Source organism: Manis javanica, chromosome 15 (genome assembly GCF_040802235.1).
Source record: "Manis javanica isolate MJ-LG chromosome 15, MJ_LKY, whole genome shotgun sequence".
In the NCBI taxonomy this organism is placed as follows: domain Eukaryota; kingdom Metazoa; phylum Chordata; class Mammalia; order Pholidota; family Manidae; genus Manis; species Manis javanica.
The window spans coordinates 58,520,616-58,588,846 of NC_133170.1; the positions used below are offsets into that span (position 1 = coordinate 58,520,616).

At 49.2% G+C, this 68,231-nt stretch overlaps 1 protein-coding gene across 3 annotated transcripts; it reads right to left on the reverse strand.

The window, feature by feature from the left end:
• Window positions 1-12,858: 12,858 nt before the first annotated feature.
• On the reverse strand, window positions 12,859-56,418 carry DCLK3 (doublecortin like kinase 3). 3 transcript variants are annotated; one of them, XM_073222836.1, is made up of 5 exons: window positions 54,725-56,418; window positions 33,182-35,055; window positions 20,097-20,229; window positions 17,538-17,705; window positions 12,859-15,704 (listed from the first exon to the last, which is right to left on the reverse strand). In XM_073222836.1, the coding sequence occupies exons 1-5, from the start codon at window positions 54,744-54,746 to the stop codon at window positions 15,511-15,513; spliced, it is 2,391 nt and encodes a 796-aa protein (XP_073078937.1). In that variant the 5' UTR covers window positions 54,747-56,418; the 3' UTR covers window positions 12,859-15,510. The 3 variants fall into 3 exon arrangements, 2 of the variants coding, with proteins under 2 accessions (XP_073078937.1, XP_036870209.2); XM_037014314.2 differs by lacking the exon at window positions 54,725-56,418 and adding an exon at window positions 53,167-53,383; XR_012125578.1 differs by lacking the exons at window positions 12,859-15,704; window positions 17,538-17,705; window positions 54,725-56,418 and adding exons at window positions 31,260-31,395; window positions 53,167-53,383.
• Between the last annotated feature and the right edge of the window lie 11,813 nt (window positions 56,419-68,231).

The following is a 68,231-nucleotide window of genomic DNA, read 5'->3' on the forward strand; positions in this document are numbered from 1 at the left end:
CTCTGATTTTCCAGTGTTGGCTGACCCTAAACTATGTAAAAGATTAAAATGGCCCAGGCCTCACAACTGTCAGCAACTCTGTTATTAGGGGGAAAAAATGTACAAGTTGAACATTTCAGTCTGAGACCTTATCTCCTCTTCATGACAGCTCGTTGCAGGCAAGCTTGGGCAAAATAGCACTAAACATTTATTGTTTCCCTAGCAAATTTTTGGGCACAAGTGAACCCAGACTGCTTTGTACGCTCACGTGCAGCCACCCTCCCCCAGCTGGCTCCAGCCCCCAGCCCACTACCCACCCAAGACTCCAGACCAGAGGGTGCTGCTCAGCTTGTGTCCTGGCTAATCAGGAAGAGGTACTTCCCCTAAGCTTTCTGGGAAGAATCAGCAGCAACTTGACATCCTTCTAACCTTTAGGACATTCTGTCTGGTGTCTCACAGTATCTGTAGCAACAAGGACCTTGCTGAATGTAAAAGCGCATCTCCATGTTGTAAAATGTGTGCACAACCCTGCCCACACTTCACCCCATCTTTGGGGTTCTGAGCCTTCTCCCCTGAGCAGCCCTGCCCTCTGGCCACCCTGTGAGCTCTGCTCTCCCCTCTCCCCTCTCCCCTTCCCTGCTCAGAGTCCCAGAGTGCAGCTGGGCCTGTCCCTCCCCACCCTCTGTTACCCCCCACCCTCTGGCAAGGGCCCGAGACAAGTGAGGGGAACAGGAGAGGATAGGCCAGGGCTGCACACCTTAGGGCTTATCCATCAAGCTTTTCAGTGTCGGAAACAAGAACATCTTGTAACAGTGACACAATCCTTATCTTGTCCAACAGAAATATCCCATTCTGAGAGACTAAACCTAGCAAGGCAGAAAATGAGAAAGATATCAAACCCAGATTGCCAAGGAAAGCATCTATCAGAAGCCAACCCAAATCTGATTCCTCGGGCACAGGTCAGCAAGCAGGAGCCGGGCCTGGGCCTTATGGCGCCTGGTGAAACTCGGGTCTCTCCCTGATCAGAGCCAGGCCAGCTCCCCGGGCCCGCGCAGCGCCCCTGAGCCAGGGGCATCCGCGATAATCGCCTCACCTGAGCGGGCCCCCAGGCCGCTGCTGCCAGCGCCATCTGGTGGCTCCCTGATGGCAGGCCAGCTGCACAGCCTGAGGACACCCGCAAAGCCTCCACCCCCAGGGGTTCGAAACGCCAACGCTTCGCTCTGCCTTTAATTCTTTCTCCCACCTGCTCACTCTTGCTTAAACGTCACATTTTCCTGGGCCTGGTAATGAGCACGATGAGGAAAAATTCCTCCCAGCCCCGGTTCCATCTGGAATAAAGCAGCTTGGTCATTTTCTTTGCTGGGGTGCATTGGACATCAAGGCCGCCCGAGCCGCGCAGTGTGGAACGCAGCGCTGGGTGGTGGCTCCCCTCCTCCCCTGCTCCCCGGAGGCTTCGCAAGCGCACGAAAGGAGGATGGGGGAGCCTCACCTGGCTGCCCTCCAGGATGGCAGGGTCACCTTACCGTTTGAATGGGATCTCCCAGGGCTGTCTTCAGCCCAGAACAAAAATCCCCGACTGCCAAATTATTCAGTGGGCAGTGGCTCAACTCAGAGGTCGCTTTTTACCTTTTCCAATCCTTTTTCAAATATATCCGAGAAAACCCTCCTTACAACTAATGCTCATTACAAGATCCAGCTCTTCCTCAAAAATCTTACTGCAAACACGGGAAAGGGGGTTGGGGGGTGACTGAACAGTGATGTCCCTGATGACAGAGGCCTCAGGTGCTATTGTGGTGCTACGGGGATGTGTTCTTTCAGCTCAGCTGAGTTCAGGAGGTGACTATTTCCGGGTGAAAAGATTCACTAAGCCCCTGTAGTGATAACCCTGATCATGCCAGGGAGATCTGGCAGACAAAGTGGACACAGAACGTTCTAGAAAGTGAGCAGGAGAGAGAATTCTGGAGCATCATGAGCAAAGCTGGCCATCGGGGTACTGTAAACATTTGGCAGAATCTTTTTTTGAGACATTAACATGGGTTTTGAGATATTAACAAATATTAATCTGTGATATTAGCTTCGGTGTTGTTTTTATCTCCTTGAGTCTCATGCAGGTGGCCTTTGTAATTCCTCACCTTTATTTTTTGCAGAGCAGAATACAAAAGTAGCCTGAGGTAAGAAGCTTGTCCTTCTCCTGTCCTCTGCAATGGTGCCTGACAAATACTAAGTGTCACAGACATGGTGTGGAGGGAAAAATCTATGCTGGCAAAGAGAAGAGTGCAGGGCAGAGCTGGGAACCTCCAAGAGTCCCATGTCTGTGATGCCGGGAATGTCTGTGAGTCCCTGAGTCATGCACACAGCACTCCAGGTGGGTCACCAGACTAGGGAGTACAGAAGCTGGGGGGTTAGACTCAATGACCCACTAAAGATTCTGGTGTTCCTAGCCGAATCTGAACACCCCCAGAGGGCTGGATGACGGTGTCTCATCATTAACCAGTGTGAACCATGACTTATAACTGGAGAGGCCTCGCCTTTGCTTTGTCCCTGTGAATGGCCCCAGGACCTTGGCATGACCAAGTGATGCCCCAGTAATACCCAAGGTGAAATTTCCTGTTGGCCCAGCAGAAGAGGGCCTCGGCATTAGAAATAAGAAGGGTGGTCCTCCCCCTATACCCCAGAGCAAAGACTCAGATTCAGACACCCCAGCATGTTGGCAAACAGACTGCAGGACTCTGCTGCTCAAATCAGAGGGGCCCAGGAGGAGATATAAAATAGAGACTGAAGACAAAGATCGAAAAGTAAATGATTCAAGCCCAGAGCCACACAGTGGACCTAGACAGGCCTGGGGCTGCCCACATTCATGAAGGGAGACTCCCAGGTCCTTGGCAAGAGCCGCCTGGAGGCACAAATCAAAGCGTGTGATTCACAGCTAGAGCTCTTGTGTGTGGTCATCTTGTCTTCTGAAATTTCAAAAAACTGGCCTGGGCACCCTCTCCCATGAGCTGTAGGAGGCCCAGGGAATTCCTAGGGCCACACAGTCAGGGGCTGCCCCTCATAAGAAGCCCAGAACCGACAGGGTCTCCAAGATGTCTGTGTTTCTCCCTGTCTGGATGGGCTGTAAGAGTGATTTTCTTTCCCTCAGACACAAACTGTGTCATTCCATCCCCCTTCAGACTTAGATCTAGAGTCAGTTTTGTTCTTAAAAAGCCATTACTTGGTTATCAAAATTCATCAAGCTGAACACTTAAGATCAGTGCATTTCATTGTATGTTAAATTAGCCTCAACTTAAAAAAACAAGCAACACTTGCTATGGGCATCCATGAAACCTGGAAACAGACAAACATATGATGTCCATCAAAGACCTTCAGTCTGTAAACAGAGACACTTGTGCACTTTAGGATGCCCTAGATTTGTGTTAGGTTAATGAAGACTGAATGTATGTAAGATTGTCATTCTAGAGTGTGGGCTCAATCATTCTCAACACGAGGAGTTACCCCAGAAGGACAGAGCCAGGCGAGCAGCCCCCAGCGCAGCTGGCATGGCAGCGCATGGAGTCGGTGCTACAGTGGGGGGACTGTCCACTATGGCTTTCTTTAAAACTGGACTGGAAGAGAAAACATCTAAGCTCTGTTACCTGCTCACCATGCCCCTTTAAGCAAGCTTACCCCTATCCCCAAACCCCCAAGCCCACATGGGCATTAGATGTTCAACCATAAACAGACACGGTGAGCTCCACTTCTTAAATATTATGATTGATTTTGTATTTTATCCGTCCTGAAACACCAGGTGACTTTATTATGAAGCCTATAGGCGAGGCATCTTCTTAGTGGCCATCCCTAATGAGAAGCAGCTGTTACAAGCACGTGAATGGAAAACGTGGAAAGGCTTAGAATGGCTTGAGGCCATGGTGCAAACCGAAGACCATACATCTGAGGGCCACCACACCACTGACGAGAAGCACACCCTGGATTTGTGTTGCTAAGGGTACAAGCACAACTGCGTTTTCAGAGGCTTCTCAAACTGGTCAAGGACCAGAGCACAAGGGGCTCACACCCCTGCCTTAGCACTGGAATTGACCCTCCAGCCTGCAGGTGTGGGACTCTGGAGCAGACCAGCTTGGAGAATCCGGCACTCTGTGCCTAGGGAGAGGGTATGAAAATCGCCAGCAAAACCATCAGCTGCTAGGCTGGGCTCGGCTGCTTTCACAGTCCAGAAAAAAACAGGACGTAGCCCAAGGACCAAATCAGCCTGCCCAGCATTGGTTGATCTTAGCCGATTGGCCCAGATTGCACGGGGCGGGGAGGGGATGGTTTTCAAAGATTAAAACACAACCAGCCCACTGCGGTGTCGCACTAGCCGAATGTACCCAAGGCTGCCCACAGCCGAGCCTGTGACCCCAGCGAGATTCCAAGGCCAAGAGCGCCACCTGCTGCCCAGACCGAAGCCTGGTTCGTCTCCCTCTCCAGAAACATCAGCAGAGCAGCTCAGTGCCTCGGCGTCACCCTGGGTGCGTGCGTGAGGAGTCCCAGTTCTCCCCAAGACTGTGAGCCACATGTGCGGGGTTGCATCTCTAGGAATTGTTGATAAAAATATAGGCTGCATCCTCAGGCTGATAAAGAAAAGGAAAACCATCAAACCAGGTTCCAGGCGACCTTGTGCATTTGTCGGGCCGGGACAAGGAGGTTGTGTCAGGGGCTACTATTTTAACTGTGTCTTGGTAATTAAACGGGCAGAGGTGGACTGCCTTCTCCGGAGAGCACTCACAGTAAGAACCACAGGAGCCCCACGGGCATTGTAGGAAAGTAGCGGGAAGCACACCTACCTCAAAAGAACCCGAGATACACAGGAAGGACCGTATTTGCAATGCAAAATCTGGTGGAAGCAAGCATTGTCCATCCCACTGAGCTGATAAAGATTATTGTTGTAGCCTTATATGAGGTCAACTTGTAATTTTGTTTCACTTTTTATGGTTGAGTATGAATTATAAGACATGCCTACCTAGCATTGTTTGAAATATTTAAGTTACATTAGATAAAATAATTTACTTCTAACTCCTGATTTATTCGTCTCCCTAATTCTACCCCTCCCCCCATACACACATATATACAGTGTTATCTGTTGAATGAATGAATAAACTACTGTCAACACAGAGGGTTTGCTAGAATTTTCTTGCTCTCAACAGGGTTCATATATGACTCCGTGTTAGATTTTGGCAGTGGTGTGCTACGTAACAAACAACCCCAAATTTCAATGGCTTCCAATAGCAGCTCTTTGTCTTTCTCACCCACAGGTGTACAGGTCAGCTAGCATTGCTCTGCCTCGGTTTACAGACCAGGTTCAGAACTGCTCCATGTGTCTCTTGTCTTTGCCCCAAGAGATGCATCTTTCATGGCAGATGACGGGAGCACAAGAGACCAGGCTACACCAGCAGAGAAAGCTTCTGCTCCCTCCTTATTTGCTCATGTATTTGGCCAAAGCAAATCACAGGGGTAAGGAGTATAGCCCTCCCACGGAGGCTGAGAGAAGCCAGGACAAGGGCAAGAAGGGAAGGTAGGCAGTGGGCACACCATCCGATCCATTACAGACTCACATTTCAGAGGTGCCGCCTCTAAGGCAAAGGATCATTTATATTCCCATTATCCCCTTACACAAATTATAGAACTTTCAATCCAACTGGTAATTAAGTCTATGCATTTTACTCTCTTCTCCCATTTCTGCAATTGCCATCAAAATAAATAAATGGACTTTGGGGCAAAAATTCCAGATCCTAACAGGAAACTGGAGAGGGTACAATCACAGGCTGAAAGCTTAGAACATGAGATTGCAGACAAAGGAGGCCCTCGAGGAAGCACCAGCCTTTTCACCTCAGCTGCCTGGATTTCTAAGAAGGGCCCACGTGGAAAACAAGTACCGCGATTGCATTAACCTGGCCTTCACCCAGCTCTGAACCAAAGTGGCTAGAATGGGGACGGACGGTGGTGCAGGCGGGCAAAGGCAAAATCCCACAGGGATGCCCTTTCCCTGGCGACAGAGCCCCTGTGGAACAGGGCTCACTGCAGGGGAGCTCACCCCTCGTCAGCGCTCGCTGTGCACTGTGCAGCTGGGGAGCGAGCCGCATGGTACACGGGCCTTGCTGAGAAAGGCTCCTGCCATGGGTGGGTGGGCTGGTTGGTGGGGAGACCTTGGTCCTGGCAGCTTTGGCTACCGAAGTGGACACAGAGAAGAAATGCCCACCATAGACAGGCCCTGCCATGGTAGGGTGCCTCCCTCTACGAAGTGGAAGACTTCCACGGGCTCTCACAGGACCTGCCCCGTGTCCAATATTATACATACAAGACCAGTCTGGTCTGTGAGGATGACCAATCAGAATGGTCACAGGATGTGCAAAATGACTCCATGGTTTGAAAGCCGCAGCCCATAGTACTTAAAATATGGTGCTTTGGGTATGTGGGTTAGCAGGTTAATGAAACAGAATATAGTCTAGATATAGACTTAACACATAAGAAAATTTGGTATGTAGTAAGTAAGGTATTCCTTAAAATGAAAAACAAAAATGAGTAAGTCCAAAAATTGTGTCAGGACAGCTGGTAGCCACCAGCAGGGAAAAATAAAACTTAATTTCCCACCTGACTCCTCGCACCAAAATGAATTCTGCATGGATGAAATATTTACTGTTTAAATGTTTAGTAAAGACATTTCATTTTTAATGTTGACGAAATTTTTAGTATTTAATCTTGGTGTGGGGATGGCCTCTCTAGGTGACGTCTCAGCATCAGAGCCCAAAACAAAGCCCAGGGAGTTAGGCCCTCAGAACAAAGTGGTGCTTCCTTGGAAGGGAAGTTTGCCAGGAGAATGCCCCAGAGCAACGGGCAGCAGGCAGAAGGGGGCACCTAGGGATGGCACTAGAGATGCCAGCTACCTCCTGCCCAGCCCATACACTCCTCTTCTTAGAAAATCCACTCCCAACTCTTTCTCCTCCCAAAGGGCAGCCTATGCCTGGTGTGACCGTCTGCTCTCGTCACACACAGCTGACTGGACTAGAGGTGGACACGTGACCCAAGTGGAGCCAATCAGAGTTTCTTTCCCAGGAATTTGGAAATGGGTTCCTGAGAGGCTGAGCCAGTGAGACTCTCTACAAGGTGATGGAGAATCAGGACCCAGGGTGAGCCCAGGACACTCACTGATGTGAGGAAGCAAAACCCAGGCAGCTGGTGTGCAGGGGAGGGACAGGAGAGGACACCCAGGCAGCCTGGTGAGAGCCCCCTGGGCCCAGGGGAAACAGCGGGGCTTCAGAACACGCAGTGACCTCCTGTTCTCATGAAACCTTTTCCGCAAGGTCCCTCCACACCCTTGCGGTAAGCCCCCCTCGACCTGGCTGTACACCCACCCACACATGCCCTCACAGTAGCCCCCGCGACCTGCGTAGTCCGGGCTGCCGTCTTCTTTGCAGCTTCCGATTCCTGCAGAAACTGCTGCTCACGTGGATGCACCTGTCTCAAGAAAGCACCTTAAGACGGAAGGAAAAGGCAGAGGCAGGGGTAGGTGTGCGTGCAAGGGAGGTATCGCCGCCCGCTCTGTCCTGTTTGAGATGCGGCAGTGGGGCCCAGCCTGGGAACTGCGGGAGCAGTGTGTTCGGTGCCTCAGAGTCCACGGAGGGAAGCTGGAAGGCTGGGCGAAAGGAGGCACTCAGAGGCAGCACATGTGGGCAAAATGTGCCGCGGTGCTTCTGTTCTGTTCAGGGGGTTAGGCAAAGTGGGAAAGACCAAGTGTGCAGCCGCTGATGGATTTAATAAGGGCTGATGAAGCCACACCAGGCAGCCGACGGAGGCTGCTTCTGCTTTGCTGACTGTCCTCAACCTTCTGTTCCCTGGTGTTGATTTTTACCTGGAGATCCGGTTAAAGGCACCCTCGGGTCTGAAGACTCAGCAACCTCTCTTCAGTAACAGCTGTGTCGGTGCCAGAAAGAAAGCAGCTGAGCCTCAAATGAGGGAAAGGAAACTAAGAAACACCTAGTGGGGCACGGGCCACTCAGCATTGCTGTTGTGATTTTTCTAGCAGGGGAGGCTTGTCAATCAGCCCTGTCTCTGTAACCAAGAATCTGAGCTGAAAGCAATCTGAACTGCTTCTGATGACCAGTGGATGAGGGAGCAGGTGTGTTCCTCTTTGCACAGCCACCCTGAGCGAAGGACTCACCCCCTCCTGAGAACTAGAAGCTCAGACCTGAGAGGGGAGCACTCAGGGGACCACCCCCTTCCTCCGACTGGCACAGACGTCTTGAGATGAAGCCTGTGCTTTGCCCTCCCTGCACTGCCCCTCCCTCTTCCCCTCAACGCAAGCTGGTCCTCAGGGTACATGGCACGACAAAAAGGAGAAGTAAGCCACAGGATCTCCTGTTCTTGCTCCCAAACTCCATGGCCAGGATTGGGGTGCCACAGGGAGACACCATTCTTGGCTGCAAAATTATAGGAGATGCAAAAAAAACTCAGTGATCACAATGAACAGTATTTCAAAACAACAGTCTAAAGAATCAAAATACCCAAAAAAAACACAATTTTTAAGGTGCATCCTTAAATTTAGCAGCTAAGGAGGATTTCTCATTCACCTCCTCTAATCCAAGCCCTGCCCAAGGCAGAATTTGGGGGACCTACAGAGAGTGGAGGAAGGGAGAAAGGAGTTAGAAAAGTAGGAAGAAGGAAGAAGTTTTCCCCAAAATCATACGGAGAGATCCTTCCTGACTTGAAGGAAATAGGATTCCATAGGCTCTGGGAGCCCCTAGAAGTCAAGGGGACACCCAGTGAGAGGTCAGGACCCCAAAGAAGGATAGTCGGCATGACCATGGAGACAGGACGATGGGCAAAGGATCCCCAAGCCCCGGAGTGGCAAGGAGCAGCAGAAGTGGACTGGGATGGTGGACATGTCGGCAGCAACCCCACGGGAACCGATTGCCAAAGGTTGCTGCCAGTGAGCTGGCCCTTTGCAAGACCCAGCACCACAGTCCAGTGTGGGGTGGGTGGCTGGCATCACTGCCCACCATCCAGCAGGATGGGGATGCACACCCAAAGCATAATTTCATTGGCAGAAAATAAAATTATGCAGTAATCATTGCAAACCTGTGGTTTCAGACCAATATTAATACCTGCCATATCCAGACAGGGAAACTAGTTGAAAGGTTCATTATGCAACTTGCATTGAGAAAAGAAGAAAAAGACTGGATAAATATATATTTGAGGAGAAACATCAATGTCAACATGTCAATTTAAAATGACATCCTTGGCTTTAGGAAGAATACTTATTAAATTCTTATTTTCTCCTTCCAGGGTTACCTCTGTTCTGCTCCTGCATAAACCCTCTCTCTCTGTCAAATGCCTGGGAGCCTTTCGAGATGGCTGACGTAAAAGGAGAGCCACCTGAGACCCAGCTGTCCTTCCCTACGCCCACCGCCCACCAAAGTTCTCCTGGGAAGTGGGAGCTGAGAATTCATATAGCATGCATCCTTCTATCAGATCAGGAGAGAGCCCAAGATGTCTCAAGTGAAATCTACTTTCAGATCATGATGAAGTTATTGGCTTTCTGTTGACATAAATTACCCAGGCTCCACAACAACAAAACATCGTTTTCTCTGTTCTGCAGTTTTTATAATAGCAACTGGATTTCTCAGTGTAATTTTTCTTAAGGTCAGATTTTCTTCTCCAAGCGTATACAGTGATATGAAACTTGTCAGAACAAATCTAGATGTATCTTTATGTTCTTGTATTATTCAATTCCCAAATTCTATCAGAAAGATAGACAAGGAGAAAAAAACATAAACATTAACAACAAAAGAAATATCTGATGCTACTCTGGACAATATCTTTGTAAAACAAAAAGAATACAACCCAAGGGAAACACAGAAATTCTATTTATTCCAATATCACTGCTTTCTGGAAAACAATTACAATTTTCACTGCTATTTAGTTCCAGATATAAGGACATCATCACTGTAATATACACCCTGGTTTAACAAGAGCTTTCAATGGGAGAAGGAAACTGTATTAAGTATTCATCAATTGCAAAATGCACTCCAATTGAAGAAACTCTAAGATATGAAAAAGTATCCATCTTAGAATGAAGAAAAATGGCTACAGAAATTCTACCTCATAGCAACTCAGCTATGAGTATTTGCACAGAGGGCTGGCCATGGTAATCCCACACTGGGCCCAAAGATGAGGTCATAACACCTGGGGTCAAGATACAGAAAAGGAGAGGGCTGTGCTCTTCTAGGCTCCCTAAGGAAGATAGCATGGAGGGCAGAACCACAGACTTTGATAATTAGGGGTTCAGACCCCAGCTCTGCCATGGGTCCTCAGTTTCCCCACCAGTAAATCAGGGATTTCTTCATTTGTGCAACAAATATCTATTATGCACCTAACATTTTCCAGGCACTGTCCTACATTCCCCAAAGTCACACCAGCACTGTGCTGATTGCCCCGGAATGCTAGGGGTCTTGGCTCCTGAGTTACCTGCATGTCAGCACCCCGTGGTTCCCATAAGCCACCCCCAAGGTCACCTGAGCACTGCTGCAAATTCCCATGATGCTCAGCCTGAAGGCATCCCCTGGCCATGGAAGCTTCCACCCAGAACAGATCAGAGTGGCAGGAAGTTACAGGCCAGGAGAAGCTCTCCACCAAAGGAGGACAGGAGTGTTGCTTGAGATGCCAGCCGCCCTGCCTGGCATGGAGTTGGGCAATTTGGAGGTGCATCCTGCAGTGTCTCCCAGACTCCTGTGGGAGGGGGCCACAACTGCCCACGGCTCCCTGTGTGTAAATACACCTTTTTGGGTTTTTCCCCTTCCAGGCTCATTTTCCCCATTCTCATGCCACATTTCCTGGGATTGCCTCCCAAATAAACTACCCACCCAAGCCCTTGTCTCAGAGTCTGCTTTGGGGACACCATGTCTGCAGAACTGCCCCAGGCAGGCTTAGCTTCCTGGATCCCTGGCTCATTCAGGAGCCCTGGAGACAGAGCCATTCTGTGCCCTGGTGCCCTGGGATTAGTCCAGGCAGCCAAGCACAGGGGAGTCCATTCCCAGCATGGAGGGGCCAGAGCAGGTCCCCTGACTGCAGCCACCTCAGTCTCATGCTAAATGGATTGAGAAACTGAGCTGGGAAGCCGGCTCTGGATGGAGAGCTCTGACCTGTGTGCAGAAAGTTTGCCGGGCCTGTTCTCAGTATGGACTCCTGCTGGGGAAGAGGCTGTAAATTTTGCGGGCCTGGGTGGCAGAAGTGAATAGTCATCTAGGTGAAGCAAAGGCCTCGGCTGGTCCCACAGGGGGTCAGCGATGGCCCTGCAGAGCTGTCCTGAGGTGAAGTAAGCAGACTGGACCTGTATAACCCACACGGCCCAGTCACTGGACGTGATCCACCTCAGACAAGGACATGGATGTGAGCAAGGCAATGGCAAGCCCAGGGGAGCAGGTGCTTCTGTCCCGCAGCATGACTGCACAAGGCCCCCACGACACCCATCACCTCACTGTTAGAATTTTCAGGAGAACACAATCAGAAATTGCTCTGCCACCTGGAGCAGATGAGGAAACAAAGACACCTGCTCTCTGGTAACTTGGGAGGCGCTGCAGCTAAGCCTTAAGAGAAGAACACAGGTCACCTGACAGCCACCCCTGGGCCTTCTGCACTGGAGGTGTCTCCCCAGAAGCCCAACCATGGCTCCTAAACCACCTCCAGACCCTCTTGTCAGCTCCCAACCAGCCTGCAGGTGGGCGGGTTGCGTGAGACGCCCCAGCCCCACAGTACTGGCCACTGGCATCAAACACAGCCTTTCAGTTCCCCTGAAGCAGGACTGGGGGTCAAATGGAGCCTCTGCATAAATACGTTTGTTGCAGAAAGGAATCTGTTTGGAATCACTCATCCATAGGCATTCAGGATCCAGCCTTGCAAGATTGGAGCAGAGGAGGGGCTGGGAACTAAAGGGAGGGTGCCACGCTGCCCTGGGGTCCGCAGCTAGCAGCTGGCATTTTTGGCAGACTAAGTGACCATCCAGGCAGGTCAGTTCTCCAAGCCCCAGTCTCCCCATTCGTACAGTGGGGCTGAGAAACACACCTCCTGGGGGCATTGTTTTCAGGTGGGAAGGAGATACAGGAATTCACTCCAAGGCGCTGCACAATTGCCAGAGTTTAGAAAGTAGCTTCTGTGTTGTTAGTTCTTATATCCAGATAGTAATCTTTAAGTAATTAGAACCCAAAACCATGTGGGAAACCATGGGGGGAAGAGACTTTCATGGATCTTTGTGAGAAAATAAAGTGATTCAAAATCAAATTGGGAATATCCAGTCAAGTTGAAGCTTTCCTACTTCTCCCAAGAAGAGACTCTCCTTTCTGTGCACACGGAGAAGCATGGGGGTGGCCAATGCAGTGTCTGTACAGTGGAGGATTGGTGAGCAATAAGCTGCATGTCCATTGGTGGGGGGACTAAGGAAGGTTTGTGGGAACAAGGAACACTGAGGCAGTAAAGCCAACGGGGAGGGACTGGACTTGAGGTGGAGGCAGACGTTTCAAGGACAATACCTGTTTGGAATTTGCTCAGCAGAGCCATTCCATGGGATGGGGGTAAGGGAGGCACCGCGTTTGGGGCAGGTTCGCACGTTCTGCCCTGGAGGAACTTCAGATGCCTACATGTGGATGCATTAAAGGGCCCTTGGACAGACAGTCTGAGCTTAGAAGCCTGGGCTGGAGACATAAATAGAAGGAAAGAGGAAGAGGACAATGGGCAAACAGTGAGTGTAGGCGAAACTGCAGAGAGACAGTATGGAGTGAAAGAAGAGGTCCAAGCCTGATCTTCAAGAACTGCACCTGTATTTTTCAACAGCTTGATTGAGGTGTAACTGACACACAATAAACTGCACATATTGGAAGTGTACAACATAGGAAGTTTCATCATGTGTATGCACCCCCAGATCCATTATTACATTCAAGATAATGAGCTTACCCCTCACCTCCAGTGATCTGGTGTTCCTGCGTCATCCCTCCCTCCCTTCTCTCCCTAGGCAACACCTGATCTGCTGTCATGAAAATTAGTTTTCATTTTCTAGAATTGTAATTAAATTCAATCACACAGAATGTAATCTTTTGTGGTCTGGCTTCTTTCATTCGGTCTAATTGCTTTTGGTTTTGACCATATTGTTCAGGTATCGAGAATTCATTCCTGTTTGTTGCTGAATAGTACTCATCGTATGGATGTACCACAATTTTACCACACATCACCAAATTATGGCCATGCAGACTGTTCCCAGTTTGGAACTACTACAAATAAGCCACCAATGAATATTTGCATACAAGTCTTCATATGAATATACATGCTTTAATTTCCTAAGAGTGGAAAAAGTGGATCATATGGTGGATGTATGTTTAACTTTTAAAGGAACGGCCAAATGGTTCTCCAAAGCAGGAAGACCATTTTACAATGTACAAGAGTTCCATTTGCTCCAAATTGTGGCCAATACTTGGCATGGTTGGTCTTTTCATTGCAGCCATTAACTTTAGCCATTCTAATTGGTGTATCATGTTACCCCATTGTGGTTTTAGTTTGCATTTCCCTAGTGGCTAATGGTGGAACTATAATTCAGCAACTGGAGGAAGACAACCTATGCAAGACACCCAAAGGGGTAGACAGGAGTGCAGGAGGAAAACCAGAAAAATGTGACATTACAAAGTCAATAGGAGAAATGACTCAAAGATCAAAAGAATCAAACCATGCTAACATGAGAACTTTACTGAAAGATGTTCCAGTAGCAACTGGTTCCAGCTTCCAGCTTCTTCTGTGTTTTCAGAATGAGTCCCATTGGCGTCTGGGTCCCAGCTCCATGGGCCCCTCCTGGAAACCCCTGAGGTAGAAGTACCAGATGATTTCTCTTTGCAGAAGTTCCAAGTTTCTTGGGGGTGTCACAGGCTCTGTGCCCTGGGGGCCAACTCCCAGATGGAGACTAACATGCAGAAGGTTTACTGAGGATCATCACCTCTGGAAGGGAAGGGGAAGAAGCAGGACTGGGGAAGTTAGGCTGCTATGCAGCCCCAACCAAGGGCTTAGCTAACCCCATGAGGGGCTCTGAAGCCAGGAAGCCCTTCAGTATGGTCCCTGCTGGGGGCAGAGACACCAAGCCTTCATACCCTACATAGACCATCACTGGATGCTCCCTGCCCAGGAGGGATGGGATCCTGGGTGAACCAAGGGCAATCCTATAGATGGTGGCCAACAAGGGCTGTTGGCCATTGGCACCCCAGCAGCCTATTCCCTTCAGTTCAAAGGGGGATCTGCAGCAGGCTCAGCATTCACTATAGTGTTTGGGTTTCTCCTCTAAACCTCCAAGTCCTCACCCCACCCTCTGCCCTTGGTTCCCACCTAGGACTGGAAGATATTTCCTGCAGGCAGTCTCTGAATGACTTAGCCTCCTCTGCACTTCTGCATTTTCCATCCCCTGTGTAGGCAGTTCCTTACACTAGACTCTGGTACTGTTCCTCTTTTCCTGACTGATACACTCATCCACCAGACAACACTAATACTGTTAAGGAAGGAAGCAGGGGGCTGAGAAATCCACACTTTTTGACTGATTCTGTGTCCTGCTGGCCTGGCTACACATTACCCAGAAACGTCAGTTTGGGAAATATCAGGATACTGTTTTGCCTTCAGCTCATGCATGCTCCCAGAATCATCTGGAAGGACCAACACCTCCGTGGTCTGCCCACAGGTAGGAATGTGCTGCTTTCTCTGAGCTCCTGGCTGTAACCATCTCCTGCCTTTCTCATACTGCCGCCCTAACAGCTCTCTCATGAACTGAATGTGCTAACACAGTACCAGCCCAAACGCTGACCTTGACAGGAAGTACCACAGGCTGAGCGCAATCGGCTACAGAGTGGTGATGATGGGCGTGGAAGAGGCGAGTAGGAGTTGATGATGTCAGACTGCACCAAGTCTGGTTTTCAGGAAGACTAGAACGCTTGAGGCCAAGACCAGCACACCCCAAATAAACAGATCTTGCCACTTAATCAGGTGTGGCCACACTTCTGCGTAGTCATATGGTTTCAGGAGGCATGTCAACAATTCCCTGGCTCCCATCACCAGCATGAAGAAGTAATCAGAAACCCACCCACCTCCAGCATTCAGAGCCTGTTCCACTAACTCAGAGAGACCACTCACCAATCTCACCGGGACGCTGGGACCCTAGTGACCACCACTCATGTAATATACCATGAACTTGACTGCAAGGAGGAAGCAAAACACATCATTTTTACCAAAAATTCCTCACTGACAAGTCCCCCACCACCAAAAAAAATATATTAAAGATTTCAAATGTACAAATCTAAAAATATGTTACAACATTTAACATTAAGACTCAAGTTTATTTTTTGAAGTATGCTTTAAAATACACAGAGTGTCTCTCCTTTCAACTCCCAATTCTGTGAAGAAGCCGGTTGGTTGTTTTTCTCCTGGACTCCTGTTCTTTCCTGTCCTTGAGCAGAGCTGGACAGAAGAGGTGCCACAGCGTGACTAGGAGGCGGCCTCTGCACACGGCTTGTGCTGGCTCCGCAAGGACCCCTCGCTGCTGGGGGACGCCTCCTTTGGTAGGTTCGCTGGGCTGCTCTTTCCAGCAGTTTCAATCCAGGGATGTTGAAGGACCTGGTGGGCAGTGTAGCGTTTTTTCGGGTCCACCACCAGCAGCCGGCTCACCAGATCTTTGGCAGCTGTTGGAGGGGAAGGGGAGAATTGACATGCATGCAAGCAGCCCTGATGCCCGAGGCAAGCACCAAGCACCAGGCTGGCAGCGCGCACCATCCCCCAGTAGTGCCTGTGTGCTAAGCCAGCCCTTCACCATCCGCACTCCCCCTCAGGGCTGCTGAGCACCAGAACCGCGGCTACGATGACCGAGGGCCCGAGTTTTTTTTAGTGTCTACTTTAACTCACTTACATTAAATGCAAATAGCCACATGCTGCCAGGGCCCTGGGCCAGGTGACATGGCGCCAGAGGATGTGTGCTCTTCTCTCTGGCATCTCAGGGCCAGGCCACCGCTGACACCTGGCACCTGGCACATGAGGACAGCAAGGCCACGTGCCATATTTTAAATCTTTAAATCAACCTTTCAGGTTGTTAAATAAATCAAGTTCAATCTTGCTCCCACATTGACAAATGTGGCGAAATTGGAAACGCATGAAGGAAAACCTGTTGGAGGTCTATGAATCTGGTGGATGTCACCTTCCACCTGGGACCGCGACTGACTCCAGAGCAAAGCAGTGCAGAGGCCACAGGGTTTCTCCAGCCTGCCCAGCGCTAGCTGGGCAGATTCTGCCCACTGGGTGCCCAGAGCCACCCCTGCAGGCCACTCCTTCAAGGTAAGGTCCTCAAAGGGCTGGGGGAGAAGGCCAGGTTGAACCGGGAATTCTCAGACCCCTGTGCATGTGTGACACAACTGGAAGGCCACCCCTTGCCTGCCCTATGGCACTGCAGGGACAGGCTGGGAAAAGAGGCCACGGTCTGGGTGGCCCTGGCAGGGAGCCTAGGGTCCCAATCACGTGGTCTAGAAGGGGGACCTGGGCTCTCAGGGGCACATCCCCTTGGCCTCATGGTCTCCTCACTCTGTAGGGAGTGGTGTGATCAGAGCAGGACCCTCTACCACCCAGGCAGGACCCCTCGTGCCCAAATCTAAGGGCAGTGCTGCAGAATGCCCTAGAACAGTCTTCAGCCCAACAATTCCCGGGTTGCCCCTGCCTCTGGCCTTGTCCCCTCCAGATCCTACTCCCCCTGCCACGAGCTGCCCCACTCCCCACCTTATTAAGGGGGAGAAAGGAAGCTTCTCCCTTCTCTCACCCCCCAACCCTGAATGAGAAGCAGGCTGGGGATGCGGGCAGTTACCTAATCTTAGAGAACATGCTCAGGGGGAGGTGGGGGTGAACTTACTGCTCCTGTTCTCCATTTTAAGCTGAAGATTCAAACACTCTAAACCCCCAGTCACCTACTTCTGTTTAAACAAGTGCAGTGGGCAGTACAGACAAATCAGTAGAGAAAGGGGAAAGATTCCATTTAAAATGTCCAAAAGGAGGAAGACCGCATGCCTCTGCTCCACCAAAAATACCTGAGACCTTCACCCTCACCTTCCAGAGCCCCAGTCTCCTGGCAGGCCCAGCAGGGCCCCTGGTGACTCAGAGCAAAGTGAACACGTCCACTGTGTCTGTCCACAATCACTTCCTTATATGACACAGCTTTGATCTTTCCAAATTACACTTATGCACTTCTGCTATTTTCAGCTCTGAGATTCTCAACTGCCTTAAGGAAAAGAATTTGGTGCCTGCAATTGATGGTTAGGTTTTTCATTAAATCTAAAGTAAGTCATGTTTCTGGAGTGCTAAATAAATCTACATGAAACTGGCGGGAAGTGAAGGATGAAGAAGTCATGGACAGCCCACCTCTGTGCCAGGCACGGTATATGGGCCTTCCACATGTCCTACACATCTGACCCCAAACCCGCTTCACTGTCAGAAACCCAAGAGGGGCTCCTGCTTGGGAAAGCCCCAAATCTCACCATCAGAGATGTTGTCCCAGTAAGGGGCCAGGAACTCGAAGTGGCCCAGCTGGATGATGCTAAAGAGCTCGTCCTGGTCCCTCTCCGGGCTGCGGAATGGGGGGAAGCCACACAGCAGGATGTACAGGATCACGCCGGCCGCCCACATGTCCACCTCCAGCCCGTAACCTGTGCAGTGAGGCAGAGACACAAGCACGGCTGGGACCAGGCGGCATCAAGGGCGGCAGGACGAGCAGTGGAGGTGGCGGCTCCCAGGAAGCGAGAGCCCCTCCCAAGCACACAGGTGGGTTTTGCTGCCAACTCCCACAAGCATGGGGTCTACGTCAGGGTTACTCAGAGTCTGGTCCTCAGACCACTGCCACTTTGGGGGCCTATGTTACTGGACTGTATAAAACAGTCACAGAAATAGAAAGTAAACGTTTGGAAGCTCCTACAGCAGTTTGGCGTAGCCATGGCATCCAACACAAGCTCACTGGACACAGGGCACAGATCAGTTCAGGGGCTGCTGAACACGCGGCCTGAGCTGCCATCTAGTCACCTGCAGGGTCCACGCTGCATTGGAAATTTTAATTTTGGCCAGAGAAGCCCTGGTCTTCAGCAGCAGCTTCTCCTTCCTATTCACTCATTTCTTTCCCTCATTTTAAAAAATAGTATTTACTGGTTCTTTTTCATGATTATAAGAAAACTGGTATTACTAGCTGTGTTCTCCCCATGGGCATGCAAACACACACACACATACATATACACAAACATTTATACTTTCCTCGACAAATTCGGATCACATTGTTTATATTTTATACCCGATTTCATTCACTTAATATTATATAATGGCATTTCCTATATAGGAATGTCCCATGAAGAATACAAAAAATATTCTCCCAAATTATTTCTAATAGCTACTAGGAGTCTCTTTACATAATGAATCCTTCATGTCATAATTTTAAGGGTTTTTTTAAATTTACAACTGTAAGTAATTTTGTAGTGAACATCTTTATATATTCAATATGTGTGCACTTACATGGTTATGTTCTTAACTTCCTAGAAATTAAATACACAGTGTAAAGGTTTTGGATACATATTGACCAATTATCCTTCCAAAAGTTTATAAGAGCTGTATATTACACGTTTACAAACACTTTTTAACTTTTACCTTTGGAAAAGGAAGACACTTGACAGCTCCAATTTGGGAATTAGATATTCATTATTAAGCCCCAGAGCAATGTTGTCAGGACACATATCAGCAGAAAAATATGGAGGGAATAAGACGGCCTCTTTCTGGCCGATGTAACAGCCTTTCCCAGCGGCTGTCTCTCACTCTCAGGAGAGTCTGAGGCCGCCAGACCTCCCACCTTGAAATGTGCCCCTCGGCCCCTGGGACGTTGCACTTCCCGCGTCATCATCTTCGTCCTCGTCCTCATCCTCATCCTGGTCCTCGCCCGCTGGCCCTCCTTCCTTCCCTCAGCCCCGCTCCTGGCATCACTAGGCAGCTCCTTACCTCGCCTACCCAGGGCTCCAGCTCCTCGCCAACTGGACAACTCATTGTGTCTATCCTGACATCCCTACAGTCACTGTGTTCAAATTTTACTCACCCCAGCCCAGTCTCCCAGAGGGCTTTCCCTTCCAACACTCCGGTTTCAGCCGGTGCTACACCACTGGTGGGGCTCCCCCAGGAACCGTGTGGACTCCTTGCTCCCCTTCTCATTGGTGCTTCCCATCAAATGTCTGTGTCCTCCTGCCCCGCTGTCACCACATCACAGGGCTGCTGTGCTGGCCACGAGTCCAGATTCCTCTGCGCAGCCTTCCCAGCCATGGGGAATCCGGGCTCAGCCGGCTCAGACCTAACTAAACTTCCCTCTGCGGCACTGAGGCCCGTCTTCTCTGGGTCTCCACCACCAAACTGGACTGGTTTCCGCATCTGAGCTTCCCTGTGCTTCCGCAGATGGGGAGATCTCTCCCTTCTCCCTACCATCAACCCACAACCCATCCGGAGCCTTCCCATCTTACCCAGGTGCCTGGGGTGTCTCGGGGCCAAACAGTCATTCATACATTGGAGCCATATTATAATAATAATGAGGATTTCCTGTTTATACACTTTACCAAGTTGCCCCTAAAACAGCATCATGGATCCACATACGGCAGACAGCAGGTAAGGAATGTTATACATGGGGTTTGAAATGGGACCCCCTTTTCCCCGAAATGCCAGGTTGGTGGAGGAGTTTTTAAGCCCGTTGCCAGAAGAACGGCTTCGATCCTTGCCCCTCAGGAGTAGCCGTGGCACAAACGGCCCTACCAGCTAGAGGGCCCCAGCCAGTTCTCCACCATCTTTCACGCCAGTGTCCTGCCAACACACACACACACACACACACACACCCTGCAATAAAGGCAGCCATGGTGAGGAAAAGGTTCTCATGCTTGGGTCAAGGAGGCCTACTTCAAATAATTCCATTAAAAGCCAAGGGCAAGCTTAGTGCCAACTCTGAGATCACTGACCAAGCCCTTATTGAAAAATGCAAAATGTTAAATGTTACAAATGAAATACTTGCAATGTGTAACACTTACCTTTCTCAGAAAGGATTTCAGGAGCTACGTAAGTGGGTGTCCCGCACACAGTAAATATAGGTCTCACCACATGCTTCGCAAGGCCAAAATCAGCCAGTTTCAAGGTGGTAGATTTGTCCTCATTTCGCTGAACCTGTAAGAAAGCACAATCCCCAAAGTACCAAAACTGTGGTGAGAACAAAGAAGGGGAACTAATGAGACAGCAAGCAGGCAGGGTCAGGGTATGCAAACAATAAACCTACCTGACTTTATAGTTTAGCCCGATGCTAATAAACCCACCTTGATTTCAGGTGACAGACTTCCACATAGTCAACTACAAACCAATGAGTTAGAGTTACTGTGCTGTCCAATCTGGTAGCACCATTATCGCCCCAGATGGCTATTTAAATTTTAATTAAATTAAAAGTCCAGTGCCTCAGAAGCACTAGCCACATCTGAAGTGCTCAGTAAGCCCTGGTGGTAAATGGCTCCCGTACTGCACAGTGCAAACAGAGAACATGTGGCATCCTCTCCGTCACCACACAGAGTTCCATTGGGCAGCACTGAGTTAGAATGGGGATCAGTGATACTCTGGGCCCAGACTCGCTCTAGTGAGGATTCTGGAAGACCTGTGGGTAATGCAAAGTCTGCACAGAGGGGATAAGAGAGGAAAGGGAACCAGGAATGAGAACGAAGAAGCGGTGAGCAACAGAGGGGTGTCAAATGCAGGCCCCAGTTTGGGGGACCACTGGAGGAGGAAAGGACCAAGCAGACCAGGAGTCTTTAACTCCAGTTCCAAGATTTGAAGCCGGGTGGCCTTGGACAAATTTCTTCACTCATCTGGCCTCCATTTTCTCATTTGTTTAAAAAAACAGGGTGATAATTTCCAGCAAGCAGGCTTATGTCAGGAGTTCCACTCAAGGTAATCTACCCTGCAGAGTGTTAGTTCATGGCTGCCTGAGACTGAGGGGGTCCCCACGATGTGGGACTTTCACTTTTAAAACTAGGACAATCTCGGGCAAACCAGGAGGAGGTGGTCGACCTAGTTTACACATAATACAAAAAAATCAGTGCTACTGAACTGAGATTTATTCCTACGTATTGCAACTGAAAAATGGGATTAACATGTAGCATGAAGGTGAAAAAAATCATCTCTGATTCTTCTTTTAGACCCCACTTCCACCAGGTTTTAGGTAAGGGTAGAACTAGTCATTTTTAAAACAGGGAATAGATAGCTACCCTCACTCTGAAATAAACACAGAAAACTGGCTGGTCTTCTCTGTCCTCATGAAAACCCACCCCACCCGAGCCTCAATCTGTCAATAAATCCATGTGGCTGGCTTTCTGATCATTGGTAAACCAATTCCCACTGCCAAGTTTATTTGTCCTGACCTCCGCCCCCAGGGTATCTGTGTGCCAGATGATGCCTTAGGCAAAGCTGGGTCTTAACCCAAAGGAAATGAATCTCAAGAGGTGAGCTTAGTAAGCATTTGGACTACCAGGCAAGAAAGTTTTATTGTAAACATATGTTTACTAACTAAACATATGTTGGATTTCACATCAAAGACAAATAAACACACCAGCAATGAGGGGCAAGCCCGGCATAGCCTGCAGTGAGGAAAAAGTCATGTTGGAACCTCCATGTTATCGGGGTGAGTTTCCACCCTGGGGAAGGTCAAATAGTCGAGCAAAAATTAAGCCCCAGCCTCCTTCAGTGCTAGCTGGTAGCCAGACAAGAATGGCAGAAGGGCAACCTGTTAGGAGGTCTGGCCTGCAAACATCAGAGAATGTTAACTCAGAGCAGCTGCCTCCCCAGATTGAGTATCACCTGGACAGTAATCTTCAGGACACCAGGCCATAAAGCTATCAGCCAAAGGGTTCCCACAGCCCCTCTTCCCAGGAGGGAGGAAGCTGGGCACACCTGGGCAATACCTGCCCGCTTCTACCTCTGGCTGGCCCCGCTCTGCAGCCACCCCAGGCAGCCACACTTTGCAGCTGGTCTGTGCACACCTGGAAGATGCTGGCTCTGTACTGGGAGGTGTTCTGAGCACTTTTATGACCCTTGCCCCCCAACCATCACTCTGACCTCACTGGTCACAGAAAGCAGCCAGCACGGTCTACACCAGGACTGGGAATGAAAGATTCTGCACGTGTGGCATCCTCTCCTCCGTCGTGTCATCTGCCTCTGGGGAGAGATGCAGCCCACCCAGACTGTCATCACATCCTGCCCAGCACCCTTTCTTCCCAATAAAAGGAAACTTGGGGATCTCAAGGGTCTCAGACCCAGAAGGGAAGTTCTCCATAAAGAGGACACAGAAAGTAGCAGGACCTTAAAAAAAGTTGAACTCCTGAACAGAGCAAAACAGTAGCTGCCAGGGGTGGGTGTGGGGGGACAAGGGGAGGTGCTGGTCTGGGCACAAATGCCCAGTTATAAGATGCGTTAAGTTCTGGGGACCTAACATATGGCATGGCGACTGCAGTTAATAATTGTGTAGTGTATGCTGGAAAAGTGGCTGAGGGCACATCTTCAGCTTTCTCACACACACACAGGAAAGGCGACCACAGGAGGTGATAGGTGAGTGAATCAATCTTACTGTGAGGATAATCATCTCACAATGTATATCAATTATCACACTATACACTTGAAATATATACAATTTTGTCAGTTATACCTTAATAAAGCTGGGGGGAAGAAATTAATGCATAGTTTTAATTTAAACAAATTTTGTTGAATATAAGATTAAATAAATTAATATTTTAGCTTTGTGCAAGGCAAGTGCTCAATAAAACCTTTATTTTATACTTAAAAAAAAAACAATTACAGCCCCTATTGCTGTCTTTGAAACCCAGAAGCACAGCCAGGGCTCTGAGGATCTTGGCCACACAGCCACCGTCCCCTTGGCAGAACCTGTCCCGACCCTGCAGTGTGTGGGATTTACGGCAGAAGCCCTTGTGGTAACAATATGATAAAATTCAGGGTTGAGAAGACTGGCTGGGCCCCCTTCTGGCAGAGGTTTGCCTCTGGTTCTTGGGGAGCCCTGGGTGGGATCCTCACCTCCTGCACTGGAACAACCCTTTGCTGGACGATTCAGCACCATGTGCCAAAACCCAACTGTCAGTATTCAAACCCCAGCCCACCATCCACTATGGAGTTCAAGGAACTAGCCTTCTCTGTGCCCCCATTTCCTATTCTGTAAAATGGGCATGCAAATGACCCTATAGGACTATGAGGATAGAGCAGATTAATATTTACAAGGTGTTATAAACAGTGCCTGGCACCCAAGAAGCCTGACGTGTTTGTTAAGCAAAGCATGTTATTTTAGCCACCATAACAGTTCACCTCTGAAGGGCAGGGCCAACCGCAGCAAAATGAGAGGCACAGGGGGTGGGCCTTGTTATCTTCCGACTCCCCTTTTAGGGTCTCCTCTTCCAAACCCAACGCCCCCTTATCAGGCACAGCTGTGGTCCGTCATCTGCTACCAAAGCTCCATCCACCGCCTACTCTTACCTGCCCTCACCTCGTCGCAGAGGCTGACCGCTTGGGCCAAAGGTGAACTGAGCAGCTAATCACTGCGCTGTGGTAAAATGTCCTACGACAAGCCTGGGCACCACCACCCAGGAGAGAGACTCTTTCAGCCAGAGCTACAAGAAAAATTATCAACTCTTCCGTGGGCGTGCCCCGCACATCTCTACTGGCATGGGGCAGGGCGAGGCCCCTACAGGGCTCAGGGGGCCCATCAGGGCCAGGGCACAGCAACCCTGCAAAATGCAGGGCAGGCAGCCGCCCCCCAGCCTCCCCAGACAATAATAAGCTCTCTGAACCTGCTCTGGATTCTGCCAGTGAGCTGACATCTCTGTACCCACAATGTGTCTTAATTACTCGGCCTGGATCACTCCCAGGCCATCTAACCGGCAACTCTATCAGTAACCTAACCAAGCAGAAAGCCATAGACTTAGAGTAAAAATGCCGTTCTGCTTGGACTGCACTTGGAGGCAGACACCGCCTGAAAGGAGACAAAGGAGGTTATGATTAGAACGATTTAGACCAGAAAATCTAGTTTCGAAGGGAAGGACCAAAAATACAGTGTGGTGCCTAGAGTTTCCAGATGGATCATCTACATTAATCACATTTGCTTGGGCAACTGCTGAAAAAAATATGTCCTTCCCAAATATTTGTAAATATTCCTAACCAAATGATCAGTGTTAAGAGCATCTGGCTGATTTAATACACCAAAATAAAACATGTGTTCCTATGAGAAATAACACACATTCCCTTCCTCACAGAAACCCCCAATTCCAAAGCAGGCTCACTGACATCACACATGGTGGAAACTCAGTCTTTATTTTGAAAATGTATTAGGTTAAATGTCCAGATGCTGATGAATACATTTTCAAATACCGAATCTCTTTTTTTAATTATTTTATAGCTCTTCTCACATATTATGCTGCTTCCCTCCATGGTTTAGTTTTTCTCCTGGTGTCCCCAGACCACCCCCGTTGCACCGCAACCACAGGAGCAGAACCCAGCAGAGGGGTGGTGAATATCTGCACCGTTGTTTGTCCCTTCCAGAAGTGGCTGGAGATTGCAGTGTTTCCAATCCTTCAGTCTCCAGCCCCTGCGGCCAGGAGTCATGTCACACCCTCAGTGTCGTCAGAGTGACTTGAGACTGCCCGTTTCTTTCATCTACATAAGCAGCTTAATTACACTTAAGGTCCTGTGCAGACTGTGGGCTTTGTATTGTTTTGTTTTGTTTTCTTACGGGCACCTCACATTCTTGGCTTCAGGGCAGTTCCTTTCTTAATCCTTGAAAGGAAATGAGGGACAACCTCCCAGAATAAATCTTCCTCCCAGCATCTGCGGGACTTCTGAAACCATCACATTCTCCCCCAAGCAGGAACTTGTCTACAGCATCCTCCTACCAGACTATCGTTCACCTCTGATTGAACCTCAGAAGGGAAAAGATTCCACACTTCATGAGGCTCGTGAGGCAATACAACCATGCGTTGATTCAGAATCCCACCTCCCACCCAGTTTCTGAATCTACCCTCCAGGATGACACTAAGGACACACCCTACCAAACATGGGAAACACAGACCATGACCCCCCAGGTCACCTCTGGCTTCTCTAAGTTCACGTCCGGGGCTCCTCCAGCCACAGCTCTGGACCCATGGCCCCTTCTCACTCCTTCCTACACTAAGTGCAGTTCTGAAGCAGCAGTGTCAGCACCATGTGGAGGCTTGTCAGAGCTCAAGGCTGCCCCACATCCACTGAGCCAGACCTGCATGTAACCCCAGGGTGGTTCTTGTGCACAAAAGTTCTGAATGATCCCCATTTCATCAATGCCTCTCTTAACAAATGCCCCCAAATGAATACCACATATTGATCAGGATGGACCTCAGGACTCTCAGTGGGTCAGGCACTGGGTGGCCATTAAGGCAAACAAAGACCCTACTCAATGTCCTGCTTTGATGTCCCCTCCTCAGAAAGCCTTTGTAGGGGATCAAAACATGCCACTCCAAATTATGCCACTTTGACACAGTAATTATTTTGAGCTGAAGACACTTGAAAAAGAGCAGCTGCAGGAAAGGCTGACATTCCCCTGTCTACCTTCCTAAAAGCAGCACTTACATTTTCCCATGATGCAGGCACTCTCCCTGTGCCAGGAGAGCAGAACATCTAATTCCTCAGAGACTCTGACCAGCCCAGAGATGGACTGAGAGAGGCTCTAAATAATAACCCTTAGGGAGCAGCCCTTATCGCCCACTAGTTTCTTCCACACACTTACTTTCCCCCATTTGCCACCTGAGAAGCCTAAACCCCTTTTCGCTTCCTTAAAAATGTTCATTTTTTGTTAAAATGCTATGTAAGCCCCAAGTTCTAACCACCCCTTTGAGTTACTCATCATGGGGTCTCCCCCACATGTATGTGCACTGCACACAAGCATAAACTGTTTTCTCCTGTTAATCTCCTTGTTAATTTCTAGGACCCAGCCACAGAAATGAGGAGGCTAGAGGAAAGAATTTTGTTTTTTCTCTCTATACCTTCCCAGTATACCTACCCTGCCTCCCCACATCTCCATTTCTCCATCATCTGGTCTATCTAAACTCACTGTGCCGGTCTCATTCCTTCCGTGGCGGTTTTCAGCTGCCCTCGAACTGGAAGGCTGTTAGAGATTCATTTACACAGCACTGTAATGACTGCTGATCCGTCTGCACCTATCACTCTCTTTTCTAGCCACACCAAAGTATCCTACTTTGAACCCAGGCACTCTGTTATTTACATGAGCACCCAGATACATCTGGATAGACTCAAAGCCTCAAGAGGAACCTTATTCTTCTGAACAACTAACAGCCTCTCACAATGGTACATCCATTTAAATGTGATCTTGCAATTTCACCTCTGAACAGAAGATGGCAGCAGCGTATAGACCAAATAGCAAGCGACCAGCTTGGGTCAAAAAAATAAAAAGACGTGCGTTAAGATTTCTTTATGCTTATCAACCTTGATCTTTCCTGCTTCCTCTGGCCTTTCTCCTCCAAGATTCCATTTTCAACTGCCTGTGAAGACTGACATGATCTTAGAAACCAATCCACACTGAAATGCCAGTGCCTAAAATCAATATACATCTCAACAGAAAAAGATACGAAATACAAAAGAATGAGTAAAAAAAAATTCATGAAGACAGTCTCCCTTGGGACCTGTCACATGACAGGCCTATGACAGGCCTATGGTGTCTACATAGCGTGCCAGTTCTTTTCTACTTAATTAACATCTCATATTTATTCTACAAATCTTAATTAGATGCCTGCCATGGGCCAGGCACTGTTCTAAGTTCTAGAAAGAGAGTAGTGAATGAATCAGATAAAGGTATTGTTTTTGTGAAGTCTTCCTATTAATAAATAATATTCAAATGAATATGTAATGTCAGATAGTGATAAGTGTTTTAAAAAAGTAAAAGTGGGAAAAGGCTGTGTTGTCTAGTATAGTATTCACTAACCACATGTGGCTGTTTACTTTTAAGTAAAATTCAAAGTTGAGCTCCTCAGTCACCCAAGGAACATTTTCAGTGCTCACGTAGTAGTGGCTGCTATACTGGCAGAGCAGACAGAGAATATTTCCATCATCACAGAAAGTTCTATTGGACTTCATGCTGGGATAGACAGTGGCAGAGGCTGGAATTTAAACAGGGTAGTACAACAGGACTCAGTGAGAGAGTAACATTTGAAAAAAGTCAAGTCCTAAAATCTGAGCAGCGAGTTTTTCAGGTGGTGGAAATGGCAAGTGCAAAGGCCCAGGGGTATGCTTGGCCCGATGTAGAAACAGCAAATGGGAGCAGGTGGAGCATGGGCAGTGGCCAGGGGGCGGTTGGAGAGGAAGCCAGAGGCCACATCATGCACAACTCTGTAGGTCATATAAGTGAATCTGGCCTTCATGCTGAGTGTAATGGGAAGCCAACAGCTCTGAGTGGAGAAGTGATAAGGTCCAGCTTACATTAGATCATTTAAGCCCCTTTGAGAAAGAGGGAGGGCCAAGAAGAAGAGAGATGGCCAAGAGGAAGAGGGAGGGCCAAGAGGAAGCTACTGCCACAGTCCCAGCAAGAGATGGCAGGAGCTTCATCTGGGGTGGTGCTGCAGAGGTGGGGAGAGGTGCCATCCTAAGGGCAACAAGATGACAACAGACTGAATGTGAAGTATAGAAAAGCCCGGGCTCAAGGGTGACTCTGAGCTTCCTGACCAGCTGGCTCAGGGGCCACCCCACCCAAAGAACAGGATGGTATCAGTGCCCCACTGGGGTTCAAGGTAGAATGGAGCATGGAAAGAGCAAATGGTGCTGGAGGTGCCTCTTTCAAGGGTGTGTGTGTGGATCATGAAAACGGTATACTAGCTAAAGGGGGAGTGGGGGTTGTTTGCCTGTTAAGTTGGGAAATATTACAGTAGGGGTACATAATGCTGGAGCCATTCTCTGGGATGGAAAACTCTGGAAGTGGGGCAGGTTCTAGGGAGAATCTGTTTTCAGCATCTTGAGTTTGAGAAGCTCATCACATCAGCCTCCTAGGTGCTAATGTGGACTGATAAATAGAAGTCTGCCGAATCTGACCCAGGGACATCTACAGTTCGTCACCCATTCCTTCATCAGCTGGGCTGGCCACATCTGGACCAGATACCGAGTTAGAGGCAGCACATCCTGCTGACTACAACCTGGCCAGACACTACACTCAGTTTACTGCAGCCTCAGTTTCCCCCATGGGTATGTGGAAATAACGGGGTCTTCCTCCTAGGGTCTATGTGAGAACTCCGTAAAAAGGTAAAGCACGCAGATCTGTGACCAATCTGTTAAAATAACATGAGTCAGGCCCATGCGTGCTAATGAGCCATGGGCTCTAACCAGATGGGAAAGAGTCAGTGTCACAGAGCAGACAATAAATGATCGGACATCTGCCCTTCCAGGAGACTGTTAGAGCAGGAACTTACGGAAGAAAAAACCTCAGCTGTTAAGATGACCATGACCCAGTATCTCGATTTGAAGACCTTAAGAAATTTCCAGAAACTTCTGGCTTCATGGTCAAAAGCCAGACAATATGTGGGTTCACCAACTATATGGATACTTTTTATTTTCCTGGAAATGCTGAAATGGACACTAAGACAGCCACTGTCACTGACATGAGCCTGGTGCCCTAAGTGGTGTTTCCTGACAGAACTCCCCCTGGCATCCTGAAATGAGTCCTCTCTCCTACACACCTGTCTTCTCACGGACTTGCCCCTACTGGCAATGACTTGAAGGCCTGTATCACTCTTTTCTTCAGTGATTTTATGTTATTGCTGAAATCCACATTTCTTGATTTAACTAGGTATACCTTAACAAGATACACTTCGTGGTTGTTACCAATTTTTTAATTAATGCAATTGCTATATAAGGGCACTCATGAATACTTGAACCACTAACGAGAGGACGTGGACATCTCTAATGTAGAAGCTAAGGGGAGAGGAGGCTGAAACTGGAGCCAGTAGAAAAGAACTTGTGCTACTCAGAGAGAATTATGCACTGCAGAACCACTGACTGACAGAACAATGATCCTTCAGTCCTCGTACTTCAAAGCAGAAGTGGGAAAAGGATTTAGAGAAGTAAAATGAACAAAATGATCGGATGGGTTTATTTTAGAATAACTTAAAGGGCAAGGGGTATGTTTGGCCATTTTTCATCCTTCCACATTTTCCTTGCCACCCTTGAGGCTACTGGTAACTGCCCTATCCTAGTCACACTGAGCAGTTAAAAATCTAGAAGTCTGTTCCTTCCTAGAACCAAGAAGAGGCCAGAAAGAAGATATAATCTTCGTCCTTGACCAAGCTGTGCCGTGTCCCCACAACTCCCGCCACCATTTTCTCCTGGCTCCCAAGGGTCTCTGCCCAAGCACTCCGGAGCTACAGAGTCTGCCCACCCACCCCATTCCTTTCAGCCCTCTTTTCAGAGCGGCACCTGTCCCTGCTCTTCCTCCTATTCTGAGATAATTTTCTCGAATGCCTTTGTCCATGGCTGATGTCTTTCTAGCCTCTCTCCCCACTCACTCAGGTCCTGCTGCTATATGTGGTATGTAGGCTATGGGCCTTAAATGACCTGGTCTGTCCGCTTCCCACCCTGTGTGGGCTGGTAGGACCATCAGCCCCTCCGGCTCTGGTTTGTTTCCCCACCTTGTCCCAGGAGGGTACATTCCCTTGGCGCTCCCACCAAGGGTACACATACCCACAGAAGAGGCAATTAACACTGATAATTCTGCAAGCTGGAAATTCTCATAATTAAAGCTTCTTTGGCAAGGTCTCAGGAGTCTAAATAACCCAAAGGCAGGAGGAGCACCAGCATCTTATTAGGAAATATGATCAGCAAAAATAGGTAAACTCACTAACACAGGCCTAAAATTTTACTCTAGCGTCCAGTTATCAGATATAAATATTTCTGTTGATTAAAACAACATATCCATTAAGAGCTCTTAGAACACTCAGGAAGTCTTAAAATCAGCAACAGTTGCAATCAGCCATATAATCAAAAGTTAGTTCTGACATAATCATTTTCCTAAACTTAACAAAGACTGGTCTTCATACATTGACAGTAGCCATCAGTTAAGGGAAGAAATAATCATTTTGATAATAAAAAGCTCAATACCAGTGCAGGACACTACATTAAAAGCAACTGAAGAACATTAATCAATGGACAGTAGTTACATGGTGATATTTACTAATATAAAAATCTTAGAAGACCAACCACATTTGCAATGTGATTATTGTATCAGAGACATTCAAGATGACACCTTTCTACACCCATACAAAGAGCTGACTGTCAAATCCAATACCATCCAGATCTCTCTCTGAAAAATAAAAAAGAACCAGCATTTGGATAGCATTTAGACATCAGACATAACAATATGTTGAACTTTACTTGCCCAGAAAAAAGGACAAACATTTATAAATGTCACTGACCTATTCATTTTGACAAATGCAAGCTGACAAATTATCCATAGGAGAGAAAAGAGACTAAGCTAGTCTATAAAAGACCCAAATAGGGGGCTCTCGGCCCATTCTGAAGGAGCCGTGCCACCATGAAAAAAGGTTGTTTTCTAATATTAAGCGGACTTTCCTCTAAATCTTAAAAGAGAAAGGGGTCCAAATATCAGTTACAATCGAAATCAATAAATAACTTACGTATTCGACTGAAGAACTACAGCTACCCTGAAATGTTGCCCCCTCCTCTCAGAAGACACACACAGGCACACACAACAAAAACACATCTCGCTGCCCTTAAGGCATTCAAAACACATAGGTACTGACATTTAAATCCATGGAGAGCTGCCAGAGACGTCTCAGAGCCAACTCTTGTCCAAATGAAATGTGTGCCTCGATATTTTTCTACGTCCTCAAACAAGCTGCCTGCAGTCTGAACTGGTGCTGACTTACTCCACTTTCAAAGTGCTGCCCTTAGCACAAGTGAGAGGCCCCTGTGATCCCAGCAATGGGCTGCCTCAACAGACCGGTTCCAAGGCCATGTTGAGAAAATGCAAGCTCAGGTGACTGTCCCCAAAAGAAAACGGTCTCCTCTCTGGGGCACCTTAGCTCATTCCATATATTCAAGAGCTTCTGTAACCATTATAACACTTTCTTAGACACGTGCCCAAAATTTCAGCTCATGGGACTCACCAGGCCTCTAATCAGAATCTCTCCTGCTCAGACAATTCAGGGGAAACATCAGAGGTCATCAGACAGCACTGCTCTGTTAAGCTCCAAAGTGTCCCTAATAAACAGCATACAGCAACCACACCTGTGGAGCATGGACCTAAAAGACAGAGATCATCAAAAAGTGAGTGAAGAAAGGACAAGAACCCTCAGCTAGTGCAAAAGTGGAGTTACCCAAAGGGCAGGTTATTTGATAGTGATTCAGACCACTCAGGCAGCCAGTCAAATCACTTCTTCAATTCAACAAACTGGGGCAAAAGCAAGATTACATCGACTTGTGGTCAGCATAGACGTCATTTTTCCAAGTATAATTAGCTTGACTAGCTCCGTATTGCAGTCTGCCTGTGGGAGCAGTTACAGATGGGTGGATGCACTGGATGATGTTTCCAGGCTGGCTCTACAGCCATGAAAGTAAAGGAAATAGGCTAACTCCCTGCCCAAAAAAAAAAAAAGAATTGTGGTTCATCAAGATCATTGTCTCCGTTCACCTTGGCTTTGGCCACCAGCTAGGAATATCCACCTTAACACCAGAGCTGCTACAAATGTATAGCAATGGGGTGCTGACTATTTGCCGGGCAGCACGCTCCTCCTGTCCTTCTCCATCCCTCCCACTAAGACTGAAAGAAGGTCACCCTCTGACACCACTGCTGTGGATTCAGGGCACAGTCTGAAAAGATCAGGGCACCAGCTGTCATAGAACTTTCTTTCAGTAAAAGGAGAAAGGACACAGAAGAGCAAATATGGAACGTTTAAGTGGTGATCAAGGGAAGAAAGCAGGATAGAGGCACCCAAGGTGACCACGTGATGCATGCTGTCCTACAAAAACCACCAGGGACACCCTTTTAGTGCAGGGGCACACAGGGTTTGTTGATCACTGCAGCAAGGGAGAACACGGACCACTGGGATCTGGGCATGTGAGTGAGAGGGTGTTGAGAGGACGGAGGATGTACTGTCAGATCTGGGCTGTTAGGTGATTTGGGGGAGGGTCAAGAAAGCTGGATCTTGCTCCAAATTGGACACGGTCAGGAAGGGAGGTTAGTCTATGCTTGGGAATCTTGGGAATTCCTACCTACAAAGTGGGAGGAAGGAAGTGTGACAGTCACTCCTAGAAGCCGGAGGGGGGTAGCATGTGGCCATATGTGTGGTTTGGATAGTCATGGTCTTATCTGCATTTGGGCATCATTATAAAAGTGGTCCTGATCCATCACAGTCAAGAGTGACCTTGTCTGATGCTGGTATTCTGTAAGCCTCTGTTCAACAGGAGGCCACCCGAGCTGAGCTGAGCACACAGACAGCCACCAGGGTCAGGGCTGCCATGCCCAGTCCCCACTCAACCTTGGACACTTACTATTTCTATTTCTCTTTTATAAGTGAGGAAACCAAGGCCCAGGGTGGTGGAAGGCTTCCCTAGAGCAGACAGCTAGGAAAGCCAGGCCTCAGGCTCAGCGTATCTGGCCCCAGAGCCAGCCTCTCACCCACTCTGCACACGGGTCCCAGCAGGGCTGGAGGGAGAGTGCAAAGCCTGCAGGAGATACTGCTTGTAGAGGACACCTCCAGACGGAACCTAGGCCAGAGGAAGTGCTTACGCCCAAGAAATGAGTTCCACCTGGTCCTTGTCAAGGCGTGAGTATTTTTCTCCCAGGGATGAGGAAACACTTCCCATTTCATTTAAATGGGAAGGTTTCTTTTTCAATCCCTTAATCAACACCAACTCATCTCAGCAACTTATGAACTATAACCAAAGTTTTAAGTCCTGGAACAAGTACATTAAAATAGCATAGAGGTAACGTTCTAGAGTGTAAGGACAGCAGAGCAGGAGGCCATTACAGATCTTGTACCCCATAACTCATACACGCCCTCTCCCACAGCAGAACAGCCAGGCTTACCAGTAGGTTTTCTGGCTTGAGGTCCCGGTGGACAATGTTCTTGTCATGCATGTGGACCAGCGCCTTGCACAAGTCCATGAGCATGAGGGCGGCATCCCGCTCCGGGAACTTCACACTCTCTATGATGGCATCGAAAAGGTCCCCACCCTGCACGCACTCCATGATCAGGTAGATTTCTGCTTCTGTTTCATACACTTCATACAGTTTCACGATGTTGGGGTGACAGAGGCTCTGGATAATTAGGATCTCGCTGTCAACCATGTCCTCCTTACCCCTGAGCTTGGACTTGTTGATAATCTTCATGGCGTAGGCCTGCCTGGTTTCGCGGTGCCTGCACGCCTTCACCACGGCGAAGTTCCCATCTCCAAGAACACGGCCAGCCTCGTAGTGCTTCTCCACCTGGGCCGTGATGATGCCCACCGGCCGCCGCCTCCAGCCACAGAGGGGCTCTGGCTTGTCTTCCTCTGGCCTCGTCTTGAGCTCCTTTTCTGCCCTGACAGGTTGTTCGTCTCTGGAAACCACCTTCCCCCCTCCTGACACACGTGGCTTTTTCTCCTTCTCTGCCTCCTGCTCTTCCCCTCCAGTCCTGGGGAGCTTCTCAGAGTCTCCCAGCTGCTCGCCCAGCAGCCAGCCACCCTGCTTGTTCCTGCCAATGTCCCTAGTGTCTTTCTTCGCGTCCCTCAGCCCCTCCTCTCTGACAGGCTGAACTTCCCTGAGGCCCCTCTTAGCCGTGGCCACTGCGTGAGGATGACCTGCCTGGCCTTCGGGGTCCCTGTCCTCCCTCTCGTCAGGGCTTTTGCTGGGCCTCCTTGGGTCCTGAGTGAGGTCCCTGGGGCTGCTCCTGTGGCTGTCCCCCTTCCTCCCTTCCTCCCTGCCTGGGGGGTTGGCCTCCAGGGACCTCCGGCAGCTCCTGGTCCTCACCGGCCTGCCGCAGTCATACCTCGGGCACTTCCCCAGGTCCAGCCCACTGCTTCCCAGGGACAGCCTCTCCCTCTGCAAGCTCTGCCGGACCTCGCTCTCCCTCTTGCACTTCTCACACCTGACCGTCTCACCCGAGGTCTTTTCAATCTCCACCCCCAGATGCTTCTCCCCACCGGCACGCCTCTCTGCAGCAGCCTCCCTGGGCAGCTTGCTGCCCGATTCTGGCTCCCATGTCCCCCTCATGCACTTCTGCTGCGCCCTTGCCCTGACCTCCTGAGCCGACTGCAGAGGGGACTCCCCCTGGTATCTGATGGCCACTGGGGCCTGGGCAGCCTCGCTGCAGTCCTTGGCAGCCTCGGTCTCCCCACGGTGGTGGCTCCCCCTCAGAGCCTTGCTGCAAAGTCTGCTTCTGGGCCTCGGAGAAGGGACCCGGCTGGGCTGGGTCAGCACCAGGGCCCTGGCTTTGTCACGGTACAGCTCTTCTGCAGCCACCTGGATGCCCTTGGTGGTCAGCGGCTCTTTGCCCACAGCTATGAAGGCATTCCCTTCCCTGAAGACCTCCGAGATGCTCCTGACCTCCCTGCCCTTGAGGTTAAACAGCTTCCTCACTCGATCGTTCTTCCACCTTGGGAAGCCCAAGGCCTCGGACACGTCCCCCAAGAACTGCTCGAAGGTCTGCACCGACCGCCTGTTGAGGAGCAGGGTGATCTTATGCAGGGGGTGCCCACCCAGCTTCACCACGGTCACCACCTTGGGCTTCACCAGGCTGCTGTCCACGTGGCCAGAGTGAAGGCATCTCAGAGGGCTGGCCCCAGGCAGAAAAGAGCCACATGGCCCCAGCAATGGCCTCTCCACACTCCCTCGGCCGGCAGGCAGCCATGTGCCCTGCAGCTTCCTCTCCGTGACTCTGGAGCTCAAGTGTCTCAGAGAATGGTCACATGGGCCCCAAGGTCCTGCAGGAGGAAAACGGCCAGGGTCAGTCAAGGCGGGTGCAGAGAGCCCTTTGGCCTTCACCAAGCTTTCCCGAAGACAGCTGATTCTATTATGACTTAAAAGTGCGACCTTTGAGGATCTGCTTGAATCAGCAGAGCCTTTAGGTCTAATCCTCCTTTCTTCTGTGAGCAGCCAGGAGTGCAGCACGGAGTCAGCCTGGGCCTGGGGTGGCTGCTCCAGACCTCCGGAGGCGGCCCAGATAGGCCACACCTCAGGGGCACGTGAGGCCTCACCCTAAGAGCACAACTCCCTCTACCCTAAAGGGAACTGACCTTCAAGGATCTGCAACTCAGACAAAAGGTCAAGGTTTGCTGCCCAGGAAATACCGATAAGAGGTCAGAACATTCTAGAACTTTAAAGAACCCAAATCTCACTGGCCTCTTTGGCAAAAACAGTTCGTTCAGACTGACTTTCCTCCACTTGAGGTGAGGCAGCGTGTGAGGGAGTGACCATCCAGATTCTGAGGCAGATCTGGATCTGAACCCTGACGTGGCCACTCACTCTGTGTGTCTGTGGCAGGGGCCCTACTTTGCTTTTCACCTGCAAAGTAGGAACCGTAACTTCATCCCAGGGGTTTTGTGAAGAGTAAATGAGAAAATGCCAGCAATGTACTTAAACAGAGGCCTGTGGTTATTAATACATCCGTGGGATCTTCATATCTCTTGTACTAAACTTCATTCTGGTGGTAATGTAACTACTGGTAAGGTAGAATTCTGCTGTGCATGGCTTCCCCTGGCATGACAAGGTAACGCATCAACGTGACACGGTGGACAATTCTGAAAGATCTCACTGAGATTCTCCTACCCTGGGGGGTCCAAATAAAGTTGAAAGAGATGTCAGCCAAGGCATACAAACTTTCTTCCCCAAACGGTTTTTCCCCTCAATATGAAAAAAAAAAAATCCCAAGGTCATCTTCGTGTTCAGAGTTTTAACAATGAGGGTGTGTTCATTCTCACTGTCTTCCCTGATAAACTGATTAAATGCATAAGACAAGACTTCCTAATTCCTGACCAACTGTCCCTAGCCAGGATAAAGTAGTTGAGGCAAAGGTGTTCAATTTCTATTTCTGTCCAGGTCAGGAAAGGAAACAGGTAAATGACAGAATGTGTAACTAAGGTAAACCATGAGGGTGGACTGAGAATTAAGGTAACTCTAAAGGATCCATATGCCATGCCTTCCATGCAGGAACCTGCTGTTTATGCTTCCTTTAAAAAGTTAAAAATAATTATTTCTGAGTGCATTTGAGCTGCAGCAGAAACTCCAGGCATGCCAGGATGGGCAGTTGGCCCAGCATATTTACACAGAATGTTTTTTGTTTTTTAATTATAACATACAGTCTGTTTTGAGATAATTTCCATCTAAATGCAGGTGTCAGATGAGATGACAAGTAGTGGCTGGAACTGATCTTACCACATACCACAGATTTATAAGCTTAACCATCAGTTTTACAGTTAAACCATTTATATATGGACATCTGCTTTTCCTTTTCTTCCGGTAATCTCTCTAACCTGTCTCCGCTTTCGTCTGAGAGAGCAAGATCCACAGCCATAATACTGGTTTGTTTCCTTGCTGGGAAACTGAGGAAGGTGCCACCATGACCACAGACACTGTCTACTACACGGAGCTTTGCCAAAGCAGCCTTTATAAAGAGCGGCCAGTGCAGGTGGGGCGCACAACATATTTCTTCAGAGTTTGTCAAAGTTTCATTTTAGACTTGCGCCAGGAACACAGACCATGGGGTCACCTTTTTTTTTATCAGGCTTATTAGCTGTGTGACCTTGGAAACATTATATAATGATGCTGAATCTCAATTTCCCCATTTGCCAAACCTCACTCAGGCTGAGGGTGCCTGGCCTACTGCTTAGCAGAGAGTGGGCATCCAAAACGCATGTGTTTTCTTCCTACTCTAAAAGAAAACAGGTCTTGTAACCTGGGATTTGTCCTAAATCCATGTAGAAGTCAAGAGCAAAGAGAATGCAATGCTAAATGTGACTCAGCGGAGGGAAATCTGTCATTCACGTAGCGATTAAAATAGAAAACCAGTAAGGACGGGATAACAACACTCCAGCAAATCTAAGCACACAACCCCTCTCGGGAGATAAAGCAAGCCCCCTCGGGTGGTGTGAGCCAATAAACTCGGTGGCTGCACAGGCATTTGGCTGTTGGTACTTCTGAGTTGGGCTCCTAGCAATCGTGTCTCCTATCCGCTGCCACAATTCAGATGAATTAACATAACCTGGTTCGACAATGGCCAACTCTGTACCTTATTATACAGCAAAGGCTACCAGAATGGTTGGAAATCACATTAACCCAGTTTCCTGTCTAATCATTTCATATTTACTTTGTTTAGGCTGTTAACCAAGTTTAGGATCAAGAAAAAAAAACAATAAAGAAATATACTGGTAAAATTATTACTTTGTCTTTCTTAATCAGAACAAAAGGAGTGTACCCTTTCAGGGTCATTTTTCAATCATAGCCAACATGTTTGATTAAAACACAAAGAAAAGCTGTAGCTGAGGTCAGCATTCATTTGGAACTCCCACCTTGGCTCCCGGAAAACTGTAATAACACACTAGAAAAAGAAAAATGGGAGAACCATGCCCCAGCTGCTTTTGAACATAAGGAATACATAATCACACTTCGAGCATTTACAGATATGAGTACTAAAAGAAGTGGAAAATGGCATTTTAAAACACTTGAGAATATTCAAAACAACAACAAAGGACTGGAAAATAAAAGTCAGTGCATCTAATGGAGTTTTATTTGCCCTCCTAAGCAGGATCCCCTGCTTAAAATATCCAGATCCCTTCAACCCCAAATTTCTTGGTGGTTTCTGTAGGTTGTACAGCCTCAGCATGCAGCGCTGAGAGTCATTCACTTCTATTCCTCTGTGGGAGAGGGGCGGTGGCTGGCTGGAATCACTGTCCTGGGCTTCCTCCAGGGGCCCTTTGGGAACACACTCTTTTTGCTCGTAAGCAGATATGAGAAACACATAGATATGATTATGCAAACTTCCCAAAGAGGATTTTCTAAATGAATAAAAATTGGAAGGCAGCCTCTTCGTAAAAGTCAAAAATGTGACTGTCTTTTAACTTGGAGTCCTGGCCAACGCCTGTGTGGATCAAAGCCAGACAATAAAGGTAAGGTAATAAAATGAAACTGCAGCACTATTTATTGGCTGTTATTGCTGATAACACTTCAACCTCTAATGTCATCACTACCTAATTTATACTACCAACAGGACATTGGCTGAGACATCAGAAACAGAGTAACCTGCTCTCATCTCAGAAGTGGGCCTGTTCTGGGTTCTCTTTTATCAGCTGACCTGCTCATGAGCTAGTTTCCCTAAGTGTCAATTTCCCAGCATATTAGCATGTGTGGCCCTGTAGGGTCTCCGAGTGAGGGATGTTCTCCAGTCCTTGTCAGAACCGGCCTGACAGATGCCCTATACTTTTTCCCGAAGTACTTAATGACTTACAGACGAAGTTCACTGTCCCAGCTCCCGAGCTGCAATGAGTGCCACATACTGCCTCTGCTGTTTAGAATAGTATTTAAAATGAACAAGCTTACCTCTCTTTCTTCATTTTCGCATCACCCCTGCCCCCTAGATAATCCTTGCCTCCCTCCCTGCCTCCCTCCTTCCCTGGGGGTCCCCACTGCCCCTGCTCCTGTCCTGCATATCTACCCACCTTGGCATCGCAGCACAGTTCCCACCTCCTCCTCTGCTAGTCTTACTTTGTCTGAAGAACCCCTGGAAAGCGTTTTCCTCTCTCCCCAGATGTCCCAGGATACCCCACAACCAAGAGGATCACAGCCAAGGTGTGAGCTTTTCCCCACTGCCACTGACATGCCTCCTCTGGGTAGCCCGCTGCTCCCATTTCTACACCAGTGGCCCCTCTTTCTGGTGCACTGTGTTCTCTCTAGGGCAGGGCTTCGCCGATGTTACCATGCATGCATGCACCTGGCCGTTACAGTGCAGGTCCTAATGCAGTCAGTCTCAGCCAGGGGTCCTGAGATTCTGCATCTCTAATAGGCTCTGGGTAAGCATGCTGCTGGCCCAGGAACCACACTTTGAGAAGCAAAGCTATAAAGAAAAGATCCAGAGCATCCTTCTGGGAGGACTGGTCAACCATAAGCAATTTCAAAGTGGCCCAGAAACTGATTCCTTAAAGGAGTGTTATAACAAACAGAATCTTTACTTCCATAATGTGAATAATACACAATGTGCAATCAAAAAATGACATCACCAGTGCACAGAAAGATAAAGTCCAGTCACGATTTCCTTGCCAAAGGATCTTTTTTTAAGTACAGCAACAGAAATGGGAGAGGGAGGGATCTAGAATTTGACTGCCTAAAGTGGACTGATAGCTTTGGTATCACCCTGGGACCACATTAGAAATACAGCATCTCAGGCCCCAGGCACACCTGCAGAATCAGGCTGTGCATTGTACAAGATCCCCAGGTGGTGTGGGCACATCATAGTCTCAGAAGCCCCACTGGCTTCACCAAAGCAGTCAGCGGAACCAAGATCATGACTTCGTAGGACTAGCACGTATCATGTGATTAACCCTGAAAGCACAGCATGACCCAACTAAATCTAAACTGGGATCCAGATAGATGTTAGCCCACTGGGTTTATTTCTCAGGAATCAACTTGCACCAGTTGCCAAATGATCAGGCAAGGGGCTGGGTGAAGGGGAAAGAAGGTGCTTTGTGCACAGGCATCAGTGGGCACCTGGGAGGGCATTACAGGCCCATGATGACAGAGGAGACAGCATGTGGCACCTGCACACTGCCCTCCCAATCCTAGCACACAGGGTTAGCTATGGACCAAAGGAGCCGTTTCAAGAGCCCATGTGCAACCTGGGTGATGCCGAGCAACAGAACTGACAGCAGCCCCGGTCTCCCAGCACAGGGCAGAGGGCAATGTGGGGCCTTGAGGACACAATGACTGTCTGGAGACCCCTAGGATGCTGGCTGAAGTCCTGGGAGCAGTAACATTAATGGTCTCACTTGTTTCCAGAGCCACCAAGGCCTGGGATGTGCCAGGGACCAGGACAACTGCCCTTTCTCTGCCCACTCTTCCTCCAGGTGACCCCTCCTCTGGTTTTCCAATGACTTGGTCACATGAGCCTTACCCCTGGTGCCCGCGAGCAGCTCCACGCACCGATGCTGGCAGAGCCTCCCTGTCCCTCGCGTTGTCCTTCTTTGCAGCATCTGACCCGGGTTTCCTTTCACTGTGCTTCCCCTGGGACAGCTCATCTTTCAGTCTCACTCCTGGGCTTAATGTTTCCTCCCAACAAGTCCCAACTCACCCACAGGCTCATCCCTGGGGTGTCGTGCTCACTGGGTAAAATTCTGAAAGGGCAGGCTCCCAGGCCAGCCCATTGTTTCCTAGGACCTGGATTCTTAATTCCAACTGTCTGCTGCAGCTTGAAAGTCCACCACACCTTAATTTGGGCTGAGGTTTGCTTTCCTCAGTGCTTTCCACGGAGGCTCTCTGGGTACACTCACTTGGAAGGAGAGCGCTGAAGCGCACCCCACCGTGGGCCTTGCTGCCTACGCTTCCTAGTTTCCTTTTCCTGTCAGCTCATAGCACCCAAAGGCCCTCACTGGCCTGCTGGTCTCCATCAGCCTGCGTCACGACAACATTTAAACACACCGGCTAGCCAGAGCTTCACATGCCATCCCCAAACTCCTCTGTCCTCTTTTTTTAGAAAGACTAAGCACATCTCATTTCTTCATCTTCGTGCTTTGCTTTGGATGACCCTTAGGTTGAGGTGAAGGCACTTGGATTATCTGGCCCTGCAGACACTCACCCCTCATTTATTGATGTTTACTGATGACAACTCCAAAAAAAGGGAATATTACAAAGAAGTTAATGATAATAAATAAGACAATTTAATGAAATGCATAAATCCCATGAAAGATACATATTGCCAAAGTTCACTCGAGAAGAAATGAATAACTTAAGTAGCTCCACTGTGCTATTCATCTGAAGCACAGGAATAACTTTCCATAAATACTCAATACATGGTCATTACACAAGCAATTGGATTTACTAGTAAAAATTCTCAAAAATTGTTTATGTTGAAACATGGATCCTTCATAAACAAAGTAATGCCATGGAACCAATCTAAGAAGAATGCAAAGGAGGATCTATGATGTGCTGGGGACCAAGGCTATGTAGGTGAAACTCTTTGCATGGGGACAGGAAAGGGTACAAAGGGCCACAGTCTAACACCCTCAATTTTTAGATACAACTGTAGACCAGACAGGGTAAGCAATTAGCCCAGGGACACACAGCTAGTTAGTAGAACTGAAACAATCTTTCCACAAATCCCCACAAATCCTGAATCCTTTTTGAAAAGTGGCTCTGACAGGTTTAGGAGTGTCATCTGTAACTATGGAATAAAGCAAAGCTCACCTATCATGCAGAGGAGAAGTGGCAGGACTTGGACTCAGTGGACATCTACCCTAAGCAAAGCAGGATCAGTCTGGCTCTGCCCTAGTTGCTAAGCCACCAGCTTCCTAACTGGGCAAGACAAAGTCACCCAGCATCCCTGCAGCTGGCAATAAACAAGGGAGCCTTTCCCTGATATACCCGTAGACAGGATGTTCTAAAATAACAACTCCCCAGTGTGTATTAAGATTCCACACCCAGAAGAGCAACATAGGGGGTAAAGCAGATCAAGGCGAAAACTTTTCTTCCTGTGGGGAATTCAAGCTGCATTCAGTTTTCCTCCAGTTTAAAAGTTGGAAAATCATGGTGCCAAGACCTTGACTGTAACAGGCATCCCATGGGCACCATAGAGCTCAGGCAGTGGCCCCCGTACCCATGCTGAGTGCCAGAGCCAAGAGGGGCCTCACCTGCATCTCTGCTGGCAGAGTGCCCAGTGGCCCTCACCGCATGGAGCCTGCATGGCCACCTGCAGCCCGGCCCCCCAGGATGGCTGTAAAGACTGTACCAATATGACAGGCATAAGGTCGGCCATGTGAGCTGAGCCCTCAGGACAGAGTGGTCACATCAGGTTGACAGCAGTGGCACCAAGGCAAGCTGGCTCCTCTGCTGAGAAACCAACCTCAGTGGGCAGAAACTTACAGGGCTCACGTAGGCTGTGTGACAGCATCATTTGCAAATGTTTTCACAAAAATTCGGCCTCAGAGTCTTGATAGGCTAAACTTTGGAGCAGTCGACCTCTCCAGGAGCCATGGTTGAGCTCCCTCAGGATCCCTCCAAGTCTGTCTCTTAGCATTTGCCAAAAATACGTAATTTGTAGGGATCAACTAAATATGCAAGATTCCAAATGCATAGACCTAATGCCAAGCATGTGGCAGTCTGACAATAAACTGGTGTTGCATGAAATAACCCAATAAATCCACAGCAGTGACCCTGAAAACAGCCTACCTGCCGAGGTCATAACCGTCAGAATGTGCTGGATGACCAAGCAATCCTGTACTTGGGGTTTCTCACATTTCCACCCACAAGTCTACCTGAAGCTACTCTGTCATCACATTCTGTGGGGACAGCAGAGCCATGGATGCTGTAGGTGCCCATCCAGACCCCCTTACCAGGCAATGGGCCTCAACCATCAGCTCTTAGGACTACCAGCTCTTAAAAGGACATCCTGCTCAATTCTCCCAGGAACTGACCTCTGCTGCCTTGAGCAGCTCCACCCACGACCCTCACCACCAACTCTGTCTTCTCAAGGGCAGCCCATAATCAATGACTGGCTGATGGGGACAGGGAAGGGTTCAAAGGCCAGCCCCTAACCCTAGGGGACCAGCCATGTAAGCTCCAGAGCCCCCATGGGATGGGGCCAGGACGTCTCCAGCTGAGTCCACGCCCTGGCCAGCGTGTCCCCTGCTCACCTTGCCCTTCACCTCCCTTCTCCTGACAGCTCTCTCCCAAATGCACATGCACACTGACCCACACCATTGTGCCCAAATGATGAAAGGCCTTTAGATCTTGAAACAAGAATAGCACTGAGTGTTTTGCAGCACTGTTTGGAATTCATAGGAAGAAGGGGTCCCTTCTCTCCCATTTCATTAACAACAAAAAGCAATTAATTAGGCAGAGATGCCTGGATGTCCTCAAACTCTCTCACACCCATCTTTCTGGCCTTGGCACAGGTCTGCAACCAGCCCAGTACCATTCCTCCAGGAGGCCTCCATGGAAGACTCTCTGCCCTCCACCTCTCTCACTCACCAATCCTGCTCCTTTCTCCACCGGACTTACCACTGCTACAATGTTCACCTGATGCTGCGGCCGCCATGTCCCCAGCCTGCTAGCTCGGCACCTGCTAACACAATCGCCACTAGCTACCTGTGACTATTTTCAACTTCAATTTCACTAACTAAAATTACTGTGCTTACCATATACATATACATAAGTGAATAAAAGAATAGTTCATGGCAATCATTGGTGACTTCCCAATATTTAATTTTGTTACTTTTGCACTAAAAACTGATACTCTCAAAGGCAGGAAAAGAACCATAAGAACCTTTAAGAAAAAGTTTCTTAAAGGCTATGAAATATGACTAGTACTGGTTGAATTTTAGTGGATGGTAGTTAATTGTAAGTTAAAAAAGCACAATGCCAGCCTCCAGATGGAAACAACTAGCAACCCAGAAACTGCTGAGAATTTTTCAGTTATTCAAGGCAGCATGGAAAATGTAAAACTTTCCCTTTTTTCCCCTAGGATGGACAAATATTTAAAAACCCACTCCCTCCTCCCAGGAGAACAAGAATCTACCATGTATGTTTCTCCTTCATTAACATCCTCACTTCAGACCATTAGAAGCCCACACAATGTTTACTGCCATGCCAGTGTACTGGGGCAGCAGGAGGGACAGCAGGGCATCGCCTTCCCCACCCCGCTGTCCTCCACCACTAGCACTCCACTTCCTTTCTAAGAAAGCAGCTTAAGAAAGACACCCACTTTGAAGTGATGAAGAGAGTTCAACTCACCTTTAGGAGAAGCAGGCAGCCACTGCTGTCTCTGCTTTGACAAAATGTAGAAAAAGTCACTGAAAAATAGCAAATAACTAGCAAATGTACCTGAGAATATGTGAACCACAGGGGCCTTTCAACTGGCTCTCAGATTCTTTAATTTATCGTCTATTCCTCCTTCATGAGAGTGTGGACACCTGCCTTACTGTCACATTACCGGACACCTTTGGGAAATACCATCTTCAGAACCAGTAAAACATCTTTAGTTACACACCGTTCTTGGAGAAAATGATCAGCTCCTTTGAATTCTGCAAGAGTATCAGTGGCATTAAGGAGGAATACACCTGCAAGGTTCTAGTAGCCAGCACACTGCATGCCAACAACCTGGGCCTCGGGGGCTTCCTCATAATTAGGGTCTGCAACCCTTGGGCATCAGCAAACTCCAAGTTCCAAAGAGAAAAGGGAGCTTCGGTCTAGTGCTCCTGGCTTTCTTCTGTTTATTTTTTATTTTTAAATGAGTATGTCCAATGATTTGAGGTTTCTTAACTTGAACACAAGGCAAGACCCCAACCAGGGATGTGGTGTCCTTTCATTTTGTTTTACGTTCACCTGCTAGACCTGTCTTTAGCATCACTGAAGAAGAGCTATTATTCTCTGACATCATCTTTTATTATCTGGATTCAAAATATAAACATGTCATTACTGACAAGTATCAGTTTTTCTAAAGGAAGACCAGGATGTTGGAGCTAGTGTTGTCAAGACCAGTCAGGGAAACCTACAAGCAAGTTTTAAATTCGTGAGAGATGATGTCTCAAAGAGAAAACACAGTGAGCCTGAGTTAGTGTAATGGCGTCTGTAACCCACTGAACTGTGGGGTGGGATCCTGATTTCTATCCCACGCTCAGCTCCTTGTACACCTTATTCCCTCCCTCCCTGAAGTTATTTCAGTTCTAGAACACATCTATTTCTTCATTCTAAGCTGCCTGGAAAGGCGGTTAGAGCACATGGAACCTCATGAAATAGCTCTATATGTTTTTACTTCAAAATATAATTAGAAAGTGGCCAGCAATAGAGCCAGAAATTTTTTTAATTGCATGTATTTAAATTGTATTTATATCAAGTTTTACTGTATTTCCTATATAACAGCAATAACCGGTTGGGAAATACGGCTTAAGAAATAATAACATGAACAATGCTAACATGTAGAGAATTCCTAGAAATAACTTTAGGAAGAACTGTATATAATCGATGTTAAGAGAAACAAAAGATCCATTGCCCATTCCAGAACACAAAGTCCTAATAAGTTAAACATATCAGTTCTTTCCAATTGTAATTTGTAGATTTGATGCAATTTAAGCACTAATGTACTTTTTGAGGGAGGCCAGAAAAGAGACATGAGTAATGAAAATAGTAATATATATTTAGAGCTGCAGTTACAATGTCTCAAGTGCTTACACAAGAGCTCGGTTTTAGGAAAAAGAAAACTGTAGCCTAAAAATAGATATTATTTTGCATGAGAGTTTAATGTATAATAAAAGATCATTACAAATTAATCAGGGAGGTAAGAATAATTTTATTTAATACTGAAAAAATTGGCTAATCATTGGGAATAAACTGAGTTTGAATTTCTATTTCACAAGTATATATCAAAGTTAATTCCAAATTAAAAGCCATGGAAAATCGTAAATAAATTGTACTTCACTATTAATTAAAACCCTGAGGAGAGATCGGGTTTGGCAATTAGAACATTAAAGGAGATCACAAGTGAAAGATCTCAGGGGTTCTCACGTACTGGTGGTGGAATGGAATGGAGGATGCGCTGATGAGTGCTGGCCCCAAGGCACAGAGCTTGGGCTGTGTGTCAGCTAGGAAGGCGCCTCCACCCACCATGCCAAGCTCAGGGCTTCCACCCTGACCGTGCCCTGCTCACATGAACTCCAACGTGGACTGAGCAGCCTTCCTCCAAGGAGACCGAAGGCAGTGCCCTGACCCCGACCTGCCTGGCGTGACACAAGTGACACACAGCACTTCCCACCCACAATTCAATGGCCCCAACTAACCCAAAAGGGTCTGGGCTGCACTCTTTCAGAGCAGAGGCTGGGGGGCAGAACTGAGTTTATTTGGGAGGTGATCCAGGAAGCACCAGTGGAACGTGAGGAAATGAGGTGGTACAGGACACGAGTGAGCCAGGGGCTGCTGTGGGCAACCTGGGCTCAGCTCTACTAGGAGCTTCTGAGGCCAATGGGTACAGCATGCCCAAGGGTTGTCCACCACAGGGGCAGAGCTGCTGTGACATTTATCCCCCATCCCCCTCCGTCACTGGCCGAGGGCTGCTCCCAGGAGCATTAACTCCCCAGTGCCTCCGGCTTTTCCCAAGAATAGGCCAGCCATGGCCCGGCAGCCAGGGAAAGCCCTCAACAGGGCTGCAGTGGATTGCAGGGGAGCCATCCGAACAGGTACCCCTAACAGGGGCTGACACCATCTGCTCCCAAAGGGGAGCACGCGCGTAGGCAGGCGCCCCAGCTGTCTTGCCACTGGTCAGAGACCCGAGCTCCAGAGGATTCTGGATGCAGCCAGTCTGAAACCAACACAGCACCGGAACGAAAGTGAACAACACGCTTCGCCCAACCCATTCCTCAACCCAGGCTTTTGTTGCTGGAAGGTCTGCTCCTCCAGTCAGCCCTGAGACCCTAAAGGTGCCCTAGAGCCACTGGCAGGTGTGGAGACGGGGGCAGGAAAACTGCTCTGCTGCTCAGGGGGATTCCAAGATGAAAACGACACGGTGCCTGTCCTCAGAGGCATGGCTGACAGGCCATTTACCCCAAGTTCCAGAGAGACATGGAGGGCTCCACTTCTCCCTGGAGGGCCTCAGAGGTGCTGCCATGAACACAATGCCTGAGCCAGGGCCAAGAGACAAGCAGAAATTGGTCGTGAGTGAGAACCAGCAGAGGGAAGACTGCTTCGGCAGCTTGCTTACGTGGCTTCCACCTGTTGGGGCATTAGGTTACTGATTCACACAAAGAGGAGACACCAAGACTTAATGCCAAAAACTTAATTAACACAAGATTTCACTCTAGCAACCAAGGAGATCTGTGTTCCTGTGTGAGATTTGTGTTTGTTGGTCTGTTCAGGGTGCCTCATGTTCTCTGCCCTCCTCTTCTTCCAAGTGCACTTTCCACATCCCCTGTTATGCAACCACCTACAGATCATTTAAACTGCACCACATCTGCTCTCTCCTCCGAGAATTTTGAGTATCTGTCCAAAAACACAGAGTGGAAAGTTGCATCTTAAACACTGGAGGCAGATAACTAATCTCACATTATATGGTATGACAGCTTCTATCTCAGAGCCATCCACAGTTTTTTCTCAATCTTTTTTTTTACTTTCTTCAAACACGTAGAAGACAAAAAGTGTGTGCTTAATTAGGCAAAATGTTGCAGAGCCCACTCCAATGGGTCAGAAGCAGTTGGCACAACAGAAAGGCTAACAAAGCCACTCCTATCATCCAAATGAGCACTAATTAAATGAAGAGGAAAAAGTAGCCACTGAAAGATGCACACTTCCTCAGGAAAGCTCATTTCAGTTAGAAACGATGAGATGATGCATATGGTGGAACACAGCTCTGGCCTGAAGCAGTCCTGTTCTGTCCGTGGATGCATGCACCCCACCAGTGACACCACCGACTGGCCAAGCCCCGTGACCCAGAGCCATCTCTGACTCCTCCTCCCTCTCCTCCGCCCACCACCCAGTCCATCTCCAAGCCCTGAAGATTCCACCTCCTAAATGTCTCCCCAGTCTGGTACCTCCTCTCCACTCCCAAACTACTCCCTGCCTCGGTACCCACCCTCCCACCTGACCGGAGCCTGCCTCCCACCCCTCGCCACCTCACATGGGGACAGACTGATGTCTCTGAACCATGACACTGGTCACCACTTCATGAAATACTCCAGTGGTATTCCACCTGCTACTCAAATTCTTGGGGAATCCTCAGACCTATTCCAGGGGGCTCACAAGGTCTCTAAAATTACTTTTAACTCTGTGCTTTCTTTTCCGTGATAATCTTTTTAAAGATTATCAATTGAAAATTAAAAGAAACACATTCTGGGTCATCCAAATGACCGAGTGCTGCCACATCATTTCTCCATATGTATTCTTGCGTTTACCATATTGTTGGCAACAAGAAATATTATTTTAACTGTCACAGGCTAAACAGAAAATAATAAATGAGAGAACTGAGCCATCAGGCAATGCATGGGGCCAAATTCATAAGAACCTGGACAATTGTTTTGAGAATCAGAAAGAGTGATTTTATTTTAGCGGAAATAACTATTCATCACATAAAGTTCATGAAGTTACTCAGAAGGTACTTCGTTGCAGGTGTACTGGTATTTTACTTACATATTTGTTTCGGTCTTATAATCACGAGAGGTCTAAACATCAGAAGTTCAGATCTTTTTCATGCTGCTACCTATTTGAATTGCATTATAATGAAAGTAATTTAAGTCACCACTTGAAATCTACAAGTTTTTCTCCCTTTAAAGGAATTCACACATTACTCCCATTTGAGAAACTCTAGCTTTCCAAGTGAGATGCAAAGCCCATTCATTACAAGACCCATGCAGGAGACAGTGATGCTCTCTGAACTTTCCACCCACACCCACATCATGTCCCAGGCCCTGCACAGCATGTTCTGGCCAGTGGGCTGTGGGCGGGCAGCATAGCATCAGTTCCAGACTGAAGCATGCTTGAGCCAGACAGCAACTCTCCCACAGCCTCTTCTTGCACTGGTGACAACACAGGCCACATTTTCCAGATGGTGTGTCTGCAAGGTGGGGAAAGCTGTCAATTTGGCCCTCCACAGACCTGTGAGGGACGCCAGTGTGAATGAGAAGTGACCTTTGCTCGGTTAAGCTGCCAGGATGATGAAGGTGATTTGTTACTGCAGCAGAACTTAGCGTATCCTGACTAATACATCTTCAGGAAATGAGCTCTGCCTCCCAGCCAAGCCCTTCCAGCCATGACCCAAACAACTCTCAGCTCAATGACTGAGCACCCCAAGCTGTTCCCTAACACTCCACCTATGTGTATGTTGTTCCTCCATCCTAGAACACCATTCCCCACACTCTTCTGTCCTCTCCCCCAACCCGGCCACCATGATTCATCTTCAAAACCCAGTTAGCTACAATTACCACCAGGCAGCTTCCTCCCTTTTCTGATCCCCTTACCCAAGGATGAATGCTTATCTCAGCATGTAATAATCACATGTATATGTGCCTGTCCCCACTCCACTCCCAATAACACTGTAGCAGGGTCAGCGGCTTATTCATCTCCACACCCAGAAGGCCTGCAGGCAGAAGCAGGCAGCATCTTGTGATCTATCCAGGAAGACCACCAGGGGGCTGGTCCTAAGGCACTAGAAGGGAGTCGGTTTGGATCCATTACCACCGCACCCCCAGTGGAAGATAAACCCTTACTCATCAGCAGCAAGGCCCAGCTGTCCACCCCCGCCCCCGGAGACCTGCCCAGAAGGCATGAATCCTGCCCATCATCTCCCCAAACACAGTTTCTTCAGCCCCACAAAGGACTCAGACTCTACCTGGGAGGAGAATTCTAGAGCCTCGTACTCAAGGTCCCCACACAAGCAACGCCTCCAGTACTTCAGAGCTCGTGAGAAAAGCAGACTCACAGCCTCTACCCCAGACCTCCTGAAGCAGAATCTGCATTTTAGCAAGATGCCCAGTTAGAGTTGGGAACACAGCCCATAGCACCCAAACAGAATCTCTCCAGCCTCAAAGATAACCTTAATAACAATATTTTCCATTTGTAATAATACCTGCTGAGTGCTTCACGTCACTAAATCCTCAGAACAATTTGAACGTGCCCATTTTACCAGTAAGGACACTGAGGCTCAGAGTGGTTGGGTCCCTTGCCCAGGACCATACAGCTCTGCAGGGTCAGTCGGGATTTGAAGGCAGTTCTGATAGATTCAAGAGCTCTAACCCTATATCCACACACTACTCCCTGCCATTTGCAAAGTGCTGTGAGCACCAGGCCTTCGAGCCCAGACCAAGAAGCTCTGGAGACCCCCAAACCTTCACACAGCCACTGAACTAACTGGACTCTACTCCATTACTTACCACCTGCACCACGAAGCCTCCACAGACACCGTGCGCCTGAGAGATGGCCAGTTCTCTCTGGATAAACATTTTGTGGGCTTGTTCAATAATTCTTTGAAAAGTCACTGAAAATATTTCCCTTTGATTATCAAACAATCCTCTGAGGTTGGCTGGACAACTGTTAAGTGAAGGAAGATGAGGACATGGAGGTTCCCAGAGAAGTTCAGTAACTTGCCCCCAGGTTGCTAGGTCACTGCAGAATGGAACTCAACCCCCTGACTCCCAGGACACATGTCTTCTTCCCCCTCATCTAGTCTCCCTGTATTTCTCTCTTGTGACCTACAGTACCAAGCAGTTAACAAAACAACCTGTTCAAAGAAACCCCACACATGCATCTTCAAAATGTGCTCTGCTTTACCACCACAGAGGCCAAATTCGACATTAATAGGGGCAACTCTGGATACCAGATACGAGGGCCTTCTGGATGTGAGGGAAGGATACTTCATCAGCAAGACCCTCAGGAAAGCAGCCCGTCCATGCCCCTACACGATTACCCCATGCAGGGCAGAGGTCACTGGAAGACCTGGCTGGTGCAGACCTGCCCAGGTGCCAGGGCCCCTAGCAGTCTGTGGTATTGTGGGTCCACTGGCCAACACAGTCTCTTCTTTTCCTTTAATAGCTTTGGAAAGAAGCTAAGACATTTAACCAGAGAAAAGCAAAAACATCTGCCTGAAATATTTAAATACTGAGGAAATAAGGGGAGGGATATTCCCCCTGGACTGAGAAGATGAGGGAATGCAAGAAGCCAAGAAGTGAGACCTTGGGCTAACAACTCTCCATGTTGTTTTGCTTTTCTGAGCACCATTCCCAAGCACCACACCACCCCTTCTGCTGGACACCGTGTGCACCTCCGAAAGCACCCAGATGAGGGGATTAGCAGGTACTGAACCCCACTCCCAAATCCTGTGCCTGCACCCAGGACTCCATCTTCCCAGAAGGAGGCATCATGTGAAAATTCATATAAAGACACTCTGCTGTCTTATTCAGGTACCATGGAAGGAAATAATGTTGAGTGTGAGAAGGGTCCATGTTCTGGGTTGGGCTCCCTAGAATCGGATCCCAGGATAAGAAGTCCTACGAAAGTGCTTTATTGGGAATTATTCCTAAAACAGTCTGGTAGGGGAGTGAAGAGCTGAGACAAGTAGCAGCAGCAAGCCCAGCAAAGACCCATGGAGATCAACTGGACACAGCTCCACAGTGGATCTCTGGAGACAAACTATCTCACACCGGGGAGTATCCCAAATGGGGGAAAGGGAGCTTGCCTATTTGTACTCCAGTACATCAGTCATTGGCTAGGGGCTGTCCCCAGGGAGATGTCAATTCCCAGACACTCCGCTCTCAGTTCCTACAGGCCAAGCAGACTCCCAACGGCCCAAGAAACAGCCTCCATCAAAGAGGAGGGACTGGCAGCTGGGAGTGAAAGCCCTCAGGACACTAATGCACACCCCCATGGCAAAGGGCTCTGGGAGGGTACAGCATAGCACTGAAGCTATGACAGTCCATACTCCAGTACTCCTTCCCCAAGTTTTGCCCAATGGCTGGCCATGGTAACAGTAACTCCATCTCAGCTACTCTGAGGCCTCCTGGGGTTCCCCTGCAGGGACTCGCCCTTCTCATGCTTATTTCAGCTCACCATCAAAGAACATGGCTCAAAGACCTTTCAGACCTAAGTGGCATGAGTTACAGAGCATGTTTCAGAAATCGTTTTCTGCCTCTCTGTTCTTCCTCCAGTGAAGCATTTTATGGCATCACCCAAAGCAATCCAAATACTGAATTGATAAGCTGTTCTGAAGCTGGCTGCCAGGCAAACCCCTTTCCTTTGTTACTTCCTGGGGACCCTGCTTCCTGCTGCCTTGCCCCTTCAGGATTAACACAGGGCTTGGCTACTGCCCTGGACACCTCATTCCTTGTGGCCCTGATTGCAGGAACTGATTCCTTGTAGCCCAGCAGATCACCTGTATACGCAGGGATATGGACTAACTCACAGGTTCCAACACAATCATCAAAGCACAGAGCCACCTAATGCCAAGGTGTTTCATGAGAGAAAGCCATGAAGGCGTAACCCAGCTTCAAGTGACAGGTGTCATCTTGAAATACATCAAGTAAAGGGAAGGAAATGGGATCAGCAGGTTGGAGAGGTATGTGGGGGGATGAGGAACCGTCTGTCGGGAACGAATATCTACCGGTTCCCTCCACAGCTTCTGCCCCCACTGCCTGCAGAAGGACCCTCCGAAGAGGTGTCTCCAACCCTTTGCCAGACCCTAGTATAGTCTTCCCCCCTCCTCACTGCACCTTGCCCCCAGATCCAGCAGTAGAAGGCAGTGTAAATGCGGTCCTATATTGCAATTAATTGATAGGCTATTTCACGAACTAGCAATTTCCTGCTAATTCCCAAATGCTGTGCCTCTAGCCTTTTTCTTGCTAATCTCCAGCCTTGTGGGTTTCTCCATCCACTTCTAAGGGGCCCTTCCTTTCCTTTAGCTGATCTGGAGCTCTGGAGATTGGTGCAAGTAAGACCTTGAGCAAGTCCAGAGTTCTCCGTTTTCTCATCGGAGAAATGGGGATAATTGCACCTTCCCTACAGGATGAAACGAGGTCAACTGCAGGCAAACACCTGGCTCGCTAGATGCTCAGTCTAAGGCCACGCCCTCCCAGGCACTGCCTGATCTACCTTCCCTCCCCCAAATTCCTCCGCCCCGGCCTCTGTTAGGGGCCACGCATTCCCCCGGGGAAGCCCCCTGGCTGGCAAGGGAGGAAAAACCAGCTCCGGACAACGGTTTCCCCAGGCAAGCGAGCTGGAGCCGATGTATACGCGCGTGCACAGCGAGCGCCACGGGTCTCCCGGGGCTGGCACTGCCGCCCTCCGGGCAGGTGGGGAGCTCGGTCCCAAGCCAGGCAGCAGAGTGTCCCCACCGCCCCGTCTCGTCCAGCCGCTGCACTTACCGGGAGCTGGCTGCACGGGACAGCGCGGGGCGGGCCGGGCCGGGGGCGGCGGGCGCGGGGCGGGCGCGGCGGCAGGCATCGCGGCACCCGGGATAAGCGGGCGGCCGGAGCAGGAAGGCGGAGGGGCTCGGGCGCGGGGCCGGGCCGCGGCGAGCAGCGCCCGCCTCCCTCCGGCAGCCGCCCGGGGAACGTCTCCGGGGGCGCGGGGCTTAGCAACCGCGCGCCGCCGCCTCCCCGCCCAGCCCGCCGCTCGGCGCGGCCAGCCCCGGAGGCCCCCGGAGGCCAGGCGGGGCCAGCCAAGCCCTTGCGCCCGCACCCCTCTGCATGAGGACGCCCGGAGGTGGCCCTTGAGACCCAAGTACCCCGCCTCCAAGTGTTCGCTTCCCGCGCGGGGCGGTCAGGCTGTGAACGGCACCTCGTCCTCGCTCTGGGGCCCACGGCTGCTCAGGATTCCCAGCCACCCCCTCCGCTGGGGGCACTAGGAGTCCAGACTTTCTGCACCACTGCATTCCCCCAGCTCTCATGCCCACTCGGGCCCGCAGCCCTCATCCCTGCTCCCCCAAGACCCAGAGACATGTTCTATTCCAGGTCACACCGGTGGCCTCTAGAGCACAAGCTGCAAAACATCCCTCCAGCCTCGTGTCCTCCTGATGCCATAAAGGTTGCCAAGTGCCATGTGCATCATGCTGCCCTTCCGTGAACCTCACACCTCATCCTATTTGAAAATTCCCCAGGTGCACAACTGCAGTCCCAGCCCAGGGACCACAGCCTCAAGTACTGGCTCCCAGGCCCCTAGTAGTGAGTCAGGGGCCGTGGATATAGTCAGAGTAGGGTAAGGGCCTCTGGAAAAAGCAAGGCAGGGTTTTTGCAGTAAGAGCAGTGTAACTACATGCAAGGAAACCCCGCACTAAGACTCTGTGTTAAACATTCAGATCTAGAGTCATTTTCAGTGGCATCAGTTAGTATACCCCAGATAAGGAAGAATAGCACATGTTTATTTTATGCTAATCATTTATAATCATATGTAAGATTCACTTTAACATGCTAAAAGGCCCAGGCCTATGTGCTGTATTTCCTCTTTCAGATCTGATGAGGTGATTTTACAAACTGGGCAACTAATTTAGCAAGTAAGCCCAGGCATAAACAACACAGTAAAAGGCAAGGATTCCACCTTAAAGATAAGATTGCATTTTAATACCCAAGAAGTTAAGACATTAGAAATTCTTAACTTACTCTTTAGCAAACAATACCTCAGCCCACTTTCGGGGCTGAGCCGGTGGCCTTGTTTCATATGCCCCCCAGACCAAGAGCTGGTATCTCAGGGAGAAATCATCAGAGCAGGAAGTTACTTGTATCAAGTTCATTCTAAATATCCTAGGACCAATTGATAAGTCCACACCCCTAAGCTTTTTTTCATGTTCTCGAAAAATCCTCAACTGCCTATAAAACCCCCTAGACAATGCACCACTATGGACTGTCTTGTCCCCTCCTGGCGTGAGCTGGGAGCTCTGTCCTTTCACTTTATCTCTAAATAAAAGCCTGTACCTTGCTCTCCTACCTTGAATGTTTGTGAAGCTCATTCTCAGGCTTCGTGCACAAGAATCCCGGCATCAGTAGGAAAGATGAATGCGGGGAAAACCATGCCTGCCTCTCCAGTGGCCGGGAACCCCATCACAGCAGGAGTCCCACGTGTTCGGGAAAATTGTTCATGGTCAGCAGAACACCAAGGCCGAGGCTAGTGCCAGTCCACCTGCCCGTCCTTTCCCTTCTGACATAGAACAAGAAGTCTGAAAGCTCCCCGAGCTTCTCAGGGAGGACCTTGGCGCCAGTCTCTTTCGAGGCTTCCACGAGGTCACCTACAACATATAACCGTCTTTCCTCCTGAAAAACGGCTGCCTCAAGGCCACAAAATGGCAGCAACAATGAAGCCATCATGCGAGAAGGTAACTTCTGCTTCTGGCTGATTGGACGGCCCGACAACCCAAACGATCACCCAGGCCGGTTTTCAGCAATCCACGTCACCAACAGGGAACACAATGGCAAACGACCTGCCTCCGAGGCACTCACCTTCTGGTGGAGTGAGACACAACTAACCAAGTACGGTGGTCAGTGGTATGGAGGAAAATGCAAAGCAAGGGCATGGGGAGGGTGTCGTTTCAAGCTGGGTCATCCGGAAACGCCTCACTGACAGAGGACCTTGTAGCACAAGCCTGAAGAAGACCTGGTTTGGACATTTCTCTCGTAAGTGAGTGCCCAGGCTACCTAGATAGTCTCTTTAGAATTATTTTTTTGTTAGCAGCATGAGACATCCACAGCCTGTCTGCACTTTCACCCTGCTGCGCCTCTGCTGAATGCCAAGGTATCCCGGCTGACCTTTCACCCGCTTCAGCTAAGAAACAGGTGCCTAAGGTCAGGAGCCCCCTGCAGACCAGACCGGCCCTGACCGGCGGGATCCAAGCTGGCGGCTCCCTGACCGCGGAACAACCTCTCGCGGTATTATCATGTGTGTTCCTACTACTGGATGCATCCGCCAGTGCGGTGACTGTTGACAAATCACCATGACAATGACCAGAAGACCCTGTAGAGGACAAAAGAGGGGCTGTATTTCCGAGAAGGTCTCCGCCCCTCCTGGTAAAAAGCAGGAATATTCCTCCCGTATTTACAACGCCAAATCCCTTCCATAAATTTCACCACATAGTCGCGACTTCCCAGCCCTCACAGGCCAAGGGGTCAGTTTGCACCCGCACTCGCTTCTAGGTTCTCTCCACTGAGTAAAGCCCACACCGGCCAGTACTCAGTTTCCATCTCCCATGTTGACTCGGCCACACCGATGAGGGAAAGACGCTGCTTCGGGAGCCAACGTTGTCAGTGTCAGCTTAACAGCCACTCTTCCTGCGCTGCCAAAAAGTTTAACTTCTGTGGAAGAGAAATCAGAAGGCTTGTATTTTCCTGGTTGCCGAAGCAGCAGTCGCAGTGCTTAATTACTGGGCTAGATAATTTACATGTTAATCAGACATACATATTAAACAAGTACAATGAACACCTTAGCTTAAATTATCAGACTACCTCACAACAGCGAGGGATAAACATGTTGCCTCTTGTTAAACACTGTGGAAGAAATTGCAAGTGGCCTACTCAATACCCCTTCCCTCTTCCTGACCTCAAAACAGACCCCAATTTTTAACCGGGCACACTGCAACCTGAAATAAAGTATGTATTCCCCGGGGTTCCCTTGCAGCCAGGAGTGGCTGTATGAAAGGTTTCTGGCCAGTGAAATAGAAATGTAAGTGTGCGGGAGTTTCAAATGGGCTCCTTAAAGATGTTGATAATTTAACAGCATAACGTTTGTCCTTCTCAACACTTTCTTTCCTCCAGGGTTTCAGACTTCTTGTCTGAAGTAGGTTGGATTATTGCTCTCAAGTCTTCACTCCATCCTTTAATAGAATTAGACAACCCACCCTATATGATACATCTAGTGTACTTGATTTTAGACTTGGCCATCTTACTTTGGCCAGTGGGATGTTATGGGGCATAAAGTGAACTGAGGCTTGGAATGTACTCCTGTGGTCTGGTTTGACCTCGAGTGCTCCTGCCAACAGCCCAGGGAGCTGCCAATCCAAGGAAAATGTGGAGAAACATGCTGCAGACTTAAACTCCAAACTGCTAAATTCAGTCAATCTTCAGACTGAAGCAGAGCTACCCCAGCAGACTTGCAGACAAATAAATGCCCATTGTTGTTGAAGGGCCCCCACCAGTAAGATGGCGAACTTCCTGCTTCTCTTGGGGGGGGGGTCCTCAGTTCCCGCCAGCGCCACCTGAAGCCCAATCACCTCTCGCCCCCCTCCCAATCCCAGCACCTAGCCAATAGCCACCAGCCCCATAGAAGTAACACCACAATCACCCCATGCCCCTTCCTATATAACCCAGCACCTTTCCTTAATAAAGCGGATTTCTCCGGTGAATTGCTGCTGTGTGTCGCTCCTTTCCTTTCATTGGTGCCGAAACCCGGGAGACGGGACACCCCAACTGGGCCCCGTCTTCCCCCCGACACCAGCAGCAGCTTGCCCTCGTCCTCTTTTTCCGGCGCTGGCTCATCACACTCACCACTCCTCTCTGGCCTTTAGGTAAGTTTTCCCCCCGGAGTGGGCCACTCTTCCCTGAGCTATCGCAGTGCCATTGACCGTGATCGTACGGCAAGGCCCTGACACTCGGGGACGAGGAGGGAACTCCCCCCGCTTCAGGCCTTCACAGCTGCAGCAGACCCTCAGGCCCCTCCTCCAACAGCCATAAACGAGGTGACTCCTTTGCGGATGAGAACGCTCCCTTCCCCCCCCCTTCTGTTCCGTCTGCCGAAATCTGTTCTATCTGCCGAAAATTCCTAGTACTAGGTACCTCGTGACTCCGGCACTGTGCCTCTTAGAGAAGTCTGGGTGACGACCCACACTTCCTAAGAAATTCCGACTTGTATACGAGTTTCCGCAGACCACCAAGGATCATCAGGGACGCCCTTTGTCTCCTTGTGGTCTGCTTCCAGTCTGAGGATCTCCGTTCGTCTTCCCCTGTTTGTCTCCTTCTCTGTCCTTTACCCATGGGAGCCTCCTCATCCCTCCCTGAAAGTTCACCTCTTGAATGCCAGCTTAAGCATCTGGCTACCCTCTCCCTGACGCCTGATATAAAACCAAAACTTCTCCGTAAATATTGCTCCCAAGATTGGCCGACATACCCCCTAGACAATAACAACCAGTGGCCCGTAGGGGGAACTCTTGATCCTAACATCACTCGCGATCTTTTTAACTACTGCCAGCGCCTGAAAAAATGGAAGGAGATACCCTGTATCGAAGCTTTTCACCTCCTAGCTCAAAATCCCAGCCTCTCTGCATCACCTGCTCCCCGCCCCAAGTTCTCCTAGCCTCCAAGCCGTCTCCCTCCCCTCCCCACACTCCCAGTCCCTCTTCAATTACCTTTGATCCAGCTGACGAGCCTCCGCCATACAGGCTTCCCCCTTCGGCCCTTCCCCCTCCTACAACACCTCCACCCTCCACCGCCCCCGCAGCTGCCTCCACCCCCGCAGAAGCCTCCTGTCCTCTCCCTTCCCCCTCTTCTCCTACAACAGCCCCTCCCCCTTCCTCTACCGCCGCCACCGCTGCCTCTTTCCCCACGGAAGCCTCCTGTCTTCTCCCTTCCCCTTCTTCTCCTACAACAGCCCCTCCCCCTTCTTCTACCACTGCTGCCACCACCGCTGCCTCCACCCCCGCAGAAGCCTCTCATCCTCTCCCTTCCCCCTCCTCCCCTCCCTCCACCACCATCTCCTTCCCCACCTCACCCCCTCCTCCTCCATCCCCCTCACCTCCCCCCCTCACGCAGATCGAGCCTGAGCCTTTCAGCCCCCCTCTAACTAAGTTCCAGGAGCCTCCTCCGTCTTTGCCCCCTCAGACTCGGTCCCAAGGGCCTCCCAAAATTATCGCATCTTTGCCCCCATCACCTGTTTCCCCCCCACAGACTGAGCCAGAACCCTTCAGTCCCCCTCAGACTCAGTCCCGAGGGCCTCCCAAAATTATCGCCCCCCTCCAGGAGGTAGCAGGATCCGAAGGCATCGTGCGCGTTCACATCCCTTTCTCTTTAGGAGATTTAGCCCAACTAGAGAAATGCCTAGGTTCCTTTTCCACTGATCCCACGACATACATCAGGGAGTTTCAATGGACCCTCCAGTCTTACAGCCTCACACATCATGACATTTTCATGCTCCTGGCCAATACTCTCCTCCCTGAAGAGCGTAGACGAGTTTGGGACTTCGCCCAAACGCATGCTACCGAAACCCACAGGACTGACCCCACCTATCCCCCTGGCCCCACTGCTGTCCCCGAACAAGACCCACACTGGGATTATAACACTGCCGTGGGTCTCCGCTCTCGAGATATTTTTGCCTCCTGCTTAATAGCAGGTCTGAAAAAGGCAGCTCGTAAAGTAGTCAATTTTCAAAAGCTCCAGGACATAATTCAAAAGAGAGATGAAACCCCCTCCAAGTTCTTAGACAGACTCACTCAAGCCCTATTACAGTATACCAGCCTGGACCCAGAAACACCTGAAGGAAGATATGTCCTTATGACATACTTCCTAGCTCAAAGCTACCCTGACATTAAAGCTAAACTCAAAAAGTTAGAACAGGGCCCCGCTACCCCACAGACTGAGATCCTAACAGTGGCCTTTAAAGTCTTCCATAACCGGGAGGAGGAGAAAGAATGCCATAAACAAAAGGCTGATCAGGCCAATTTCCAAATGTTGGCCCAGCTGATAAAACCACAACCTGGGCGCCCCTCTACAAACAAGCCCCCCCCCACCAGGAGCTTGTTTCAAGTGCAGAAAAGAGGGACATTGGTCAAGGGCGTGCCCCTCCCCCAGATCTCCTACCACCCCATGCCCCAGATGCCACAAAAAGGGCCACTGGGGGTCTGATTGCCGAACCACCCGAAGGGGAGGCTGGACGAACAACCCCCATCCTAAGCCCGCCGTAGTGGGGCTGGCAGAAGAAGATTGACGGGGCCCGGGGGCTTCTCACCCGACCATTTCCATCACCAAACAGGAGCCCAGGGTTACTTTAACAGTAGACGGTCGCCCCATCTCCTTCCTCCTAGATACAGGAGCCACCTTCTCAGTCTTGCGAGAATATCAGGGCCCTACCATGCCAGCCATTACTCCTATAGTCGGGGTAGGCGGTAAACAGATTTTCCCATTAAATCCCTCCCCCCTTTTATATACAATCCAAGACAATCCCATACCTTTCTCCCACTCCTTCCTGGTTATGCCCCAGTGTCTCATCCCTTTACTAGGACAGGACATCCTTTCTCTCCTCCATGTTTCCATAACTATATCCACTCCCACAGCCCCCAGTACTCCCTTTCTGACGGCCCTCATAGCCGACGACCCCCCTCTACCCAATGAAAGCTCCAGTTCCGCCCTCATACACCCTGTAAATCCCAAAGTTTGGGACATTACAAGCCCCTCCGTGACCCTATGTCCCCCTGCCTCTATCAAATTACATGACCCCTCTCAGTATATCTCTCAGGCCCAATACCCCCTAACCACTTCAGCCCTCATAGGCCTCCAACACATCATTCAAGATCTCTTGAACAAAAATTACCTCAGACCCACTCACTCCCCATTTAATACCCCCATATTAGCTGTTAAAAAAACCAACGGATCTTTCCACCTTGTCCAAGGTCTTCGCCTCATCAACATGGCCGTTGTCCCTATCCATCCCTTAGTTCCAAATCCATACACCCTTTTATCGCAGATCCCTGCCTCGGCATCTCACTTCTCAGTCCTAGATCTCAAGGACGCATTTTTTTCTATCCCTCTGGACCCCTTCTCCCAAGATTTTTTTGCCTTCACCTAGATGGACCCATGCACGAGACTTTCTGAACAACTTACTTGGACAGTTTTGCCACAAGGCTTCTGAGATAGTCCCCATATTTTTGGACAAGTCCTAGCTCAGGACCTCAAACAGTTTCATCATGATCACTCCGAGTCCACTTTATTACCATATGTAGATGATCTTCTACTCTGCAGTCCCTCATGGGAACAGTCTCAACTTGACACTGCCTCCCTACTTAACCTTCTAGCTTCCAGAGGTTACCGGGTATCCCCCATCAAAGCTCAAATCTCTTCCCCTTCTGTCACTTACCTTGGATTCCTTCTGTATCAACAAAGAAAGTCCATTACCTTAGACAGAAAATGACTCCTCTCTGACCTGCCCATTCCCAAAACCAAGACAGAAATCCTTTCCTTTCTAGGCCTGGCTGGGTATTTTAGAGCGTGGATCCCTAACTTCTCCCTGTTGGCGAGACCCCTATACAACCTCAGCAAGGCCCCCCCCCAAAGAACCATTATCTTCCTCACCCCGACACTCCTTCATTAAGCTCCGTCGAGCCCTTGTGGAAGCTCCAGCTCTCCATCTCCCTGATTTGTCAAAACCGTCCTCATTATACATTCATGAGAAGTCCAGTCAAGCTCTAGGAGTCCTAGGCCAATATTATGGCCCATCCTTTGCCCCAGTATCTTATCTCTCCAAGCAATTAGACCCCACAGTTTGGGGATGGGCCCCCTGCCTATGGGCATTAGCCGCTGGGCAGCTCTTGCAGAAAGAAGCTCATAAACTAACATTCAGGGCGCCCCTTACCATTCTGTCCCCACATCACCTGAAAGATCTCTTAACCTACAAAAGTTTACAGACTCTCCCTCCCTCAAGACTCCTGACCTTACTGTCCTCTTTCCTCCAAAATCCAGACATTTCTTTCCTCCCCTGCCAGCCCCTGAATCCGACCACTCTTCTTCCTCTGCCCTACTCTCCTCATACTCCCTCGCATGATTGCCTAGAAGCCCTTCACAACTTCCTTCTGTGCCACTCCACGATCTCCGAAGGAGCCCTCTCACACTCCGACCTCATCTGGTTTACTGATGGGTCCTCCTTTAAACATGAGGGCACCCACTACGCAGGATACGCAGTAGTCTCCCTCGAAGATGTCATCGAGGCACAAGCCCTACCCCCTGGTACAACCAATCAACAGGCCGAACTCATTGCAGCTACCAGAGCTTGCACTCTGGCCAGGGACATGTCTCTCACATTGTACACTGACTCCAAGTATGTATTCCACATTCTCTTGTCTCACGGGGCAGTATGGAAAGAACGAGGCCTCCTCACCACAAAAGGAAATTCCATAACTAATTCAGCCTTAATTACTAAACTTCTAGAGGCTTCACAACTCCCACACCGACTAGGCATAGTCCACTGCAAATCACATCAAAAGGATGACTCCCCCATTGCAAGAGGTAACAACAAAGCCGAGAGAGTAGCCCGGTCAGTTGCCCTATCAGAAGACACACCAGACAACAATCCATCTGCCCTTGCGGTTTTAGCCTTATCACAAGACGCCCTCTGCTCCCAGGACAAAGAGTCTCTCTTCTGCCTCTTACATGATCTGTTCCATCCAGCCCCCAATCCTTCATCCATTTTTTACAATCTTTTTTTCTCTCTCTCCTGAAGACAAAACCCTACTTAACCAAATCACCTGCAAGTGCACCATCTGCCAACGCACTAACCTTAATACCCCCCTCAAAGCCCGACCCTTCCCGGCTCATCAAGCAAGGGGTAATGTCCCCGCCACAGATTGGCAAATAGACTTCACTAACATGCCCCTGTATGACACACCAGATACCTACTCATGTTAGTAGATACATTTTCAGGATGGGTCAAAGCTTTCCCCACCACTAACAAATGAGCGTCCGCGGTTGCCTCTATCCTCCTCACCCAGATCTTTCCTAGGTTCGGGATGCCCACTTCCCTCCAATCAGATAATGGCCCTGAGTTCACTGCCCAAATTATCCAGAACCTCTCCAAGTCGCTCTCGCTCCCCTGGCATTTACATTGTCCTTATCGACCACAAGCTTTGGGAAAAGTAGAAAGAGCCAATAGGACTCTAAAGGACATCCTGACCAAACTATCTCTAGAACTACACCTTGACTGGGTTCGCTTACTTCCCTTAGCTCTACTCCACATTCGGGCCCTCCCAAAGAAACCTTCCTTCTTGTCGCCCTTTGAGATCATGTACGGCTGCCCGATTCTACCCCCGGGGCTCCCTTCCCACAAAGGTCCAATTCCTCCCAATATGGCCCTTCCACTACTCTCTCTCCTCCACACTGAATTGTGGAAATATCAGGATTGGCTCCTTCCTGATCCATCCGCCTCCCAAAATCCTCCTGTCTTACAGCCTGGCCAACTAGTGTTTTATAAACCACCAGAGGATCGGCCCTCTCTCACCCCAAAATGAGAAGGTCCACACCCAGTTATTCTCTGCACCCCTCAGCCGCCAAGCTCTCACTGCCTGATAACTCTGTCACCCCTTGGATTCATATCTCCAGGTTGAAACCAAATACCCAGGACCCACCTTCTCTGGACACCCAAGACCCATCAGTCACAATCCAGAGTCCTTCGGATACAGCCCAAGATGCTGTCTACTCTACCACGCCTCATCCCTCTGATCCCTTGAAACTCCGCATCTCCCATTCACCCCCTTTGCCATCCATACCCGAATCATGACTTTTTCCTCCTTTATTGCTCTCTCGCTTTTTTTCCTCATTCCTATTGTCTTCCCCGCCACCCCACCCTCCTTTGTATGGTGATTCAAAGTCAGACAGACTTACACACAGCATCAAACAAAAGTTACTGCCCTCATTGCCACATCAGACTGCCCTCTGAAAGGCTGCTCTGAGCCTTTATACCTCCACTTTCCTCCCTCCACCAAAGTGTTCACTAGCAGCTACCTTTATTCTCCCTACCTCTGCTTCCTCTATGACCAAAAACAAGCCTATTGCAGGCTATGGCAAGACACCTACGGGGGATACCCCTACTGGTCTTGCACCATTCACTACATGGGTAACTTCCAGTACCCACAGTATTACTCCTCCAACCGTTTCATGAAATATCCCAACGGTTCATTCTCCTTATCAATCCCAGATCCCTGGGACTCTCGATGGGCTGCCGGAGTCACAGCCTCAGTTTACTATGGGGGGTCCTCGACCCCCCACGGTACCCTTCATATCTCTCGAGAGTATGTTCCCTCTCGCTCCCAGATCTCTCAAGTTGCATCAGATATCAGACATTCCGAAAAAGTCATTATCCAAACTCTTGATGGCGCCTCTTCATCTTCTTATTCCTCCTACTCTTGGTTACAGCTCATTCAAGACACCACCATCCTTCTCAACCACACCCTCAACACTGCCAATTGTTTCTTGTGCGCATCACTACAGCGCCCACTGCTGGCTGCCATGCCCCTTAATATTTCCAACTACTCCTTCCGTGCAGAAGGACAACCCCTCCGCCCCCTGGCAGACATACCCCTATGGGAACCAGAATACGCAGATAATCTCACCATCCACCACTGTGTAGGCCCAACTCCACCCCCCTCCAGCGCACTTCACTGCCTCTCTATCTACACCCCTACCTCCGGGTCTAAGACTTTTACACAACCGGGACACTTCTTTTGGTGTAATGGCAGTCTTTTCAACTCACTGCCTCTCAGCTCCGATACACCCTGCATTCTCGTCACCCTCATCCCACAGCTTACACTTTACAGCATGACAAAATTTCTTGAGCTCCAACCTCCCTTGCTCTCATGCACAAAAAGGGCTGCTTTCCTTCCCATCATGGTCGGTATCTCTTTGACCACCTCAGCCATCGGGGCAGGGTTTTCAGGAGAGGCCTTGAGTCACTCTCTATGGGCAGTTAGAGATCTCAACGCCAAACTTGAGGGAGCCCTGACATCCACTGCCGATTCCCTAGCCTCTCTCCAAAGACAGGTCACTTCGCTAGCTAAGGTCACCCTTCAAAACCAGTGGGCCTTAGATCTGCTTACAGCCGAGAAGGGCGGCACCTGCGTCTTCCTCCAGGAAGAGTGCTGCTATTACATCAACGAATCCGGCATTGTAGAAACTGACATTACCAAACTCACCGACCTTGCCTCCAGCCTCCACTCTGCTTCCAATTCCAACCCATTCTCTTCAATAGTAACAAATCCCCTCCTTACCTGGCTGTGGCCCATTGCAGGCCCCATAATAATCATTCTTCTCGCCTGTCTCTTCTTACCCTGTATAATAAAGTTCATCAAATCCCAAGTCGGAAAAATCTCTAATCAAGCTTTCAACTAGCTTTTACTCAGGAACTACCAGCTTCTGGCCACAGAAGATCCCTCACCCTCATGTGACCTCCTCACCACATGCTGAGATGGACCCCTCTCTCCACTGGAAACTGTTCCTGGAAACAATGGCCGCAGACGCCTGGCTCCTGACACCCATATCCTCTTGGCACCATTGGAATCAACAGGTCCTCGGCCTATGGTTACAGGGAACCTTCATTGATTTCCAACCTGAAGAAGTCCACATCTACTCATCCTTACTGCGGGGAGTCCTATCAACCCTTTCCTCCCAATCCTCAAGCCCTCACTCTCTTCTCCGCCCCTGTTCAGCAGGAAGCAGTCAGAGAGAAAGCAACGTCCACAACCCCATAGAGGAGAAAGGGGGGAATGAAGGGCCCCCACTAGTAAGATGGCAAACTTCCGGCTTCTCTTCGGGGTCCTCGGTTCCCACCGGCACCACCTGAAGCCCAATCACCTCTCGCCCCCCTCCCAATCCCAGCACCTAGCCAACAGCCACCAGCCCCGTAGAAGTGACACTTCAATCACCCCATGCCCCTTCCTATATAACCCAGCACCTTTCCCTAATAAAGCGGATTTCTCCGGTGAATTGCTGCTGTGTGTCGCTCCTTTCCTTTCAGTTGTAAGTTCCTGAGTTTGGGGCTGGTTTGTTGCCCAGCATTAGTGCAGCAAAAGCTAGCTAAGATGTTGATTGATGATGGAGCGCCAGCACCCATTGTGGGTCACGTGGTGACCTTGAAGATGGAAGGCAAGCCCCAAGGATTGTAAAGCAGAAAAGAAGAAGAGGCCTGAGTCCCTTACATGTAATGGAGCTACTACACCACCAGTGAACTACTGGCTTTGGACTTACCTTTTAAGAAAGAGTTAAATCTTTGTATGTTTAAGCCACTGTAGTCAGAGTCCCTTCCTTATTAGCTTCTAAATGATAACTTGTAATCAACTCATTCAGAAAAGAGGATGCTTTATTTTCATTTTAAGAGAAACATTAAACACACACATTTGCAATCATTTAATTGTAAAATAGAAGACAAAAAAGGAATATCATGCTTATGTTGAGTCACTTCACTGGCAACTCATTAGCATAGCTGAAGAGAATGAAGCAATAGCCCTGATGGTCTAGCTGCAGTGTCACAGCTATTGTGGCTGCAAGTGAGCAAACTTCACTCACACTCACATAACTCAAGTGGCAGGGAGCACAGGATGTTTTAAGGATGTCTGAAGAAACCTCACAGACATCCAAAAGCAGGTTGGCCACTACGTCATGACCTGACTCTCAAATGTCACCTTCAATTGCCACATCTCAGAATCAGTTTCTCCAGGGAGAGGATACACTCTGCCCGGCTTACTTATTTTGACCAGGTCATTTAACCTACTGGCCAACCACCAGATTGGCAGCTTTGGGATAGGTGTCCATCTCTGGTCCAAACAGCCATGGCCCAGTGGGAAAGAGGCTGGAGGAAGTGGGCAGAAGTAGAGGCCAGCAGGCAGGAATACCTTCCTCTCTGAGGCTGCGTGGCAGACTCCTGGAGCCCAGGAAGTTACTAAGCAGGGAAATTGACTGACACCCAGGACACCAGGTAAGCTTTATTAAGGATGGAGCTAGAAACATTTCCAGGAGGTCAAGCTCGGGTGGGACACCACTGTGTTTTCAGGAGAGTCTCAGAGAAAGACCTAGACAAAGAGAGGATGGAGTCTCCAAGAGAAATTTCTTTACTTCCCGGCATTACCAGGATGACTCCACACTGAGATCAGCAAACAATCTAAAGGAGAAAAATGCACAATCTTATACAGATTACTACTCTAACAAATTTATCATGTTTTCTTCAGTGACACTTTGCATTTCTTCCCATCATATTGATAGACCATTTCCAGGTGCCTCCCCACCCCCAGCTACCACCCTCCTGCTGCCCCAGGGAAACCTCTTGAGAGATTTCTTTCAGTCCCCACTTCCACTCCCTGTCTCCTGCAGAGCTCCCCAGACCTGCTGCAATCTAATTTATGTTCCATCTTTCTGCATTGCTGCTTTAACTGCATTGCTAATGACCTCTTATACCAAACTCAGGGAGCACAGTCCAGGCCTGGTTTTATTTCATTCCGCTGCAGCATGTGAACAGTCATGAAACTCTCCCTCTTGAAGCTCTCTCCTCTCCTGCCTTCTGTGGTGCTGGTTGCTTGTGATTCTACCCCACCTCTTCAAGCAAAGATCTCAACTGCTTTGTAGGTCTCTCTTCCTGAATTCAGTTCTTAAATTGCTGTTTCCTAAAGCTTTAGTCTTGTCTTTGGTAGACACTCCCTGGGTGAGCTTATCCAATCCCTTAGTTTAACTTTGTTGGGGGGTTGAGTCTGTTCTCCTTGGTTCTTGCCACTGCCACAACAAAGAATTGAAGGGAAGAGGTATGGTATAGTCAAGCAGTTTTGAGAGTTTTATTTGAATACACTCTAAGGGAGAAATGGGCTAGGTTTCAAGGTAGATAAAGGCAGGTTTCCTTGCATAAAGCAGAGAAGAAGGGAAAACAAAGGAGGGAAAGGGAAGCTTATTGAACTGCTACTCCGCATAGGGCATAATCCCTTGCCAACTCCTAAAGCCAGTGTCACCTGGCGTCCAGTGTCTGCTTGAATCTGCATAGCATGGGGAACTAAGTCCCTACCACCCCAGGAGTTTGGGGAGCCACGGAGCACTGGATGGAGTAAGATTATGTTCTGAGAACTTCCTAAAGCAAAGCAAAGAGATTTTCAGTCAGGCTGATAAGGAGCATGACTGTATAGCTGCAGTTCTGCCCAGGTCACCCAGGTAATGGGAACTTGCAAGCCCAAATCAGAGGTCTCAGTAGCCCCTCCCTACTAATCTGAGATAGGACAGAGAGAGTGACACACTTGAAGAAAGGAGAGTGCAGCCAACCTCAGAGCGGAGGCTCACCCAAAGCTGGGATTTTGTCTCTTAAGGAGTTTCAAGAATGGGATAAAGGTAAAGAGCCAAGAGGGTAGGCTTCTCAGGCAGTCTCATGATGTCCATCATCAGTGAGGGATTATATGTCATTTTCTATAGCCAGTCCTGTAGGTAATTCTGTAGGACAAACTTTTTGTCCTTCTTCAAGACAGTGGCCACTCCCAAGTACTGAGAACACATCAACTAAGACTGCTTGCCCTCCTTTAGGAGAAGTCATTGACTGATTATACCAAAGAATATGTTAGGAATCTAAACTCCCAACTCTCTACTCATAGCCTCAAGATAAGTCCCCTTGTTCCCACTATGCTATTCACATACCAGCATTTTTAGGAAAGTTAATCATAATGTCTGTGTCATGTCTCTTCCCTATCTCACCTATATTAGCTAGGGCAAGTCTCAAGGGCAGCCCAGAT

Excerpts from the sequence above, each read along its gene's own strand:
- DCLK3 (XM_037014314.2), bottom strand. The coding sequence starts at position 53,245 with ATGCCTGCCGCCGCGCCCGCCCCGCGCCCGCCGCCCCCGGCCCGGCCC. Across the intron at positions 35,056-53,166 it reads TCCCGTGCAGCCAGCTCCCG|GACCTTGGGGCCCATGTGAC; the intron begins GTAAGTGCAGCG and ends TTCCTCCTGCAG. Across the intron at positions 17,706-20,096 it reads TGAAATCCTTTCTGAGAAAG|GTTACGGGCTGGAGGTGGAC; the intron begins GTAAGTGTTACA and ends CTCACTGCACAG.